This window comes from Lactuca sativa, chromosome 6 (genome assembly GCF_002870075.4).
Source record: "Lactuca sativa cultivar Salinas chromosome 6, Lsat_Salinas_v11, whole genome shotgun sequence".
NCBI classification, from domain to species: Eukaryota; Viridiplantae; Streptophyta; class Magnoliopsida; order Asterales; family Asteraceae; genus Lactuca; species Lactuca sativa.
The window spans coordinates 154,299,865-154,371,953 of record NC_056628.2 but is presented as its reverse complement, the minus strand read 5'-3'; the positions used below and the strand labels follow the sequence as shown (position 1 = coordinate 154,371,953).

Below are 72,089 nucleotides of genomic sequence, written 5' to 3'. Positions count from 1 at the left end.
ATCGTTGAGCGTATATGCTTGAGTCATACAAGAATTTAGTCTGGATTGGCTTAGAATTGGTGGTGCCCGCCTCATCTCCTGTTCCTCGTTGGGTTGTGGACCTAGGGCAGACCCACTACATTCGACGTTTTATCTAACTTAAATCTTCTATAACTTATATACGCTGGACAATTATAGGGGAAATCTACGGGTCAATCTAGGATACATTAACACATCATATAGGTTATATTCACCATCACTTTTGATAAGCTATCATATGCATAGTTCAGGTTCACTAATCTCTATTACACCCCGGTGAACTATGGTATGTATAGGTTATATTCACATTAAAGGTTAGCATTGTTAGACTTCAACTATAATCATTGAGCGTATATGCTTGAGTCATACAAGAATTTAGTCTGGATTGGCTTAGAATTGGTGGTGCCCGCCTCATCTCCTGTTCCTCGTTGGGTTGTGGACCTAGGGCAGACCCACTACATTCGACGTTTTATCTGACTTAAATCTTCTATAACTTATATACGCTGGATGATTATAGAGGAAATCTACGGGTCAATCTAGGGTTCATCAACACATCATATAGGAATATTTTGTTTACACCTGACTAAGAAAATATTGGATTTTCTGGATTCATATCCTATCGCTTTTAAAAAGGAAAACGGTTTCTACTCCAAACAAAACTCTTATGAACTCACCAACTTAATTGTTGACACTTTTCAAAACTACTTGTATTCTCAGGAAATCAGTGAAACAGGAAAACTTCAGCGCTTTGAGGATGGGACGTTAAACCGTCAACAATTTATTTTTGTCATCATATTGTAATTGATTTTGAAACATGTAAACATATACTTTGATGTAACTTTTTCAATTATATTTATGATGGTTGTATTTACTTTGAGCACTATTATACACGTTGCTGTGATACTGTACATGAAGTCCTCCACCCCTGGACGTTTCCGCCATCCTTGGTTTGGGGGTGTGACAAAGGGAGAGTTACCGATACAAAGTAATGCCAAGTTGAGTAAGACTCAAAGTCCGAGTACCGAAGCTGAGATAGCAGAAATGAGCCAAGTACCATACGCTTCCGCAGTTGGCTCAATCATGTACGCTATGAATTGTACTCGCCCTGATGTAGCCTTTGATTTGAGCATGGTTAGTAGATATCAAGGGAACCCTGGCAGAGCCCATTGGATTGCGGTTATGAATATCCTTAAGTACCTTCGGAGGACGAAGGAATGGTTCTTAGTCCTCGGAGGGAGTGATGACTTGAAGGTGCGAGGGTATAGTGACGCCAGCTTTCAGACCGACAGGGACAACTACCGTTCGCAGTCGGGCTGGGTCTTTACCCTGAATGGAGGAGCAGTGACTTGGAAAAGTTCCAAGCAGGAAACCATAGCTGATTCAACGTGCGAATCAGAGTACATTGCAGCGAGCGAAGCGTCGAAGGAGGCAGTATGGTTGAAGAACTTCATCGGTGATCTTGGAGTTGTACCCGCCATAAAGGAGCCCATAGATATTTTCTGTGATAATGAAGGAGCGGTTGCCTTGACCAAGGAACCGAGAGATCATGGTAGATCATGACACATCGACAAAAAATACCACTTTATTAGACATCGTGTAGAAGAAGGACAACTCGTAGTGAAGAGGATATCATCAGAAGATAACCCAGCAGATCCGCTTACGAAGGGACTGAGTAGGGTTAAGCACTTGCAGCATGCTAGGAGTATTGGGCTGAAGGATGATATTAGCATAGATTAGATAGTAGTAGAAACGTGTAATAGATAAATATAATTAACATTTGATGATTAAATAAAGGAGTTTTATTTATAAGTAATGTTACTGTCTTATGTTAATTGTTTAACTATTGTTTCATTTTGCATGTTTTGACATCCAGAATAATTAAATTTATTAAGAATAATCGAATTATTCAAATTTTCCACAATCGTTCATATGTTGGAAGTAGATATGAATGAAGATTGTCCTGAATTGGTGCGTAGATTGTCTAAATGGTATTAGACATGACAAAAGATTGCTGCGACGTTCATGAGTGCTTATGAACTGGTTTTGAGCATTGGAACAAACCTGCGCTTGCTGGAATCACCTTATGGAATATGATATATAAAAGGATGATCGTAAGACGATAATATCATATAGTCTTAAAGCCTAGATATATGGTTTGTTATTTGTTAATTGGTTGTACATTGATAATGTGGAAACGCATCAGTAACTCGATGTTATAAAACACATTGTTGTGTATAGTTGATTAATGAATAAGTAAATGCATATAAGTCGAAGTTTATCTGTAACTTTTATCCTAAGAAGGTAAAAGCGATATCTCGGCCGCTCGATGATTTGATTTGACTTATGTGCCGGGCCCGGTCAGAACTAAATTGATGTGTTCGATTAAGTTCTATGTCGAATAAATCAGAGATAGAGAAACCTAAATGCTTGACTAATCATTCCATAGAATTGTCAGCATGATATCTAACAGAGGAATGTACGATCCCTTATCTAAAGGACAAGATTGATTAGATCAGAGTTTGACTTAAACTCCTTGAACTTTTCAATTGATTAGATCAGAGTTTGACTTAAACGCCTCTATCGGATCTAAGTATCTTTATCTTCCTGCCCAATTGATTCTCGACTTAAACTCCTTGAACTTTTCAAAGGTTTCTGACTTATGCTTGGTTAAGTAGATATACCCATATCTGCTATAATCATCAGTGAAAGTCACATACAATCGATTAGCATCCCTTATGGTTGATCTGAAGGGTCCACACACGTCAATATGTATGAGGTCCAACAAACCTTCACCTCTTAAACACGATCCTGTGAAAGGTGATTTTGTCATCTTTCCCAAAAGACAAGATTCACACATATCATCTGATTTTAGGTTTAATGATTCCAACATTCCATCCTTTTGGAGTTGGGCTATGCGTTTCTTGTTAATGTGTCCAAGACGACAATGCCACAAGCATGCCTTGCCTACAATATTAGACAAGTCAATATTAAACACACTATTACCTAAGCTATCAACACAAGTCACTGTTTCATTCACACCGTCACAAGGTAAAGCTTCAAACACAAATTTGCCAGTCTTATAAACATAAATGGAACCATTTATATCATTAAAAGAATACTTAAAACCTTGTTTGAACAATGCATGAAATGAAATAATGTTTCGTATCATTTCTAACGAATAGCAACAATTCAACAAATCTAATCTGACATCATTACTAAGAAAAAGTTGATAAACTTGTTGGAATAGTGTCTAAGGCTACAACTATATTAGGCAAGTATTTGACCCGATTGTGCATGGTCCTTTTGGGTTGCCTTCACCATAGCAACTTGATAGGATGATTTCTTATGAGAGAATAAATATTATTAATATATTATGAGAGTAATATAAGGAATAATAATATTGTTATTTAATTAATATAAGTCATAGATTAATTAGTATTAATTTGGTGACTTAAAGAGATTAATTAAATAAGAGGGTATAAACTGTCAATTGTTTGATAGTTTTCACTTTGGGCTTTAAATCCTTATTGGATAGAGGATGGACGAATTCTAGGGCTTGGGATAGCCTCAAATTCGTCCAAGGCTTATCTATGGAAAGGATTTGGATTGCTTTAAGGAAAGATTATCCAACTAGGGTTTAAGGGTGAAACCCTAGGAGCCTACAAGTATATATAGACCCTTAGGGCATGTGAAATTGGCATCTCTTCTAAAGAAAGAAAACCCTGGCCAAATTTCTCCCCTCTCCTCTCTCTCAAATCACCCTCCTTGCTAGTTGGTGTTTGTAAGCCATTAGAGGAGTGACAATTGTGACTCTAGAGCTCCAAGACAACAAGATCAAAATAAGAGATTCAAAGGTAAACTTCTAGATCTGATTTTGTATTGTTCTTATACCTAATTAGTCATTAGAAGTCTTGGATTCAAAGCATGTTTAATTAGAGAAACCTAGATCCAAGCATTAGGGTTTGCATGTGCATATAGGAATGTTCATATGGCCAAAACCCATCAAAACTCCTATATTGGTTAGTAGTGAAGACTTTCTGTTTCCCATGATCAAGTTTATCCTCCCTTGCTCCACCTCCTCACTTTCTTTTAGCCCCTGCATATCAGAACAAATGTGAAAACCACATCATGTATCAAGGACCCAAGAACGAGAAGATAATGAGTTATTAGAAAAAATAGTGTAAATACCTACTGAAGATGGCTTCACTTTGCCATCCTTGATGTCCTACAGATACTTTGGGCAACTTCGTTTCCATTTCCCCTTGTCATTGCAATAAAAGCAATCAACATCTTTTGGGTCAGAAATATGGGGAATGGCAGCATTGGGCTTGGCCTTTGGGCCACTACCAGACGACCCAACTTGGGCCTTGCCCTTCCAATTTTGCTTAGGAGGACCTTTCCTCTTCTTCCCATTTCCTTGTCCTATAGCCAAGATGGGGGCACTAACAGGAGTGGAGGCTACAATTTTACCCTTCATTTCTGCCTCAACTGTCTGCAACAAGTTGTACAATTGGGCTAATGTATGCTCGGTGTTGTTCAAATGGTAAGTTAGGATGATCTGACCATAAAAACCGGGCAATGAGTTCAATACCATGTCAATGGCCAATTCCTCATCAAAATGCATGCTGAACTTGACTAAACGCTCTATGTAGTGTTGCATTCTTTGCACATGACTAACAATCGAGTCCCCATCCTTCATCTTGCAATCCATGAGTGACTTAACTACCTCAAACTTTTCTTGACGAGCTCGCTTATGGTACTTTTCCATAAGGTCTTTGTTCATCTCAAAAAGCTTAGTATTCCTCATAGTACCTCTACAGTTATGGATTCATGGTTGCGATCATGATGCAAGGCACTTTGGTTGCATCGTCATAGTGCTTCTTGTAGGCAACATATTCTTCAGGACTGGCTTTGGTTTCATCAATCTCTTTGAGCTCCTTCTCAAGGACATACTATTTGTCCTCAAAACGAAGCGCCATTTTAATGTTATGCATCCATTCTTCATAGTTCATACCATTAATAACAACTTCGGAGCCAATAGAGAGAATAGAGAAATCTTGGTTGGAGGATGATGAAGCAGAAGTGTTTCTAGGAGAAGACATCTGCAAAAGAAGATAGTTTTGGTTAGATTTTAGGATACCTCAATATAATAACCCAAAGATATAATATTAAAGTTAGGATCCAACTATGAGGGTTTACAACTTAGAAATGGGTCGAGATCCAAGTGTAAATTTTATAAAGGTAAGTGAATGACGATTCACAACGTTGAAATGGGATGGTTAACCACACACGCTCCACTAACGACTTATAAAGTGTAATGTGCAATTTCATGGGTTAGCATACTATTCACATTTTTCCTAAAGTAACTAGAGTCGGGATTTTGTAAAAATAATGTTCTAGTACTTTATTAATAGCATTATACTTTTAATGAGATTAACTTGTCCTATCAAATCCGTTCTACTAATGACCCTCTACTAATCAAGGAAGCGGTGGGTGAGAGTGGACACCCATTCAACCGCCATTTTATGGGCAGTTTTCTTATACCCCCTTATAGACTAGCTTCATGAATGAGGCATACTAGGGATTCGACTGACCAATTCTTATACATATATAATATTTAACTTTTAATTATAATATATACGAGGTGTATTTTAAACCTATTAAAAACTTTAGGTTTATATAAATTTTCGAAAATTAAACTATTAATTTCAAATTTAAAATAAACCAAAAACTAGATTTAATAATTATCTATTAATTAATTTATTAAATCTTGTGAGGATTATCTAATTAAATTAAATAATTAATTTAATCCTAATCCTTAACCCTCTAGATTTCGTAAATTTAGGGTATAGAATAATTTCCTTATTTACAATTATCCAGTTAATCTAATTAAGTAACAATTATCCAAACAAGGAACCCTAAAACCCTAAGGAAATTATCAAGGGATGGTGGCTAGGGTTTTTCAAAACCCTAACCCTAATTTCGATTAGGGTTTATGGAGGCTAGGGTTTTTTGAAAACCCCTCAAACCAAAACCCTAAAAACGAAAACATGTCCTTTTAGGGTTTAATAGCTATAAACCCTAATTTGCAATACAACTATTATAGAAATTCAATTTAAAACAAAACCAGATACCACTGATAGATTTTATGTAAAACAAATAAACCAGAAAAACAATTCCCAAGTTCATATGCAACCTACTTTGGATCTATGTTTTAACTATTGAACATATAACTTTGAATTGCAAAACAAGAACCCTAAGAGAAGAGGCTATTTTCAAAAATAACTAATTAGGATTTAGAATCACATACATTTCAATTGTTAAAGTAAACAGCTGATAATCCTTTTAATCTTGATATTCTTGGAAGCCTAGCACCACAATTGTAATGCCTCTAATGGAATCACACCCAAGAGCTAGCAAGAAGGAAACTATAGAGAGAGGAGGAGGAGTATGCAATTTTGGCCTAGGGATTCTTCATCAGTAGTAGTGGCCGAAATTTGGAGCTTAGAGGCTCCTTAAATAGTTAAGGTAGTTAGGGTTTAAGGGATAACCCTAATGTTCCTTTGCTTAAGGCCCAAGCTAATCTAGAAGCCTTATTCAATTTCCTTGGATGAAATCATTAGGGTTTCCCCTAAGAATTTCGTCCACCTCCTCCAAGAATGTTTTGTAATGTTCCTTCCAACTTTTTAATAATTGGAAACTATTCCCTATACTTTATAATTAATACAATTAACCCCAAAATTAATTCCACTTAATTTATGGTTAACTATTAATCAAATATTATGATTTCTAATTAATTTATTATTTTCATAACACATTAATAAATCATTTATATTAATTTATTAATCTTATAATAAATTAATTTCTCTCCTTTCATGATTTCCATGTCGAGTTGCTAGGTTTAAGGACAACACAAAAGGATTGTGCTACTATCAATTCAAGTACACACCAATTATAGTTATGGGTTTAGACACATAATCCAATAGGATCATCTTGGATTTACAATGTGTGTATGTAAAGATTGAAGATCAAGATCAAGTACTTATCCTCTTATGTTCACTGCCAAATTTCTGTGAAAATTTTGTTGATACCATGTTGTAAGGTTGGATAACGATCACTATGAATGATGTGAAGAATTTTTTGATGTCCAAAGAACTGAAAAAAAAAAAGTTTCAGTTGGTGAAGAAGTTTTCTATTCTGGTTTGTTTGTAGGCAGAGAAAGATTATCAGATAGAGGTGAAGGTAACAAAGGGAAGTCAATTTTTGAATCTAAGGCCAACATTAGATGTTATAATAGCAAGGAAAACGGACACTTCAGAAGAGATTTTCCATTGTTGAAGGAAATGAATAATGAGGTTGAATCAAGAAACAAAAACAATGTTGTTGTGGTTCAATAGAATTCTAATGAAAGGGATGATGGTGAAGTTTTAACTGTATGTACAACTAGTTTCATGGATGCTTGGATCTTAAACACTGGAGCATCTTATCATATGACGTACACCCTTTAAAGAGTCGAATGGCACGGTCAAGATGGGTGATGATTGGATGAGCAGGGTAAAGGGAAGTGACACAGTGCAGATCTAGATGCACGATGGTATGATCAAGAAACTGAATTGTTGGTTTGTCTCTGATCTTCGAAAGAACCTGATCTCTCTTGCCACTTTGGCGAAGGATGGACTGAAGTATTCTAGAAAAGGTGACTGGGTAAGAGTCTCCAATGGTTCTTTTGTGGTTATGAAGGGGAAGATGAATCATGGGATTTATTTCCTAGAAGGATGTACGATTAGAGGAACAGTGATTGTATCCCAATCCTTGGATCAATGAGATGATAAAAGAAAGTTATGGCATCATAAATTAGGATATATGGGAGAGAAGGGGTTTTTTCGATGGAGATGTAACTAGAAATGCTAAACATAGTGAAACTTGTTTTCAAGAGATACAATGCAGGGTGAAGTTCAGTTCGGTTCAACACTCAAGAAAGGAGATCCTCGAGTGTGTTTCCTCGGACCTATAGGGTCCCTCTCCAGTCAAGTCTCAAGGTGGATGTCAATACTTTATTTCTTTTATCGATGATTACTCAAGGAAGGCATGTGGTGTACTTTCCGAAGACAAAAGACAAAGATGAAATTTTTGGGTGGTTCAAGGAATGGAATACCATGGTTGAAAAACATATCGGGAACCTAGTTAGGTCATTTAGAACTGAAAATGGGTTGGATTTCTGCAAGGCTTTGTTTGAAAACTTATGCAAAACAGAAGGTATAGTGAGGCATCACACTTTATGACAATCACTACGAAAAAACGGAGTGGCAGAACAGATGAACCAAACATTATTAGAGCGTGCTTAGCACATGCGATTATCTGTTGGTTTATTAGAGTAATTATGGGCAAAAACAATCAACATTGCTTGCTATCTGGTTAATAAATAACCATCAAATGGAATTGATTGTAAGACTCCTTAAGAGGTGCAGTCTGGAAACCCTCTGATTATTCTGGTTTACGAATGTTTGGATGCCCTGCTTATGTTCGTGTGAATGATGGTAAAATAGAGTCGATGGCAACAAAGTGCATATTTCTAGGATATGCATCTAGAGGAAAAAGGTCATCGTTTGTGGTGTATAGAAGAAGTAAATACTTCAACATCCATTATTAGCCGATATGTGACCTTTGAATCTAGTATGTGTAACCAGAGAGGAGGTGCTATAAGTGTTGCAGGAAACGATCAAGGTGCTAGCCAGAAGGTGAAGTTTGCAACACAAAACACCACACAGATTTGTGATAAATAAGGAACAGCAGGGTAACATGGAACAATATAGACGTGAGGAATCCCTTGAACAACCCAAGGAAGAAGTGTATGGTGATGTTGATGTCAGGAAAGACAACTTGAAGAAGCTTATGGAGAATAAGTTTATGATGAACGATTTAGGCGCTGAAAAGAAGATAGCAAGGATGGAGATTCGGAGGGATAGAAGATCGGGATGATTATACATTCCTCACTAATTCGGGGGAAAGCTCATTAGGAAGTGGTCAAGTAGATCTTGCGACACTTGAAGAGAACACGTAATGTTTATCTAGTGTATGGCACTAATGCACAACATACGAACTTGGTTGGATCGATAGACTTAGACCATGAAGGTGATCTGGTGATAAGAAGCTCATTGGTGGTTGGTCTCATTCAAAGTCTTATTTTAAAGGTGGAGAAACCTATCTTGTTCTATGACAGGTTTCATATTCCAAAGTATGCTACCAAGGAGAATCTGGAATACATGATGATAAGATCGTTTCCAAAGATAAGTTCAAGCTTTGCTTGGACTTAGTTGATATACGTAGGAGTTAGGTCCTTTTGGGGATGGATGGGAAGAAAGAGAGAAAGTTCTTGGTTTAAGGTGGAGTTCAGAGGATACTCAAGTCAATGTGGAGATTGTCAAATGTGACTTGAGCATTTGGAGCATTCTTATGGAACACTTGGAACTTAATGAAGCATATGACAAAGGAACGGGTCATGTAACAATGGAACATATCATATTACAGGGGATAAGGAGCACCTGGTAAAGGAATGGATCATCTTGGAGCATGGATACGCCATCCTTGATGAAGATGTGCCACTTTAGGTGCGGATGTGCCACTTAGAATGTTGGATGTGCCATTTGAGAAGAGCGCGTGCCACCTATTATCAAGGTGTATCTATTTGGATTCAAGATATGTACTCTAGAAGGAGGATGTACCTTCGTGATGGAGGATGTGCCATCTTGAAGGAGGGTGTGCCATATTGAAGGTAGATGTGCCATCTTGGGAACAAGGTATGCCACTCTAGTGTGTGATGGTGTACTCCATAGTATTGATGTTTTGTTGATGTGTTGCTGAAGCATGGATGTATCACTAATGACCTAGATGTACCACTAGGGCATCATGATATTCAATTAGGTGGCTTGATGTGTTAAACATGTTCCTGGTGCGCTCTGATATTTCCATATTTATACATATTTTTAGGCAATATTGAAGTACATTTTTATATATTTTTTGATCATTTGCATAGGATAATGATACTTATAAGGTTAAAATATATTTTGCAGCCATAAAGAAGACATTTTGAAGAAAGGGACTATAAGCGTTAAGGGATGGAAATTTGGAGGTTGAAGGCTTGAAAGATAAGAAAAACACCCAAAAAAGACGTACTCACGACGTAAACAGTTGATGGTTCACGACGTGAGTGGAAAGAATTAGAAGATAAGCATTCGGGTGAAGGAATCCTTAACGATAACGATTACGCGAGTTAACAACTTGAGTTTTAAATGCTCACGACGTGAATGGTGATTTTACAGAAAATATATATATATATATATATCCTTCTCCATTACGATAGGGGTGAACTTTGGCTGGCTTAGGAGGATTCCTAGAGACGAAATTCAGAGGAAAAGAAGCTCTGGAAGTTGGTTTTAATACCAAGGAAGGAAGAGTTCATAATTTGTCATTATAGATTGGTACATTTAAACATGTTTTTGATTATAGTATTTTTTTGTTTAGCTGTTAATATGTCCAGCTAAATCTAGCTGCTTCTGTTAGCTAGATGAAGCTGGAACTCATGGTTTTAATGCATTAGACTTAACTTTACTTGTTGGTGATGTGCTTGTGTTGATTGGTTTTACCTAGCATTCTTGAATTAGTTATTTGATTGCTTTGAATCCTTGTTCTGTGTAGTTAGTGAACACAAATCTGCATGAACTTGAATACCTAACAATATAGTGAACACTAGTTTATTGGAGCTAAGATCAAACCAATCTTAGATTAGTAATTGAATCATTAAATCAAGTTGTGTTAGAGAACTCATATTACGACTGTAATTGTGTTTTGATTAATCAATCTTTCATGGCTCCAATCTTATTAAATAACTGATTCCGTGTTAACTATTGTAGGACCATAAATAGATTTACATGAATTGATTAATAATTAGTAGATTTAGAACTAAACTGCTAATACTTGCTTAATTGGTCACCAACAGTAATAGTCATAGCTAATGTATAACCATTGAGTGAAAGCGGATTCGAACTAACATAAGTGCTTTGTTTATTGATTGAGTTTCTGTTAAAGGATTAAGTTCATCTAAACTTGGAAAATTAGATAAAACCCCTTCTTAGTTTATTAATAGTTAGATTAATTTAGTAGTAAATAGATTAATTAATAACACTGTTCCCTGTGATCGACACCCAACTTACCAAACTATTCTATAATTCGACTAGGTACACTGCCTAGGTGCATTTTAGTTAGTTAGTTAGTTAGGTTATAAATTATAAAATTAGTGGGTACTATCATGCACATCAAGTTTTTGACATCGTTTCCGGGGAATGGCTTAGTTTATTATTTGTTTATTTGCTTTAGGTTAATCGATCCTTTTTTGTGGGATAAAACCTGCAAAAAGTTAATTTTCCAGCAAAGTTTTTATTAGCATAAGTTTTTATTATTCTGTTTGTCCAGTTTTGACGACGTGAGGGCACTTCTCACGACGTGAATATAGTAGTTATCTGTTTATTCATTTAGTAGATATTTTCATTAAATTTGTTTCTAGGAAGGTTTGATTTTTTTTCTGATTACAGAACTCACGACGTGAGTTTATAGACTCGCGATGTGAGAACTGTGATTTTTAGCTTTATTTAGTTTTTAGTTTATTTTTCTATTTTAGTTCGTTTTTATGTTATCTTTATAGATTGTCTGCAGGAGTTCATGACCAGAGGCTCAAACACACCTTTGGTGCCACCACTTGAAGATCCGGAGTCAGCCCTTCACAAAAACAAGAATAAGAACGCAAAGGAAGATCACACGCCAAAAAAGATGCCATTGCAAGAACTTAAATCAGCCTTTTCAAGGAAGTCGGGGAAGAAGACAGGAGAGTCAAGTTCAACCCCAAAGGAGAAAAGCAAGGTTGAAGAACTTGGTCCAGTTTCTAATCCACACGAATTTGAATACGAGTCAGACCCAGAATTTGAAATATTCACGAGTGAGCCCAAAGACGAGCAAGAGGACGAAATGGCAGACATTGAGGAGATGTCCATGGGAGCTTACAAGAAGCGGATCCGAGAGGATGTGGTCCCGGTTTAGTCCAACCCGCAATACCTGCCACTGCCACATTCGAGCTGAAGGGACACATCTTGACTACACTGAAGGATATCCCATTTTATGGGAAGGATCATGAGGATGCTTTTAAGCATCTTGATGAAGTCAATGACATTGCAGATTACTTCAATGTCCCAAATGTCAATAGAAACACCGTCTTGCTTAGGATGCTTCCCATTACTTTTAAGGGAGCTGCTAAATTGTTGTTAAAATCACTTCCACCGGGTACGATCACCACTTGGGCTCAAATGCGTGAGCAGTTTCTTGACCAATTTTGCCCACCATCCAAGATAGCTAAACTCAAGAAGGCAATAGCCAACTTTGAACAACAGTCGGGGGAGTCATTATACGAAGCATGGGAGCGTTATAAAGGCTTGCTCAAAAATTGCCCTCAACATGATCTTAATGTCCAACAAGAGATGTCAATCTTCTATGATGGGTTCAACGTTATGACGAGACAACTCCTTGATTCTCAAGGACCTTTGACAAAGAAAAATCCAAGGGAGGTCAAGGAGCTGATTGAAGAATTCGCGAAGCACTCTTGTGAGTACCACAACCCTAGGCAAGATGGAATCAAAGGCAGTGGAGGGGCCCAAACTTAAGAAATAGCAGCTATGATGGCTATGCTGAATAATATGGACCGGAGGTTGACACAAATGGACCAATAAATTCATGCTATAAGAGTTGGTTGCGAGAGGTGTAATGGTCCACACTTGACCAACGACTGCAATTTGGATGAGTATGGGAATAAAAAGGCTAAAGTATGCTACTCGAGTGGGGACAAGTACGATGAAGACTGGAGGAAACCGAAGAAAGAGTGGCTGCCATATGAAGAATATAAGAAGCAAAAGGAAGAGAAGTATAGGCAAACAAGCTGAGGCTTCTACCAAAAGGAGCAGCCTCCAGTTGAGAAAAAAACCCGATCTAGATACCATGTTAGTTAAGTTTATGGAGGCTTTAGAAAGGAGACACGAGGCTACTGATTCTGCTATTGATGAACAAAGAACTTTGATAAAGAATCATCACGCAATGATGGTAGAATAACACGCTCTAATAAAAAAATCAACAAGCCTCCATCAATAATCTTGAAGTGCAACTTGGTCAACTAACCACTTTGGTTCATGAGAAGCTTTCCCCGAAAAATCCTGAAAAGAAGACTCAATCTCACGTAATGGCCATAGATACTGAAGAAGAAGTCATCTATGAGTTCCTAGAAGCATTAGAAGTGGAGCCACCACAGCCTAATCAAAAGCCAAAGAAGCCAAAACTCGAAAAATGAAGAAGCTGCTGGAACACCCTGTTCACGACGTGAGCCCGTTATGCTCATGTCGTGGGCTCTTTCTGAATAGAAAAATTCCGTCCTTGTTTCAGATTATCAACCACCTTTGTCGTTTCCTTCCCGAGCTGCCCTTAGTCCACTAGAAAGAGAGCATATAGAGTTTATTAAGCACGTGAAGGGTATCCCGATTAATACTACCTTTGTCGAGTCGTTATAAAAAATTCCCGAATATGAATTTTTTTTACAAGACTTGATAGACACTCGTCAGCAACTAAAGAAGAATTCCAAAGTTATTCTAAGTGAGTCAAGTTCAAGGGCTGTATTGGGAGATATACCTAAGAAGATGGGGGATCCTGGATGCCTCACTCTTCCATGTGAGTTTGGGAACAACATGAAGGTTTATGCTTTAGCCGATTCTGGGGCTAGCATAAATTTGATGCCTTATTCATTTTATCAGAAGTTGTATATTTAGAAGTTGAAGGCTACAAGAATGACTATTCACATGGCGAACCGTTCAGTGACACAACCTCGGGGTATTGTGGAAGATATTTTAGTAAAAAACGGGAAATTCATTTTTCCAATAGACTTTGTAGTATTAGACATGAAAGAAGATCCCAATGTACCAATTATTCTTGGTCGGCCACTGCTAAACACTGCTGGAACTCTTGTTGACATTCGGGAGTCTAAGCTCACCTTGAGGGTTGGTAATGAAAAGGAAATTTTTGGGATAGAAGATGGCTTTCAAGGGAATCATGCTCACGAAGAAGTGTTCAACATGGATGAAGACAATGAACTTGTAGAATTAGAGAAGCTCATGGAAGAAGAGATCAAGACAATTCATCAAGTCAAAAGAACAAATCCAAGAGCATCTGTTCCATATTTAGTTGAAGTCATTGCCTACACGAGTCCAATTTATTGGGTGAGCAAGGAAGATGATGAGACAACGAGTGGTGAAGAGGAGGTTACTTCAAAAGTAACAACTCCAGTGGTGAAAGAAGAGAAGAATTCTATGGAGTGCAAGGAAGAAACTAAAGGGACTAAACTCAAGCTTGATGAAGATGAGGTCAAAGATAAAAAGGAGAATTCGAAAAAGGCGTACAAAAGACGAGTTCAAGCTTACAAGAGGCGCTTCAAGGAACAAAAGATCCAAGTGGTGGATTCTTCAGAGGACTCAACGTAGGAGGCACGGAGTCCAGCTCATGACTCCAAGAAAAGGAAGCGCTTCTTGGGAGGCAACCCGAGTTTGGTTTGCAATTTTTCTTTTCTTTTTAGTTTTTGCATTTTAGTATTAGAAACATAAATCATATCATCTAACTCGCTTTATTCATAATAAAACACTGAGTATGGGGTCCCTATAAATGAAGTGGTGATAATTAAGAATTTAGTTCATAGACAAATTTGACTTAATAAAAAAAATTTCGTGCAGGATTCACAACGTGAACTGTTAAGAATTCACGACGTGAACTGTTAAGAATTCACGACGTGAATTCTGAATAAACCAGATAATATAAAAATGATGTATATCAGCCCATTTTCTATTAAACTAATTGGCCCAAGATTAATCCATTATTGATAAAGAATGCATGGCCCAACATTCAGCCTAGACAGGACTCACGACGTGAATCCTTAAGGATTCACGACATGAATTTTGAAAAACACGGGACCACAGATTAAGGGGATAAGAATGACTTTGGCCATCTTTTCTTTATTCCCCATGAAGTGAAACACAAGATCTGGTCCCCCTTGCTCCAATTTTGGCCGACAATCACACAATTTTCATTTTTGCTTACCTCATACCACAATCTAATGTAATGATTCTTAATTCTTAAGTTTAATTTTTCTTTAATAGTTGAACTTAGGGTTAGGGTTTGCTACTTAGATGAAATGTCGAATTTTGGAATGTTTATGCATTGTGCTTAAAAGTGGTATAGGAGTAAACCCCATTAGTATTGTGACTGAATTTGCCCCTGATTTTTTCGATTCTGCTTGCTGAAGTTGCGAACTCACAACGTGAATCCTAAAGGATTCACGACGTGAATACTGGGACTGGACATTTTCAGTTCTGTTAATTTCTAATTTGTTGGATTGTTTCTTTTGGATATGTTTGTTGCTGTTTTTGTAGAAATGGCTCCCATAAGAGAGATTCTAGCTGGAGTAGCAAGTTTACATCCATTTTACAACTTCCCAACAACTACACCCCAGGATATATATACGCGATGGAATAATCGGTTGGGATGGCTTTACAACCGGGAGTTTGCTATTGCCCCCACTATTCAGTGGGCACGGTTGAGGGAGGTTGGGTTGGTGGATCGGATGTCCCAATATCTTACTAAGATATTTTTGGGCGATGGATTTTCCTTCACGTGCAAGGGGTGGTATAATTTGTTTGCCATCCAAGAGCGGGTCTATAAAGAGTTATGCGTGGAGTTCTTTTCGACAGTGACATTCCATGAGAATGTCCAGGATCCTACTTTTCCCCAAGCTTTGGTTTTCCGTCTAGGAGGGGAATATCAGGAGTGTAGTCTGGTGGAGTTTTCTCTCAGAATGAGGTTGTACGAGGCTCATGAGACCATAACTCATGAGTTTGTTTTATTTTTGAGGGACGCAACACGAGGTTATGCGAATGGTGTTTCAGGACCAGAGTTTTGGAGCAATATCGCAGCCGGTGTGTTCAATTCCGGTGTATCCCCCGAAAGTAGCATCAGATCATCGATACATCGCCTTATCCATCGCCTTATTACCTTTTCTATTCACCACAAACTCCATGGTGATAAGGTTACTAAGGTTAACCTGTTCTTTTTGTGGTGCATTTTATAGCCCGGCGTGTGCTGTAATATTCCATATTTCTTGGCCCGATACTTGGCGGAGTATGCTACGAGTGCTCATCCCAGGAGCCCCATTTGTGGAGGGCACTTTGTTACGCGCTTGGCCCGATCTTATGGCCTCATTGTTTCCGGCATCACTCGTTCTTTGACATGCTTGGAGGGGAATGAGTTTAGTATGGGGTATTTAGAAACAATGAAGGTAGTCAAGAATTATGGGACACATTGGGGAATTCTTGAGGATAATGATGATGGTGATGACCAGCCGGCCGACCAACCTGAACCACAACCGAGGCCGAGGCGTAGGAACATAAGAGGAAGGGGAGAACGAGGGCAACCAATGCATCCACCCGCATCCATGATGGGAGCACCTTTTGGGGGAGATATGGCTGGTTATTTTGACCAGTTATCTTTGAGTGTAAATTGGATTGGTGGCACCATGGAGAACGTTGTTTGATACCTTAGTGTGTAGCAGCCGCCTCATTTGGGGTATCATTACCCGATTTGCCCGAGGTGGATGGAGTATAGAGGACATGGAGCCGACGGAGTGAGCACTAACGGGGTGAACGAGGATGACGAGGATGATTGATCATTTCTTTTATTTTAGTTTTATTTGGTTTAGTTTTATGTTCTTTTTGTTTGTTTGGGATTGTAAAACTATTTAGATATTATGTTACTTTTTCTCTTCTTGGTTGTTATTTTTCAGCATTACTAGGAGCGCGTATAAATGATGACGAGATACGAGTCCATATGTGTTTAGCCGGGAGTGTTTAAAGTCGAGAGTCGAGACCCATGATTTAAATTAAGTGTGGGGTGAGTCAAGTGAGAAGAAAGTTGGGGAGAAGAGTTGAAATTAATAGGGTTAGAAGAGTCTTAATCCATTAAGACATGAGGTAAATATAAGAAGTGAGAAGAAAGGTTGAAGAAAATACATTTATGAGAATCTAGTTTTCACGTCGTGACCCTTTTGTTGTTCACATCATAAGTCAGTATCTGATGACTTTCACAACCCGCTTCCAATCGAATTCGCGTCGTGACCGTTTACACATTCACGTCGTGACTTTGTACTTTTCACAAAAATAATCATATTTTTGCATATTCCTTATGTGGTTCACCACCATTATTTTTGGGAATATTATGAAGATAATAATGGCCCATTTTATCTACCATACAATGTGGCGTTTGCTTTCCCACATTGTTCTTTCCATTGAGTACATTTTTCTGCACCACATTTGTTGAAGATTGAAGACTCGATTCCATATTTTGCCGGTACATTACTTATTCAAGATCCAAGTTTCTATTTCTCAAAGTCCGTATTCAAGATGCATATTCCATCCGCACTTTTGGAGATGATCACACCACTATCCTAGGGGAGTCTGTTCCTTTTTCTCCCTTCTCTTAATTTTTATATTAATTTAGGCATACAATGAGGACATTGTATGAAATAAGTGTGGGGTAGGGGGTAGAAAAAGTAAATTGCTAGATAATGGTAAATTTTGAAAATTTTAATAATTAAATCTAGTAATAATAATTTGAACAACTGTAGTTGTTAGTGTTATATGAGATGATCCGATAAGAGCTCAAATGTTTAGTTAAGCCAATACACGTTATTGTGCATTTGTGGGCTCCCTTATTTTAGTGAAATCATGGAACAAAAACATGACCCTGCTTAGTTTGAGAGATGCAAAATGTTTAGCAGCCTGAACCTGAAATGTATCCAAGAAAGATATGTCTTAACCAATAAAGGTTGAAGTTAAGCGCCCCTACTTAAGCATGTAGGTTTTTGAGTGAAAAATAAAAAAAGTGAATTATACATGTAAAAAAGAGAGAGAGAAATTACTAAAAAATAATTGAAGAATTTTGGAGCTATCAAGTTTGAACATCAAAGATCAAAATTCCAAAGAATCAAAAGTTGAAGATACCAAAAGTTATATATATGGTGAATTCAAGCAATCAAAGATTAAATATCAAAGAAGTGAAGAATTCCAAGAGCTCTAATGTGCTATCTAAAGTTGTAATTTCTAGATTATGTATGCTTGGGAAGCTTAACCAAAAATATCTTGAGGTTAAAAAGCTTTCTGAGGATGGATTCGGAGGGTTGCATAAAATGAGCATTGTTCGAAAGAAGTGGGTAATTGTTTATGAAGATTATGAATATTTAAAGTATGGGGGTACTTTAGGAAATAATTAGACACAAATGCATGCGTTGAGGTCTTGGCATAATGGCTGAGCTGGAATTGGATTGTTCTATGAAATGCTAGTGATGAAGGTTTGAGTTTAAATAAGTAGATTTGCTTGAGGGCAAACAAAGCCTAAGTGTGGGGCATTTTGATATTGCCATATTTATACATATTTTTAGGCAATATTGAAGTACATTTTTATATATATTTTGGTCATTTGCATAGAATAACGATACTTATAAGGTTAAATTATATTTTGCAGCCAAAAAGAAGACATTTTGAAGAAAGGGTATAAAAGCGTTAAAGGATGGAACTTTGGAGGTTGAAGGCTTGAAAGACAATAAAAACACCCAAAAAAGACATACTCACGACGTGAACAGTTGATGGTTCACGACGTGAGTGGAAAGAATTAAAAGATAAGCATCCGGGTGAAGGAATCCTTAATGATCACGATTACTCCGAGTTCACGACGTGAGTTTTAAATGCTCACGACATGAACGGTGATTTTCCAGAAAATATATATATATATATATATATATATATATATATATCCTTCTTCATTACGATTAGGGAGAACTTTGGCTGGCTTAGGAGGATTCCTAGAGATGAAATTCAGAGGAAAAGAAGCTCTGGGAGTTGGTTTTAATACCAAGGAAGGAAGAGTTCATAATTTGTCTATATAGATTGGTACATTTAAACGTGTTTTTGATTATAGTATTTGTTTGTTTAGTTGTTAATATGTCCAGCTAAATCTAGCTGCTTCTGTTAGCTAGATGAAGCTGGAACTCATGGTTTTAATGCATTAGACTTAACTTTACTTGTTGGTGATATGCTTGTGTTGATTGATTTTACCTAGCATGCTTGAATTAGTTATTTGATTGCTTCGAATTCTTGTTATGTGTAGTTAGTGAACACAAATCTGCATGAACTTGAATACCTAATAATATAGTAAACACTAGTTTATTGGAGCTAAGATCAGACCAATCTTAGATTAGTAATTGAATCATTAAATCAAGCTGTGTTAGAGAACTCATATTATGACTGTAATTGTGTTTTGATTAATCAATCTTTCATGGCTCCAATCTTATTAAATAATTGATTTTGTGTTAACTATTGTATGACCATAAATAGATTTCCATGAATTGATTAATAATTAGTAGATTTAGAACTGAACTGCTAATACTTCCTTAATTGGTCACCAACAGTAATAGTCATAGTTAATGTATAACCATTGAGTGAAAGCGGATTTGAACTAACAGAAGTGCTTTGTTTATTGATTGAGTTTCTGTTAAAGGATTAAGTTCATCTAAACTTGGAAAATTAGATAAAAACCCCTTCTTAGTTTATTAATAGTTAGATTAATTTAGTAGTAAATAGATTAATTAATAACACCGTTCCCTATGATCGACACCCAACTTACCAAACTATTCTATAATTCGACTAGGTACACTGCCTAGGTGTATTTTAGTTAGTTAGTTAGTTAGGTTATAAAATATAAATTAGTAGGTACTATCGTGCACATCACGCTCCATGGGTTTATGATGTGCCATGACATCCCTTGATGTGCTACTTATGCTATGATGTATACTATGATGCTCAAGATCGTTCAAGGATGATCCAAAGTTGAAGATGATCAAGGACATGCATAGGAGGTGCCACCAAATGACAAGGTGTCACTCCATGGCACATGTTGTGCTATCATGACACCTCAACGAAGTGCCATGCTCTGGAGGTGTCACTCAAGGGCACACTGATGCACCGTCATGGTACCTCGATGATGTGTCATGCACTAGAATGCCACATAGTGATAGGATGTGCTACTAAGGGACAAGGTGTGTCATGCAATGGCACCTGATGTGTCAGTGGTGCATTGTTGGTGTAAATACAATGTCTATCAAGGATGAGGGTTCCAAAAGTTGTTGCATTGCGGATTGTGATTAGTTGACACCTTTCACGGGCCTATGGATTAATGGGCTTGACCTATTATGATTTAAGGTCTGATCCCTAGTCTATAAATAAGGATGTCTGGTAGTCATTTGTTGGATTCTTTTATATCCTTAGTAAGTAGGTTGAATCTTTGTTGGTTGTACTTGTAATCTCTTTGTGAGAACTTTGTAAATAAGAATACGCATCTCCTGCCCGTGGACGTAGCTCACCTTGAGCGAACCACATAAATATTGTGTCTTTGTGTGCTTTTGGTTTCGTGTGTTATCCGCATTACTTCCTAACAATGGACATCAGAGTTTTGCAAGTGGGGTCAGATTTGTTCTAATTTTGACAAGTATCGTCTGATTTCCTATATATATATATATATATATATATATATATATATATATATATATATATATACAGGTAAATGTTCAAATGAGAGCCATTAAAATTTAAGAACCGTAAAACCCTCATTTTATAACCAGATCTACACACACTACATACATTCTTACATGGTTATTTTCTTTCTCATCTCAGACTTAAAGAACAGATAAACATTACCATCAGTTAGCCATCAGCCACCATCCTTGAGTGCCACCGTCAGCGAACCGCTGCCGCCTCCTATCGCCGACGAACCACCGCCATCAGATCCACAAGTTCCGGTTGGCTCCAGATCTACAATTTCAGCTTTAGATCTACGATTTTCCTCTTCAGATCTACAATTTCAGCATCAGATCTATAATTTCTCTCTTCAGATCTACAATTTTCGTCTTCAAGTCTACTATTTTTGACTTCAGATCTTCAATTTTCTCCTCCGGATTATGAGTTCCGACGAGCGGTGATAACCACCACCTTCCTCAATCACTGTTGATCGCCATTTGGTTTCAGATATGAAGTCAAGAAGTTGTTTCAGCTTCACTTTCTCTCTCTAAAACACAAAACATATAAGATCTGGTGCAATTTGGTTAGATCTGATAATCGACCTTATCACCACCGACCACCACCTAACATAAGCTATTGTGCTTCGTTGGAAAACCAAAAAACATCACACTCTGCTATGAAGTCCAGATCTAGTTCGTCTCCAGATCTTCAACATCGAAATCTGATGGAATACAAGAAAACTTCTCCGATTTGCTTCACCAGAACAATAGATCTGATGAAAATCATCGCCAACAGATTTGACATCCAGATTTGATGTTACCACTGTTGATGTGTCTCCACCTCTACAACAACCGACGTTGCACCACCATTATTTCTGCCTACCATCAGTGCTTATGGATATGAAGTAAGGGAACAGTCTCAGACCTGGATATAAGATGCATTGAAGGTGTTTGATGAAATGCTTCACCAAAAACAATGTATGTTTTTAAACATTGAATAATATGAATAAGCTTATAAACTAGTTTCTTAAGCTGTGAATAAACTTTTTTTTTATAATTATTAAGTTGTTAATGCATGGATTTTATACATATCTGATTGTTTCAATTAGAAAAAAAATTAAGGTATGAATGCATGGTTTTTTATAAGTATTAAGTTGTGAATACATGATTTTTTAAGTATTAATTTGTGAATGTATGATTTTTTTTCATAAGTTTTAGTTGTGATTAAAGGAATTTTTTTATAAGTTTCAACCAGTATATGTATAAATTTTTATAAGTTTTAATGTGAATTTAAACGTGATTTTATTTTATTAATGTTTTCTATAATAGTATGAATTTAAGTTTTTTAAGTTGTGAATTGTGATGAGTGTGTGAACTATAATATAATATAATCTCCAAGCTCCAAACATCATTAGATGTAATTTTTAACCTATAAACATATTTTATTAAACTGTGAATTTGTGTATTAAATTGTAAATTAAATGTATTAAGTTGTGAAAGTATATTAAACTACTAATTTTTTTACGAATTTTATTTTTGCTTCTAAAATATAAGATGAAAGAAGCATTATATATAGATTTTATTTTCTCTAATTTTGAATAACATGTAAAATTTAAATTGTGAATATTATATAAATTAAAATTTGAAAGAAAAACTAGCTCACATATATGAAGGTATAAATATAACTACTAAGTACAAAATATGAATGTGAATATATAGTTTTTGTGTATTAAACTGTGAATTTAATATATTAAGCTGTTAATTTTGTGTATTGATTGTATTAAGCTGTGAATTGATTTTATTAAATTGTGATTTATTTTATGAATTTTATGTTAAAATATAAATATTTGTATTAATTTTCTTGTGAATATTTTTTTTGTGAAGTAAATATGTAAGAATGTATTAGTTTTTATAATTGTTGCATTAAACTATAAATTAATGAATTAATATATTTATTAAACTGTGAATATAGTATTAAGCTAACAATGTATGATTTTATATATAGATTTGGTTTGAAAGGAATTTACGACGTTGACATAATGGATGGTGCTGATATGTGATAGTTAGTGGTGGTGATAGAGCTTGGGTTTTGTATACTAAACTATGCATGGATTGTATTAAATTTTGTATTTTGTATAATTTTTGTGTTAAAATATGAATCAATGTATGAATTAAAATATTAGACCGTAAAAATTACAATTTTTCCCTTTTCGTGCTAAAAATACAAAAAAATCCAAATTTTAACATGTTTAATAAGTATTGTCTACATATTAATTTTAAAATGAGGTTCTTACGGTTATTAATCTTTTGTGGTTCTCATTTGAACCACTCCCTATATATATATATATATATATATATATATATATATATATATATATATATATATATAAGAGTTAGGTTCAAATGTTTTTAGCAAGTATTGTGTGCCTAAGTGCACCAATGAGAATTCAAGAAATAATAAATCATTAAAGGGTATTTTGGACATTTTGTACTTTTAATTAAGGAAATCATTTAATTTAAATCTTGCAATTAAGGAAATAAAGTAATATATTTGACCTAGTCATTTGTGTTCTTGTTTATAGGCGTGCATATTGTTCCGTTCCAACCCTAGCACATCTATTTCTTTTTTGCGGCCTTCTTTAGCAACCAGCGAGAAGAGAGGGCAAGATCGGGAAACTCGCAGGAGCTACCTGTCGGAGTTGTAGAAGACAACCGGAGAGAAGAAAGTCTGGAAGGTCTAAGGCAGATTACTCGTTTGGTAAGTCTAGTATGTCCTTGTTTCTTATTCTGTCTTCTACCTGTCGGAGTTCTAGAAGACAACCAGCGAGAAGAGAGGTCCACTCCTTTTTTGTAACAACTCTTCTGCTTCATTTCCCCTCCACGAATCGTAAATGGCATCTCAGGTATCATGTTATCTTCTTTATTCAGGTATCATGTTTATTGTGGGTATTTGGAAGAAAGTAGAGTGACAAGGATAGCCCCATAAATTGTCAATTCTCGATTCCAATCAGCTGAGATTTTTATATGGTTCGATTTTTCTCTAAATTCCCAGTTCTTGATTTTAGGTTCGAAGATATAGAAGAATATCATAAACAATGGCATCTCTGTTGGTGGAATTGAAAATATTCCGATTTGCACACCAACTGTTTGTTAATATGTCTCAGTGAATTTCAGTTACTTATTCCAAAATTGGTTCTTTCTTGCTTAATGAGTCACTTTCAGTTAGAAGGAAGCATAGAAAAAGATGTAAGTTCGTATATGGTTCCAGCTCTTGTATCAGAGCCTTATAATGTAAGTAACATTCTTTATTCATGTGTTCAAGTTGATGAGTTTCAATTTCTCTTATATGGATGCTCTTCTTTCTTACAGAATAATGTTTTCAAATCTTATATGAAAACCACGTTTCTATGCTTTATTGGGTCTGACATATATTTTTTTTTCTTTTGGTTATGGAATACAATTCTATGTTGTTTGTGCCTTTTCATTTTTCATCAACACAAATTAATTTACTCTTTAAACTTTGTGGTATGCATTCTAAATCAAATATGTTGCTGGAAATTATGTATTCTACCAGAATAAAATCGATGTATTCTGCCAGAATGTATTATATGTATTCTGTCATATTCTATTTATTCTACCAGAATATATTAAGTGATAGTTAATTGCAAGTAACATGTTTTTAACAATTATTAGTTTTTGTTGTATTTGTGATAGGAATGGCTTGAAGAAGGGGTTGAAGACCTTGATATTCTTTTAGAATATCTATAATTATATTAAAATGTATATGTAACATCCCAAAAATATGAGCCAAAAATTTCATTTTTAAAACATACACTTTGCAAAACATTAGAAATAAAACATTCACGAATCATATCATTTCATAATAGATCTTGCGTGTCTGGAAACCATTTTATAAAACATAATACTGTCAGAGTACAAATCCCCAGGAAGATCTCATAGTGCAGAATACAAAGCGTGTGTGTGATGTGCCGCTACCGTGCCGGCTCCTTCCCCTTTGAAGAAGAGGTACCTGAAACCAAAACTGAAAACTGTAAACACGAAGCTTAGTGAGTTCCCCCATCTTACCACATACCATACAATCACATATCATACATACTGCCCGGCAATTCTGGGGTGCCCGACCTACCCGGTACGACCATTCTGGGGTGCCGACCTACCCGTGTCAAGCCGTTCTGGGGTGCTGACTACCCATGTCAGGCCATTCTAGGGTGCTGACTACCCATCGGTCATAACAACCGATCCTCGAGGACTATTTCACCCCCTACTGCTACTATCACATATATCATAACATAACATATTACCAGTCATATCTGGGGTGTCCGGTCTACGCTTCGGTCCTAACGACCGAACTTGGGGACTATTCCCCTCTTACTACCACTATCACATATAACATACCAAGCCAGCATATAAACATATCATCACATACTGTCAGCATATCTGGGGTGTCTGACCTACCCTTCGGTCCTAACAACCGAACTCTACTACTATTACATATACATATCATGCCAGCATATAACACATCAGGTAGTAGCAAACCTAGATGATATCACAAAGACAATCATCTAACATACAACTCCTACTGATGGGCCGACATTGTGGCCGTAGACCCACTGCTACTGGAAGGTAACTCACCTCAAAGTAGCCGTTGATCTGCGTGGGAACTGACCGCCTTCTGTTGCTGCTGCCCCGGAAGTCCTCCGGCTATAATCCCCACAAAACACTCAGTCAAATACTCTAATCGACCTCAGGGTAAAATGACCATTTACCCCTAACCAAGCCAAGAGTCAAAGTCAAAGTCAAAGTCAACTTCCAGTTGACCCGACTCGCCGAGTTGGCCTGCCAACTCGCCGAGTCCCTATCCCTTTGTCTGACCATAGCCCTGTCTCTACTCGTCGAGTTTGGCATCGACTTGACGAGTTTTCCTTCTAAACTGATGTCCAAACGTCCTTCATCCTACTCGCCGAGTTGTATGAACAACTTGTCGAGTTCGTCTTCATCCGAAGAACACTCTATGCTGAGACTCGTCGAGTTGTATGAACAACTCGCCGAGTCTGTTCTTGAGGAAAGAAGATTGCCTTGGACTCGCTGAGTCAGGGCATTGACTCGCCGAGTTTCTTCATGGGTGAGTCTGGCTTCCAACTCACCGAGTCACATCCCATGACTCACTACTCCACTCCGCAAACACAAAAAGGGGGAGAACTCGGGGACTCGCGACTCGACTCGCCGAGTCCGATGAACGACACGCCGAGTCTTTCGCATGCAAACACTATATACTCGATTTTGCTCGAATCCATCTCATGCCATACATAGATCTGGGTTTCTAGGGTCTGCTTAACACGTAAAGTTTCCAACTTTCTGTGTAAATAAACACCAATGAAGGTTTTAGGGCTCAGATTGCACTAAAAGAGTAGATCTAGGGTTTTCATGCAATATGGCTCCATAAAGCCAGTAGATCTGAGCTCCTGGAGCTCAATCATGCCTAGATCTAAGGGTTAATCAACTTATTACAAACCCTAATTCGTGATCAAGCTTGGAAATGGCTCAAGGAGGACTTTAATGGAGCTATAAGGGACTATAAGCATGAAAACAGGGGGAAACTGAGTTATACCTCAAGGAAATCATTGAGATAACACAAGGATGTCTGGCCCCCTTCTTCTCTTCTTGATCTACTCTTCTTTCTTCTCAAAATCTTCAAGAAATACACCAAAGCACATCAATCTCACAAGGAATAAGGGTTTGAATGATGTTGGGAGCTCTGAGGGTGAAGGGGGCGAGGTTGTGTAACAGCCTGGATTCCCAGGTATTATTCATTTATTTATTTTGTTAATTTGTGGGGAGACTCGGCGAGTTGGAGCCTAGACTCACCGAGTATGATCGCGGATTTGGACGCGGGTTCGCGCCTGGACTCGGCGAGTCCAAGGAATGGACTCGACGAGTCCGTGCTGTTTAATGAAACCCTAATTTCCCGGCCTTGAGCCCTATTTAAAGGACCTTAAACCCCTCCATTGCGGCTACCTTCGACCTTGAGAACACCAGAGCAGCTGAGAGTTCTTGTGAGTGAGATAAGAGGCCATTATTCACCATTTTTGTGTGTAATTGTAACAAAGGAAGAGGAAGGCCAAACTAGAAGAGTTGGGGAGCTTGGATCTACTCCCATTTCGGCAGAAGAAGCTATTTGAGGTAACGTTCAGAGCTTATTCTCGTGTTTTTCTTGATATGGTCAAATTTAGGGTTTCTTCATGCCTTGTTTGCCTTGTATTTGGAGTGTGAGAGGTCCCATGGGGATATGGTACCTAGATCTGGACCTTAGTAGGTCCAGAGAGTCCCAAATGCCATGCTTTATGCCTTTCCTTTTGAGTTGGAGACTTAGGTTGCCATTTTAGAGGTCATTTCTTCAAAAGAAGCCTTGTAGGTGTTGCATGGTAGCCAAGACTGTGACTTTACGTGATGAATGTGCTTGGGAGGGCCAAATCTATGAGTTGTTGGAGCGGATCTGACCTCAGAAGCGAGATTGAGTTGATGCATGACATGGACTCGCCGAGTCCGAAGAACAGACTCGGCGAGTAGCATGAAGATTGTCCTTAACCACTCAGCGAGTGGTCTTGCCGAGTTAAGGGTTGACTCAGTGAGTCAGGGAGAGTTAGAGAGGGCTGACAGGTGGACTGAGTCGAGCTGGAACTCGCCGAGTTGTTCTTGAGACTCGGCAAGTTGATTCGTGGTGGCCCCGCGATTCATGCCAGGTGGAACTTGTCGAGTCAGTGGAGTACTCGACGTGTCAAAAGAGGATCCTAGGGAGTCAGTGAACACGTATAGACTCGCCGAGTCGCTCTAGTGCACTCGCCGAGTCTGGTCAAAGTTGACCGTTGACCAGAGTTGACTAGTGATGACTTGATGGGGGTAGTCAACCTTAGTTGAGAAAATGTTAATTAGAGGTATATTGTGTTATAGGAGGATTATAGCTCGGAGGATCGAGCGCGAGTGATTTTTGGGATTTGCGAGTTATCGAGATACGCGAGGTGAGTCTTCTCACTATACTTTACCTTGAGTAGGTAATCAGAGTTATGTGATAGAGTATTTGTATGCTATATGTATGTTATGTGTTGTACTCCATTATTTCTATGTGATTTATGTTGTGCATGTTTACAGAGTTGGAACCGGAAGGTTCCCAGAGTTAGAACCAGTGGGTTCACAGAGTAGGGTCTACGGACCCACAGAGTTATAGCCTCAAGTGGCTAATATGTGTTATGTGTGGTATTTTGGGGAACTCACTAAGCTTTGTGCTTACAGTGTTAGTGCTGTTTGTTTCAGGTACTAGTGATGGCCGTGGGAAGTCGCCGACTTGATCTGTACACACACATGGGATTTTTATGATATGTGATCTTGGGATTTTGTATGATATGGATTGGAGTTTTAAACTTGATGTTTTATGAAAATTAAATGAAAATGTTTTTATATTATGCGAAAAATTATTTTGAAATTTTCGGTGTTATAGGTTGGGGTGCATAAGGTTGGTTTAAATAGGGTGCAAACCCTTGAAATTTAGGGTTTCATCAGACAGCGAGGACTCGCCGAGTCGCCAACTTAAACGTGCTCCCAAACCCATCTCCACTCGGCGAGTCGGGCCTACAACTCACCGAGTCCAAGGCTATAAATGTAAAATACTTAGATAAATTTTTACGTACCAAGAACCAGATGCTACAGTATAAGGATTTTAGTCTGTAGGAATATGTATGAATTTGTATTTAAGTTCAGATGTATAAGAATATTTTAGAATGTTTGTTATGTTTCAACATCAAGAATTTTGTTTTTCTTCAATGATATTCTATTAGAATAAAATTCTGAAAGAGCATCATTCTAACAAAAAATATTCTGACAGAATATAATCGGTAAAAATTGAAATTGAATTAATTAAAAAATTCATATTTTTTTAAATTAGGAGAATTAATCATCCCTAAAAATCCGAAAATTTCCTTTTATAAATATAGTTAATTGTCCAAAATATCCTTTTGCTAAAAATTGTGTGATTAAATGGTACATGTTACCCCATTGTAATATCATACACTCTCAAATCATGTTCATTGATTTATTTCATCCGTTGGTTCAAATTTGTGCATTCTGGCACACAATACTTAGTAAAAACAAAATCACCTAAGTCTATATATATATATATATATATATATATATATATATATATATATATATATATATATATATATATATATATATATATACTAGTTTATAACCCGTGAGAACTACGAGTTATAAAATTAATCAAACTTTCATAATAAAAATTTATAATTATTAATCAATTATTTTAATTAAATCATTTTAAATAAATTATTAATTAAGAGAAATATCAAATTTTTAAAGTTATTATAACTTCAAATTTAACATATAATTAGAAAACATAAATTTGAATTTTAAAATGAATTGTCTAATATATCTACACATGACATATGACATAATATTAATAATGAGTGTTATTAGAATGACACTTGACAAAAGGAGATTAAAACTATTTATTTATTAGAATAGGGATTATACATTTATACTTTAATTTATAGTATAGGTTATACGCATATTATATGTTCTTGACTAAAATTGGCTTTAAATATCTTGTTTTAAGACGTTGGCTTTAAATATATTTATATATCTTATCGACATGCAAGATAAGTTAAAGAACTTTATCTACTTAATTAATTGACTTCATTGAATGCTTTAAATTTTAAATTTAAAGTAAATTATGTGAATGGTCCCTGTGGTTTCGGATAATCTGCGTGTTTTGTCTTTTATTTTTTTTTTATAATTTGGATTGTCCTTAAAATGTAATTTTGTTACGTGTTTTGTCTATATCATACCTAAAATGACTATTTTGCTTTTTTTATTTTCTTATTAATTTGTTAATTATTTATTTCTTATTTATTTATTAAAAAAACTAGTTATAACTAGTGGGAACCATAATTATAAAATTAATTAAACTTTTATAATAACAATTCATAATTATTAATCAGTTATTTTAAATAAATTATTAATTAAGAGATATATTAAAATTTTAAAGTTATTATAACTTCAAATTTAACATATAATTAAAAAATGTAAATTTGAATTTTGAAATGAATTGTCTAATATATCTACATGACACGTGACATAATATTAATAATGAGTTGTATTAAAGTGACACTTAGCAAAAGGAGATTAAAACTATTCATTTATTAGAATATGGATATTATTAAAAACAATTGCATCCCACCTCTTACCTTCACCCTTCCCATCATCATTATTGACAAATTTCTTCCAAAAACAATTGGCTACAACCACTACATATTCCTTTTTCCCTCCTCCCATCCCTTGCCTTCGCCAGAAAGCTCCCCCTCCTTTACAATTGTCGGAAAGCTCCCAGCCACCTCCTTACCATTTCATGTCGTACGAGAATAAGTGATATCGAACGCTGATCGAGAAGAAGTGATATCGAACGTTGTAGATCTCCATCGTCGAAGAACATTGCTTATGGCTCCACATCGCTGCTCAACCCCTACATCAGAGGTCGTTTTAGCAACCCACCTTTGTTGCTTGGATCGTCGACCTTTAGACTAGTGTTGGTGGTGTTAGGGTTCCACCACTGCTTCAAATGTCGTCCCACGAACCGATCTATTTGTTTCCCTTCCATTTCTTTCCTTAACCTCCCGTTCTCCCATCTCTAATCACAACAACCCCACCATTTAACCTTCGTCCTTCTCAGTCTTCTACAACTCTGTCATCCTTCATTTCCGGCAACATAACTCCTCCTTTATCGCTAGCATTATTCACCCCTATACCCACCAGTTAATATCGTGCCAAGGACAAACATTCACCTGAGTAGACATTGGGTTTGAATTAGTTGGCATTGAATCGAACCATGGGTAGACTTGAAGATTTGAGTTTAGTATGCGTCTTTTATCAACAGAAGCACATTTTCTATAGAGGTGGATATTTGATCAACGGTGGCAAATTTTCTACAAAGGCGGGTCATCTCTGGTTCTTCCGCTTCTTAGTTCTCTAATCTTTATGGTGGATTTGTCCACCGATTTGAAAAAAATGAAACCACATATCTAAATTAAATTTAGGGACTCAAAGGTGTTTCTCGTCTAGATTTAATTGGTTTAAAGGTTTTTAGGTCTAGGATTTTATGGGTTTAAAGGTTTCATCGGAACTATGATTGAAGTTTTTTGTATGATATTGCATTTGGGTTATTTCTTGTGGCAACAATTGTATACGGTTTTTACTGATTTTTGGATCCTTGTTCATGATTTGTTGGTAAAATGAAAATTGATGGATTTTACCAAGAGAAAAGAAATGGGTGATGAAAGAGATGGTCCGATGGTGGTGGATAACCTATTTTAGTAACTTCTAAGTACGGTGGGTGGGACCCAATTGTTTTTAATAATATTTTTTAGTAAATAAATAAGTAATAAATAATAAAAAAAAATTAAAAAGAAAATAAAATGGCAAAATAGTTTTTTTTAAGTCAGGCAGAGACCAAATGCATAACAAAATTACATTTTAAGAACCGTCTGAGTTAAAAAAAAAAAAAAAAAAAAAAACAAACCCAAACCACAAAGATCATTTCCATAATTTACTCTTAAATTTATGTACACAGAGCTCCTATTTGGGTGAATCTTTTAACATAATTATTAACTTATTATCATTGAAAAGTTAAAAAAAAATGTGTAACTCATTGTGTTAATTCATCAATATACAAACAATTCATTTAATTAGTTTTCTACTTATTTAAAACATAATAATACAAATTTAGATCGTTTTTTGTTTGTTGAATAATAATCATGCATGTAAGATGAATGCATTGAAAAACAACTCTATAATTGGCGATCGAGAAATTAAATTAAAAAATAACATTGTCATGTATATAATTAATATAACAATCATATATATTTATTTGTACGTAATTTACGTATAGATGATATATCATACAACAACTTGTGGTGGCATTTAATGTACTTGCTTTTAAAGCCCATCTGTTTGTTCACCATATGAGCTCGATCACAGCTCTCTCAATATATATAACTTATAACTTAAATACCTCGAACAATATTTGACCAGTAACTTACAGCTTAAATGACTTAATTCCATTATTTAATTATTTTATATATATATATATATATATATATATATATATATATATATATATATATATATATATATATATATATATATATATATATATATTGTTTTTCTTATTATACACAGAAAAGAATATACGTGGGTGTCAGTAGTGTGTGTAAGAAGATCTTGCATCTTCTCTCATTAATAGCCTCCTCTCTCGTTGCTTATATTTTCTATAAATTTCACTTATCTCTTAGCTTCTTCATGTCTCTCAATCATATATCACTCATTTAACAGGTAAACATTCATAATTTTCATCATTTTCTTGCATCAATGAGTTGTACATATAGTACAACACTGCATCCAAAAAGTCTAGCATTTTCCGCAAGGAACTTATAATCAATGAATAATCTTATTAGGGTTTTCTGATATATATGAACCTTGTATGGTTTTTCAGGCGTTGGATGGATGTTACGGTGTGATAAGGAGCACTGTAAGTTTTGTATTGCCGCATTTAGGTGAACGGCTGAACGGTTTCAGATGGAGTTGTCAACGGGTTTGCTGATTTTATCATGTATTGTGATATATATGATCTGGTTCAAGACCATCGTACGGCCGTTAAAGGGGCCACGTGTGTGGCCGATATTAGGCAGCCTACCTGGCTTAATCCAGAACGCTAATCGTATGCATGACTGGATCGCCGATAACCTCCGCACATGCGGCGGCACGTACCAGACTTGTATATCTCCGGTTCCCTTTTTAGCCCGGCGACAGGGTCTCGTGACAGTCACGTGCGACCCCAGAAACCTTGAACATGTTCTCAAGGTCAAATTTGACAATTACCCAAAGGGTCCCACCTGGCAGGCTGTCTTCCATGACCTACTTGGTGATGGGATATTCAACTCCGATGGTGACACGTGGCTCTTCCAGAGGAAAACAGCTGCTCTTGAATTCACCACGCGTACGCTCCGGCAAGCCATGGCACGGTGGGTCAGCCGTGCTATTAAGCTCCGGTTTGTCCCGATTTTGGAAACGGCTCAGAAGGAAGGGACGCCGGTCGATTTACAAGACCTTTTGCTCCGGCTAACTTTCGATAATATCTGTGGTTTGGCTTTCGGGAAAGACCCACAGACGTTATCCCCGGGGCTGCCGGAGAACAGTTTTGCGGCGGCGTTTGACCGGGCTACTGAAGCTACTTTACAACGGTTTATCTTGCCGGAGACGATATGGAAGCTGAAGAAATGGGTTGGGTTAGGAATGGAGGTTGACTTAACCCGAAGCATGAAACACGTGGATGAATATATGACAAATGTGATTAACACACGTAAGCTGGAATTGCTGAGTCATACAGAAAGTGGGACGCCACATGATGATTTGTTATCGAGGTTCATGAAGAAGAAAGAGTCCTACACGGATGCGTTCTTACAAGACGTTGCACTGAATTTCATCCTAGCTGGACGTGATACGTCATCAGTTGCGCTGAGCTGGTTTTTTTGGCTTGTGATAAAAAACCCTAGAGTTGAACAAGAGATTTTGAACGAGCTGTGTTCTGTCCTAATGGCGACACGTGGACATGACACGTGTAAATGGGTGGAAGAGCCATTAGTCTTTGAAGAAGTTGACCAATTGACTTATCTCAAAGCAGCGTTATCGGAGACGCTCCGTCTCTACCCGTCGGTTCCGGAAGATTCGAAGCATGTGATCGCCGACGATGTTCTCCCCGACGGCACCGTCGTCCCCGCCGGTTCCTCCATCACTTACTCGATCTACTCAACCGGACGAATGAAATTCATTTGGGGAGAAGATGTTTTGGAATTCAAACCGGAAAGATGGCTATCGAAGGATGGAAAGAAATTCGAGATCAAGGATCAATACCGATTCGTCTCGTTCAATGCAGGTCCACGAATTTGTTTAGGAAAAGATCTGGCTTACCTTCAGATGAAATCGATAGCGGCGGCAGTGTTGCTCCGGCACCAGTTATCCGTCGTCACCGGCCACCGCGTGGAACAGAAAATGTCCTTGACGTTGTTCATGAAATATGGGTTGAAGGTCGATCTCCGCCCTAGGGATTTGACGCCGATTGTGGAACAAATTGCGAAACTTCAGGCACGGGGCTGACACGTGGCATGTGGTTAAACTCAAAGGAGAATAATGCTATATTATTATTGTTATTATTATCCTAATTTGTTTCTTTAAAAAAATTAATAAACACTTGTGAAGAAAACAAAATAAGGGAGCTTGAATTTTTGTGAAATACTATAAAAAGATTCAAAAAAAAGTGTAAAGTATGTCCAGTTACATTGTAAATTAAAGTTTTATGAATGCAGTAGTTACATTTTCGATTTTTTTTGCCTAACTTTTAACTTTTGCATATAAATTTTCGATATTGCATCTTTATTTTAAAATAAAAAATTGACACAGTAGCCTTACGATATTTTGCATATTTTCTTATTGAGTCCCTTAGTATTTTTCGTGATTTATGAAGAAATTAATTGTCTGTCTTTTTAATCCCTTTAACATGAAATAACCAGGGCTATCTACCAAATAATCAATTGAAAATCAAAGGACACTCATTGATCACGGTTGGAAACCGGAATCACGACACGGCCAACGGAACGTAAAGGTATGATCAATCTTGTTCTTCATCTTAATCAATGCATCGAGGAACATAGGACCACACTCCTTAAGGTTGATTTGTAGTTTTGGTGTTTTAGTTTTTTGTTGGTCAATCTCTGAAAAGTCAAAATTGGTGTTCTTGTTATTTTTATCATCGATAATTTTTTTTATCGGCTGTTTCATATATCTTAATGATCGATGTATACTTCTCTTGATCCCTTATTAGTAATCGATTATGATTTGTGAATCGATTTGAACTTGTTAATCTGCAATGTCAAAAATGATGTGATTCACAAAGGTTTTAATCAAAGTATCAAATTGATTAAAATATTGATCACGAATATGATCTGGTTTGATAATTTTTGGTCATCTTTAGGAATTTATGATGAATCGAAGTTTAGAGTTTGAAGAATACATATGAGGAACAAGCGATGAAAAATGAAAGAATTGGCTATAAATTTGGTTGACTTTGATATAAAAATATTTTTTCGAATTGAAAACTTGGTGATTATTGAAAGATTGAAAGTGATTGTTGAAGTCGATAGCCTTAGAGTGAGTTTGGGCTCATGATCATCTTTGGGAATTTATGATGAATCGAAGTTTAGAGTTTGAAGAATACATATGAGGAACAAACGATGAAAATGAAAGAATTTGTTATAAATTTGGTTAACTTTGATATGAAAATATTTTTTGGAATTGAAAACTTGGTGATTATTGAAGGATTGAAAGTGATTGTTGAAGTTGATAGCCTTAGAGTGAGTTTGGACTGATAATTTAATTCAATGATCTATATTTGAAGGAAAAGTCAAAATTGGTGTTCTTGATGCATATGAACCAAAAGTGAGACGAACTTAACCCATTCGCGGTCGGAGACGAATGAACCTTAAACAGAAATTGGTTTTTTGTTAGATAGATTCAGAGCCCGGTATTGGACTGGGTTTATCAAGATCCAACTAAAAGTCATGTGGTTTTCAAGATTCGATTGTATTACCTGATCATCGCTAGAAAACTTCACCACCGATGAGATGAATTATTTGGGATCAAGTAGGTCGATTCGAAACGGTGAAGATTGGAACCAATCGCTCGGTGTCATTTTCGTGGATTCAACGATCTTCAGTTGTGAGAATTTTAAAGTGAGAAAGAATTGAGAGAGAAAAAGTTGGAGGAGGAATTTTTTGACTTTTCAAAGTCAATGTAAGGGAAAATGGGTCAATGTTTATATGAAAAAAGGGTAACCAGTTACCCCTTTATTTTGTCCAAAGTGGCCAGATTGTAACACTAGTTTCAGGGAAATTCTTCCTTGGTGTTTTTGGCATTTAAGATTTTAGAAACGAGGTTTTGGGGGGCCACAACATGGTGGCGAGGGCACCATGACGTGGCCTCACCCGATGTGAATCACACCATCTTTTGGCCGTCACGACATGGCAAGGAATTGGTCTACGACGTGGCAGTCATCTATTGTGTAAAACCCTAATTTTCAAGGTTTATGCCTTTATTTAAGGGATGTGATGGCTAGGGTTTACTCACCCTTAGTCTCCATCACATCCTCTCGACCTAAAGCAACCATAGCCTCCATTGTAGACATTTTGAGATATTTTGGTGTTTTTGTAGTGCTCTGAAGAAAAAGAAGGTGTTCTTGGTGCATAGATCCAACAAGATAATCTCTCCATCATCTCATTTCACACATTCTAGACGATTGTAATGTTGGATTAAGGTGTCTAAACCCATAACTAAATTGGTATAAACTTGCAAATAGAAGCAAAGTCCTCTTTGTGTTGCCCTCATAACCAAAAATAACTAGAACAAAAGATATTATGAGAGAGAGAGAGAGAGAAATGATTTGTTAATATCTTATGTGATTAATATATTAATTGAGAATAAATAATTGATATGTTAATTCTTTATGTGATTAATAAATTAACATGAGATCAATAGTTAAATAATTAATTTGTTAATTTATATGGTTAATAAATTAATAAGAAATCAATTAGAATTAATTAATTATTAATCTGAAATTAATTCCGGATTAATTGGAATTAGTTAAAGGTGCAAGTTATGAATTGTAATTGTTCAATATTTGAACAAAAGAAGCAATTCTAGAACCTTCCATGGCATGGACAGTTTTGGAGGGGTTCTTAGGGTTTTTTGGAAGCCTCTTGGTTCCCGATAAAGAAAGGATTTGAAATGAGATTAATTCTATTATTTAATCGATTCAAATCTTGCTTGTTCTGCAAGTTACCTAAACTATAAATAGGACCCATAAGCTCATTATTTTCATTCATTCCTTTACCTACAAGCTTAGGAAAAAAATTTCTATCCCTCTCCTATTTCTTCTCTTCATTCTAGGGTTTCTAGGGTTTTGGGTACAAACCATTAGAGGCACTAAACTTTTGGTGCTTGCTTTCTAAGGTTTTCAAGAAGGATATTGGTGTGATTATTTATAATCAAGAGGTATGTAACTCTAATCCTATGTATATGTTAATTATAATAGGTTACCATTAGGGTTCTTGATGTTCAAAGTTTATTGTTATCAATAGAGAAAGCGTAGATCTAAATAGGTTGCATGTGAACTTATGATTAAGTAATTTTCCGCCTCATGCATAGACTTATAACCTATAAAACCCATCATGTAAGTCCAATCATTCAAATATTTATGTGTTATTCTTCTAGATCTAGGTTTCTACGCACTTTTCTCCATGTTTGGAATAGTTTGAGTGGATTGGTTCCCTAAAGTTGGCAACTTTATGGATCCTTGAGGCCCCTTTGAGGTTTATTGATCCAAATCCGAGGTTTGGTTAGGTTTTGGCTTCATGCATGAGAATTTTTGACCTCATTTCCACCATTTTTGTGACCTAGATTGGGAAAGACATGCATTGGACATGCATGTCTATAAAACAACAATTTTTATTATTCATTGGGTGTAAGAAAGCTTACTGGAATGTATAAATGAGTAACTTTAAGAATTAAGAGCTTAATGCATTAAGTTGGCCAGAACAGGTTACACGACATGGTGGTTTGGCCACCACGACGTGGCGATAGACATTCTTGTGACTATTTTGTCATGAGGCTATCACGATGTGGAAGATGCTTGGCCATGATGTGGTGGCCAACTAAGTTGACTTTTGACTATGGACATTGACCGTTGGCTTTTTTACCAGGTTGACTATGGGTTTTTAGAATGTAGATTGAGGATGTACCTCTAACTATTGTATAGGTGTGTCACACCCCCAAACCAGAATGGCGGAAACATTCGGGGGTGGGTGATTGCACGTAGTATCATAACAGTTGAATATTGTAAAGAAAGTAAACACAACCATCATATATATAACAAAAACTTACATTGTTGCGTGTAATACATGTTTCAAAAGAATATTACAAATATGATGATTTAAAATGTTTTGATAATAGACGCCTTAGCGTTCCTTCTCCAAAAGCTGATGGTTACCTGTATTACTGATTCCCTGAGAAATACAAGTAGTTTTGAAAAAGTGTCAACAATTAAGTTGGTGAGTTCATAAGCGTTTTTGTACTGAAATTTGTATGTCTTTTAGTAAAAGTAGTTGAACGTATTTTCCAGAAAATCCAATATTTTCTACCTATAGTTTGAAAAAGTTCCAAAGGCTGGAGTGCAATAGTATCTTTCGTGCTCAAATGGTGAAAGTGTATATATACTCAAATAATGTATTTATTGAATGCATTCAAGAGTCTCATAAATCAAACTTATTTTAATACTTCCGTGTGAGTTTTATAACCATGTTGTTGACCCAGACTGCCTGTAACAATGTTCTTCAGGCGTTGTAGTGTTATGACGTTTGTCACCCCAGACCTGCCGGTCTAACTGTAGCTAGCAGTTTAGGTGCGGGATTGTCAATCCCGTATAGATCTATACACAAGTATCACACTCTCCCTCCAAGAGATTATGGTTTATAATACATGGCTTGAAATGCGTACTTGAGAGTACGTTGAAGCTGAATGTCTCACAACACTTAGTATTAATAGATTTATGAAAAGAAAAGTCTATATTTCATGTAGATGAAAGTATTTCATTTTCACAATGTTTACGTAAAGATGTAATGAATCACTTGTAAACTATACCCATTATAGTTTTTGCGAAAGTGTGTTCCATTTGGTGATAAAAACTCGATGTAATTCTAACTTTGTATGTAAATTATAACGTTGATATCAAAGTTATTTAACATTTATAAAAATGTAGGTGGTGTATTTGGATCTGATAAAACGATAAGTTTTTCTTGTATTGCACTTGTATTCCCCCCCCCCCCCTTAAAACATGAAAAGACGTGAAAAGAAAGTAGGGGTATGAACTCACCTGGAAGGTGTGATGATTCGAAGAAAACGAGATTTTTCTCGGGCAGCACTTCGACCAGAAAGTGGTGAGATTCTCTGGAATCTCGGGGCTTTGGACCTTCGTCGGGGTTGAGGTATGAAACCGGGGTGTCAGGGTCGTCTCGGGATGCTAAATGGGAATTAAAAGTGAGAGAGAAGAGAGAATTGGGCAAGGAAATTCGGAGGTCTCGCATGGTATTTATAGGTGAGGAAAACTGCTCTCGTACGCTGGGCGTACACCGAAGTACGCGGGGCGTACCTTGTACATTGGGCGTACCCTCATACGCGGGGCGTACGTCAGCGATGACATCACGGTCTCCGGTCTTAGGATGGGATGGCAGTAGAGCGGTAGAGGGCGACGTGGCTGATCCGAGTCCATGCATCTCGTACGCTGGGCATACTCCGAAGTACGCTGGCCGTACTCCTTCGGATAAGCTTCGTAATGCGTGCCAAAAACATCAAAAATGCGTAATTTTCGCATACGAGCTCCGTTTTTGACGTTCTTTATATCCACGTGTAGGTGAGAATATAATCTACAACTTTCATTTAGACTTCGTCGGCTAATTTTGAATTTAATTTTTAATATTTTATTTTAAATAGGCCGGGACAGAATAATTCCGTTAAAAATCCATAACTTCTTTATCCGATGTCCATTTTCGTATGTCTTTTTACCATTGTACTACTATTGTAGAGACCTTCAACTCTCGTTTAGGTTGCATCGGCTAAAAATCACTCGATCTTTATTCCGAGTTTTTAGCTGTCTACCGCTGTTCCGAAACATAGAAAAATTGTAACTTCCTCATACGAAGTCAGATTTGGGCGTTCTTTTTATGCATGCTCACGATTTAACGTAATCTACGACTTTCGTTTAGGTGCCTAAGGCTAAAAAGTATTTTATTGAAGTTTCACTTTTTACGTTTATCAGTGTTTTACTGGGTGTGTCGTGGATTTTCGATTGGTCATAACTTCTTTATTATAACTTGGATTTGAGTGTTCTTTATATTTTTGGAAACCTTGGCACGATATCTAACACTTTATGCATCCCAATTTAGATTTTAGAACACTTCATTTTTGACGTTGATTTCATTGATTCTAAATAGTTCATTATATTTGACTTTTTGAATGTTACATTGGTTTGAAAAATATCGGGTTGTCATATCATCCCCCTGTTAGAGGGAATTTCGTCCCGAAATTTAATCTAAGATAGAGTTCTAGGAAAAAGATGCGGGTATTTTTGTTTCATCTGATCCTCGCGTTCCCAGGTGTATTCAGGTCCTCGCTTAGCGTTCCAACGAACCTTGACAATGGGTATGCGGCTTTGTTTAGTTCTTTTAATTTACCGATCCATGATCTCTACTGGCTCTTCTACGAATTGGAGATTCTCGTTGATTTCAATTTCGTCCAGAGGGATAACGAGGGTTTCATCGGACAAGCACTTCTTTAGGTTCGATACATGAAAGGTAGGGTGTACGTTGTTGAGTTCTTGCGGTAATCGAAGTTTGTAAGCCACCGGGCCGATCCTGGAAAGGATCTCGAATGGTTCGATATACCCGGGGTTTAGTTTCCCAGGCTTTTCGAAACGTATTAATCCCTTCCAGGGCGAGACTTTTAGTAGTACCCGGTCTCCAACCTGGAATTCCAAGGGTTTCCGTATTTTATCCGCTTAACTCTTTTGTTTGTCTCTTGAAGCCTTTAGTCGCTCCTGGATTTGAACAATCTTCTCCATAGTTTCCCTTATGATTTCTGGTCCAGTGAGAGTGCTGTCAGTTGTTTGTCCTCTTGCTAGTTTTGTGTCACCCACTTCAGCCCAGCACAGAGGTGATCTGCACTTTCGACCATAGAGGGCTTCGAATGGGGCAACCTTGATGCTAGTGTGATAGCTATTGTTGTACGAAAACTCGACCAATGGTAAATGGGTGTCCCACGCCTTACTAAAATCGATCACACAAGCTCTCAACATATCTTCTAAGGTTTGTACGGTTCTCTCACTCTGGCCGTTGGTCTGTGGGTGATAAGCGTTACTCATGTCTAACCTCGTTTCTAGAGATCTTTGTAGCGACTGCCAGAACCTCGAGGTGAATCTACTATCTCGGTCCGAGATAATGGATATTGGCACACCATGCAGTCGTACAATCTCCTTGATGTATGTTCTTGTTAGCTTCTCCAGTTTATCCGTTTCTTTGATTGGTAGGAAGTGCGTGGATTTGGTTAACCTGTTGACGATTACCCAGATGGTGTCAAATCCGCTTGCCGTCTTGGGTAACTTGGTTATGAAGTCCATGGTTATCCGCTCCCACTTCCACTCGGGTATTTACGGTTGTTGCAACAATCCCGAGGGCTTTTGGTATTCCACCTTGACTTTGGCGCAATTCATACATTTGCCTACATAGGTAGCAATTTCGGATTTCATGTTCGGCCACCAATACAGTTTCTTGAGGTCCAAATACATCTTATCTGAACCGGGATGTATGGAGTATCGTGTCTTATAGGCTTCGTCCATGACAACTTCTCTAAATCCGCCAAACTTCGGCGTCCAGATCCGATTCTTGAAGTAACGAAATCCGTCATCCTTGACTTCAAGATTCTTATCCATTCCTCTTAGGGCTTCCCCTACCACATTTTCGGATTTCAAGGCTTCTATTTGAGCTTCCTTGATTTGTGTGGACAGGTGTGAATGGATCGTCATAGTTAAAGATTTCAATCGGCGGTCCGAGTATTCCTTCCGGCTGAGTGCATCAACTACCACATTAGATTTTCCAGGATGATAACGAATTTCGCATTCGTAATCGTTTAGTAGTTCTACCCACCGTCTTTGTCTCATGTTGAGTTCTTTCTGGTTGAGGATATGCTGGAGGCTTTTATGATCGGTGAAGATTGCACATTTCGTGCCGTAGAGATAGTGCCTCCAGAACTTTAGAGCGAAAACGACTGCTCCTAGCTCGAGATCGTGTGCCTTGAGTTGTCTCAAGGCGTATGCGATGACCTTCCCTCGTTACATCAGGACACATCCAAGTCCCTGGTTTGACGCATCACAGTAGACCACAAAGTCTTATGTTCCTTCTGGTAAGGTTAAAATAGGTGCACTGCATAAGGCTTGCTTTAGTGTTTGGAATGCAATGTCTTGTTTTTCTCCCCAGCTGAAGGTTACACTCTTCCGAGTCAAGGTGGTAAGTGGTTTAGCAATCTTCGAAAAGTTTTGTATGAACCTCCGGTAGTACCCAGCAAGGCCCAAGAATTGTTGGATTTCCGTTGGAGTCCTTGGAGTTGTCCATTTCTCGATTGCCTTGATTTTGGAAGGGTCCACGTGTATCCCCTCCTTGGTGACCACGTGACCTAGGAAATCTACTTCCCAAATCCAAAATTCGCACTTTGAGAATTTTGCATATAGTTTCTCTGTCCTTAATGTTTCCAAAACTTGTCGGAGGTGTTGGCTATGTTCCTCCTTGCTCCTAGAATAGATGAGTATATCATCTATGAACACGATCACAAATTTATCCAGGAAGGGACGACATACTCGGTTCATAAAGTCCATGAACACATTCGGTGCATTTATCAATCCAAAGGGTATCAATACGAACTCGTAGTGACCATAGCGAGTTCGGAATGCCGTTTTGGGAATGTCTCCTTCCAGGACTCGCAGCTGGTGATACCCAGATCTTAAATCGATCTTTGAGAAGTAGTTTGCTCCTTGTAGTTGGTCGAACATATCTTCTTTGCGCGGTAAGGGATATCGGTTCTTGATCATGAGTTTGTTCAATTCCCGGTAATCGATGCACATACGAAAAGATCCGTCCTTCTTCTTTACGAACAGGACCGGTGCTCCCCATGGTGAGAAGCTCGGTCTAATTAATCCTTTGCTTAGAAGTTCGTTCAGTTGGCTAGATAATTCCTGCATTTCTGCCGGTGCTAAACGGTATGGCGATTTTGCTACTGGGGTAGCTCCGGGAATCAAGTCGATCCTGAACTCGACTTGACGTTCCGGTGGGACTCCTGGAAGATCTTCTGGGAAAATATCGGGGAAATTGCAGACTTCCGGAATGTCTTTAATGTCTTTCACTTCTCGTTTCTTGTCTACCACGTTGGCTAGAAAGGCATTATAATACTTGCGAAGGTATTTTTGGGCTTTGACGCAAGAGATTATTTGTAAATTTGTATTGGGATTGTCACCATAAATGACACGAGTTTTGCCGCTTGGCAGATTGAGGCGAACAGCCCTTTTGTGACAAAGTATATCGGCATGGTGAAGGCTTAACCAGTCCATACCGATGATGACATCAAAACTTCTTATAGTAATCGACATAAGATCGATTTGGAACGAGTGTTCATTTAAATTTAACGTACAGTATATGTACATATCGTTTGCGCTTTCCGTTTTACCGTTTGCCATTTCTACTGTGAATATTTTATTGAGTGCTTGGGTTTTTGATTAAGTAAGTGTTTGAATTTATGACTCACGAAACTTCTCTCCGCACCACAGTCAAAGAGTATGCATGCATAAATGTTGTCGAGGAGAAACGTACCCGTAACCACTGTGGGATCGACTATTGCCTCGTTTTGACCTATTTCCAGTACTCTTCCTACACCGCCAGCATCTTTGCTTTAGGGCAGTCCCTCTTGTAGTGCCCAGTTTCACCACACCCATAACATGTCTGGCTCACTCCAACACCAGGAACTTGGGTGATTGGTCGCGCCGGTGCCTTACAGAAACGGGCAGTGTGCCCTTTCCTGTCGTAGTTTTTACAGTGCATCTCCCGACCATTACCGTGGTGATGGTAATTGCATTTGTTGCACTTTGGCAGGTTCCCAACATATTGTTTTGTCGACGCGGGGGTAGCGGGAACAGCAGTGGGGGCAATATCGGCATGGACCGCCACTATTTGTTTCTTTGAAGGTTCTTCCGAAGTTTGACCTTTCCTCTTGTTCTAAATCTTCTTCTTGTTGTTGTTGTTAGCATTGTTGTCATTGTTTTTGCTTCCTTTAGTTAGTTACGGGACGACGGTTGTGACACTTTGGCAAACCCCATGATCAACGAGAGATTGTTTCAGTTCCTTGGCGCTGTCGAACGTTGTGGGTTTGGTAGCTAGCACACTTCCTCGAAGTTGGGGCGACAGCCCCCAGATATACCTTTCCACCTTCTAGCTTTCCAGAACCATCATTCTTGGGCAAAGTATTGTCAAGTCACTGAATCTATTTGTATAGCTTGTGATGTCCGAGCCTACCATCGTAAGGCCCCAAAGCTCCTGCTCAAGCTTCTAGATCTCGCCCCTTGGGCAGTATTCTCGTAGTAGCATCCGTTTCAGGTTCTCCCAACCCATGGAGTTTGCCACCACCAGGGTTAGTGACTTGACGTGGCTATTCCACCACGTTAAGGCTCGCTCGGAGATAGTACAGGCGGCAAATTTCACTTTGCTTTCTTCGGGGCATAAGCATATCTCGAACACAGCTTCCGTTTTCTCTATCCATTGGGATACAGCCATCACTCTCCCAGTTCCATTAAAGGAGATGGGTTTGCTGTTAGAGAATTCCTTATAGGTAGATTCCCCGAAACGACCTTGGTTTTGGCCATTTGTAGAGCTGTTTCTCCCTCCTCCTGATCCGTTGTTACTCATTTGTGCCATTGTTGTGGTTATGGTGGCTGTTACAACAGCCTGAAATGTAGCAACATCCATTGATGGAAGGGGTGGTGGAGGTGGTGCTGGTGCTTCGCTTGTATTGAAACGTCGGGGATTTCTTCTTGGTGGCATGATTCAGCCACAGGTTAAGAGACAAATACTTTATAAGTCATTTGAAATGATTATGGAAGGTTTATAAATTTTAGTTCTGAACATTTTTGGTTTTTTCATGTTAACGAAAACTTTCAAAAGAAAACAAGTGTATGATTCTTTTAAGAATTAAATGGGATACTCAAGGAAATAATAAATGCATGTCAATTTCATTGATATTAGTATATGATACAACGATCAGGAAAATTTGACCTTTTATAGGTCTAGGGTACATCAATGAAAATGGGAAAATTTGACAGCATTCCGGCCTCCGAATTGTGTACTCACAATCCCTCGTGTTTACATTTATACAAGAAAGGTAACACCAACACTTAGCCGATAGGTATAAATATAGCGTCAGTAGTACGCGTTCTACTCCGAGCAGGTAGCACGCAGCGGACCATGGTAGGTGGTTGGGGAAGCCTTAACTCGGGCTACCTGACGTTCAGCCTCGATGATACGCCTCTCCATTGTGGCTTGTTTCTCATGGAACTCCCTTACTTCGGCTCTAGCAACAATAATGTCTTTCTGAAGGGAAAAGGTGTGCTCTATTTTCCGATCGTGTTCTTCGTCCAGACGACGAAGACGTACTGCAGTGACAGCAACGGTGGCCCCAATGTCCAAGAGTTGGTTGGCATTTTCTCTTGCTTGCTCACCTTGGTTGGCAATGCGAAGAACCATGACAGGGAGTGCCCTGTCAGCCGAACCCCCGTTGCTGAGGTTATAAAAGCCTCGTGCCATGCCGTAGGGTGGGCGTTGCCCTTGTTCCCTACTCCATTGCTTCAAATCCACAGCCCAGTGCGGCGCCGGGCCCTGAAAGTTTTGTCGGGGAATTGCTGCTTCTTGGGGAGCATTGTAGGCCGCAGTGTAACATCCCCCTCTGGCACGTATCACAATATTGTCCGATTTGGGTCACTCGGCACGAGGACTTCCCAGGGGGTCACCCATCCTGGTACTACTCCCGCCCAAGCACGCTTAACTGCAGAGTTCTTATGGGATCTGCTGCCCTCACGGCTTTAAAACGCGTTGTGACAAGGAAGGTATCCACACCCCTTTATAAGGAAATGTTTCTTCTCCTTCCAAGCCGATGTGGGATCAGATCTAACCCACTTTCACCCCCCCCCCCCCCCATTATAGGGTTCGACGTCCCCGTCGAACACATCGACCCGTGCCCTGGCTCTGATACCATTTGTAACATCCCCCTCTGGCACGTATCACAATATTGTCCGCTTTGGGCCACTCGACACGAGGACTTCTCAGGGGGTCACCCATCCTGGTACTACTCCCGCCCGAGCACGCTTAACTACAGAGTTCTTATGGGATCTGCTGCCCTCACGGCTTTAAAATGTGTTGTGACAAGGAAGGTATCCACACCCCTTTATAAGGAAATGTTTCGTTCTCCTTCCAAGCCGATGTGGGATCAGATCTAACCCACTTTCAGAAAGTGGGTTAGATATGATCCCACATCGGCTGGGAAGGAGCACTAAGCATTCCTTATAAGGGGTGTGGATATCTTCCCTATCACAACGCGTTTTAAAGCCGTGAGGGCAGCAGATCCCATAAGAACTCTGCAGTTAAGCGTGATCGGGCGGGAGTAGTACCAGGATGGGTGACCCCCTGGGAAGTCCTCGTGCCGAGTGGCCCAAAGCGGACAATATTGTGATACGTGCCAGAGGGGGATGTTACAAATGGTATCAGAGCCAAGGCACGGGTCGATGTGTTCGACGGGGACGTCGAACCCTATAATGGGGGGTGAAAGTGGGTTAGATCTGATCCCACATTTGCTGGGAAGGAGAACTAAGCATTCCTTATAAGGGGTGTGGATACCTTCCCTATCACAATGCGTTTTAAAGCCGTGAGGGCAGCAGATCCCATAAGAACTCTGCAGTTAAGCGTGCTCGGGCGGGAGTAGTACCAGGATGGGTGACCCCCTGGGAAGTCCTCGTGTCGAGTGGCCCAAAGCGGACAATATTGTGATACGTGCTAGAGAGGGATGTTACACTCAGGCTCCGAGTCTGTGCTCCTACCATCTCCTTCCTCTTCTGATCATTCGTATGGGTCTTCCTTAGGATCCTCTTCGGATTCCTCTTCTGGTTCTTCCTCGAGAATTTCCTCTTCGGAATCCTCTTCGTGGTCGTCCTCAATCCAACCTCCATTTCCTTGGTTGGGATAGTAGGGGTCCCCGGGAATGTGAAATCCTACCATTTTGTCTAGTCGAGAAGTAGAGGTAAGAGAATTTTATAAAACTTGGGAGTAAAAAGGTATTTTTTGATAAGGATATATATATATATATATATATATATATATATATATATATATATATATATATATTGACAAATATTTATTTGATGATTTCCTAATTTTAACTAAATACTGAGGTTTGCACGATTACTATTGCATTTATAGTTTGTATATCTTATGTGGTTTGCTATACTTAGTTCACTATAAACAATGCTCTGATACCAATCTGTCACACCCCAAACCAGAATGGCGGAAACATTCGGGGGTGGGTGACTGCATGTAGTATCATAACAGTTGAATATTGTAAAGAAAGTAAACACAACCATCATATATATAACAAAAATTTACATTGTTGCATGTAATACATGTTTCAAAAGAATATTACAAATATGATGATTTAAAATGTTTTGATAATAGACTCCTTAGCATTCCTTCTCCAAAAGCTGATGGTTACCTGTATTACTGATTCCCTGAGAAATACAAGTAGTTTTGAAAAAGTGTCAACAATTAAGTTGGTGAGTTCATAAGCGTTTTTATACTGAAATTTGTATGTCTTTTAGTAAAAATAAATGAACGTGTTTTCCAGAAAATCCAATATTTTCTACCTATAGTTTGAAAAAGTTCCAAAGACTGGAGTGCAATACTATCTTTCGTGCTCAAATGGTCAAAGTGTATTTATACTCAAATAATGTATTTACTGAATGCATTCAAGAGTCTCATAAATCAAAGTTATTTTAATACTTCCGTGTGAGTTTTATAACCATGCTATTGACCCAGACTGCCTGTAACAACGTTCTTCAGGCGTTGTAGTGTTATGACGTTTGTCACCCCAGACCTGCCGGTCTAACTGTAGCTAGCAGTTTAGATGCGGGATTGTCAATCCCGTATAGATATATACATAAGTATCACTCTCCCTCCATGAGATTATGGTTTATGATACATGGCTTGAAATGCTTACTTGAGAGTACGTTGAAGCTAAATGTCTCACAACACTTAGTATTAATAGATTTATGAAAAGAAAAGTCTATATTTCATGTAGATGAAAGTATTTCATTTTCACAATGTTTACGTAAAGATGTAATGAATCACTTGTAAACTATACCCATTATAGTTTTTCGGAAAGTGTGTTCCATTTGGTGATAAAAACTCGATGTAATTCTAACTTTATATGTAAATTATAACGTTGATATCGAAGTTATTTAACATTTATAAAAATGTAGGTGGTGTATTTGGATCTGATAAAACGATAAGTTTTTCTTGTATTGCACTTGTATTCCCCCCCCCCCTAAAACATGAAAAGACGTGAAAAGAAAGTAGGGGTATGAACTCACCTGGAAGGTGTGATGATTCGAAGAAAATGAGATTTTTCTCGGGCGGCACTTCGACCGGAAAGTGGCGAGATTCTTGGGAATCTCGGGGCTTCGGACCTTCGTCGGGGCTGAGGTATGAAACCGGGGTGTCGGGGTCGTCTCGGGATGCTAAATAGGAAGTAAAAGTGAGAGAGAAGAGAGAACTGGGAAAGGAAAGTCGGAGGTCTCGCATGGTATTTATAGGTGAGGAAAACTGCCCTCGTACGCTGGGCGTACACCGAAGTACGCTGGGCGTACCCCCGTACACGGGGCGTATGTCAGCGATGGCGTCACGGTATCCGGTCTTTTTACCATTGTACTACTATTGTAGAGACCTTCAACTCTCGTTTAGGTTGCGTCGGCTAAAAATCGCTCAATCTTTATTCCGAGTTTTTAGCTGTCTACCAATGTTCCGAAACTTAAGAAAAATCGTAACTTCCTCATACGAAGTCAGATTTGGGCGTTCTTTTTATGCATGCTCACGGTTTAACGTAATCTATGACTTTCGTTTAGGTGCCTAAGGCTAAAAAGTATTTTATTGAAGTTTCACTTTTTACGCTTATCAATGTTTTACTGGGTGTGTCGTGGATTTTCGATTGGTCATAACATCTTTTTTATAATTCGGATTTGAGTGTTCTTTATATTTTGGAAACCTTGGCACGAGATCTAACACTTTATGCATCCCAATTTAGATTTTAGAACACTTCATTACGCTGATTTCATTGATTCTAAATAGTTTATTATATTTGACTTTTTGAATGTTACATTGGTTTGAAAAATATCGGGTTGTCACAAGGTGGCTCGTAGCACCAATCTTTGTTCCGAGAGAGCTGTGTTGTTTGTCTGCTAGCCAGCGAGGCGAGTTTTCTTAGTATACTTTATGCTACAGTATATGTCCTTTTATGTTAGGATGTTGATATGTTGTGGTGATATGTTAGACTTGTAGATATGTTATGATTACCTGTATTTTCCTGTTGTTGTTTATTTGCATATGTCGACATATTGTGGTTGGTTGGGTTGAGACGGTCTTGCTTTTTGTTGTAGGCCAAGATATACGGGCGGTCCAGTTGACACTCTAGACCCAAGGAGAACGGTCACGCCTCGTGCTGTAGGCTCAAGAGAGAGGTCTAGTTATATGTTGTAGGCTGAAGAGATCGGTCTAGACATCCTTGTGAGGCAGTCCAGTCAGATTGTAGGCTTGTGTATGCATGCATTGTATGTGTATTGGTTTGTGGGTATTTTAGGGAGCTCACTAAGTTTTGGCTTACAATTGTGGATTTAAATGTTTTGGGTACTTTAGAGGACCAGGGAAAGCGAAGATGTGACAATACACATCATCTTGTTGATTTATGTTTGAGAGATGTTATTGATATTCTGAATTTTATGATTATGTTTTTGAAATAATGAATTAGATAACTTGTGGTTTTATGAAGATGTCTCTTGAAAATGAAAAATTTTACTATATTTGTTGGGACATTACACAAATTGACTCGAAAAAAAAACAACTTTAATGATCTAGAAAGCACGACAAAACCTTAATGGACTGAATGAGAAGATATGCAAAACATTGTAGGACTAATATGCCATTTTTCCTTGGAGTATAAAGAAGATCGTAGTCAAATAGGGACTTGAAAATCAATAAAGGTTAGACAGAATTATCAAGGAGATGTATATATTTTTTTATTCAAGAAATGATTATATATATATATATATATATATATATATATATATATATATATATATATATATATATATATATATATATATATATATATATATATCATAAAAGTTCTTTACTTAAAACAATTGTAGTTTTTCCAAAGTAAAACAATTGTAGTTTTTCCAAATAAATTAATTTTATAAGGTTGTAAACATATTAGTAATAAATAATTATAGATAAATGAACTTTCACAGTATAATATTATTTTGTGTAAAATGATGACAATATATAGAAAGTGAATCATGATAGGATACATTAATTATGTTTAAAAAACAAAATTTAGAATATAGTTATGTTTAAGAATGATTTTTTGAAAATTTTAAAAGTTTTTAGCATTTTTTTAAAAGAAACTTGCATTAAAGAAAAATTTTCATTTCGTAGTTGTGAGTTTTTACTTTTATTTTAAACAATTTATAAAAGTTACTTTAAATAGGTCAAAATTGTAAAAATAGTTCATGTGATATGTAGAAAATTGCTAATTTGGTCTAAAATATTTTAGACTATGACCCTTGTTTCTAAACTTTCATTTTGTTGCGGTTTTTGTTGATTTTTTTGAAAAAATTCTTAAATTGACGATTATGCCTTTGCTTTTATTTTTTAAGTTTTTCTCTTTTATTTTTTCTATATTTATATGAAAATTAAAAATAAAAACAGCACCCACCCTTACTATCCTACCACACCCACACATTTCATCTTTCTATATCCTCCCAACCCCACCAGAATAGTCAGTCGTAAAAATCAAAACGTCGCCGCCTCCATTACCGGGAACCGCTATTATTCGTAGGAAACCACTACCATCGCTTGAAATCACTACCATTTAGAAACAGAGCTTACAATTTCCAAATCTATTTGTGGTCGTTGTTTCTTAGTGTTTCTTGATATGAACTCTGATGAACAAACATCCTAGATCTGAACTCATGTGAAACCTTGATGAAGACAAAGATGATGATGTCGTGATCCTTCACAATGGTAAGGGAATTACGAAACGTCAGGGAAGGATAAAAATGATGGCGGCAACGAGTTAAGGTTTGTTGAAGAAGATGGTGTTAGATCTCCCTTTCACAGATCGACGACATCAAAACTCCCAAGGGTATTCAACTCCACTTGCGGAGATTTGATAGGGTAGCGACTCCGATGAATGAAGAGGAAAATATGAAGGGTGGGGTATTTTGACATTGCCATATTTACACTTATTTTTAGGCAGTATTTAAGTACATTTTTATTAATAAATTGATAATATGTTTAGAATAATGATACTTATGAGTTTAAATTGTTATTTTCAGTTAATACAAAGGATTTTCGAAGAAAGGGACCAAAGGTGGCAAAATGGGGAACATGGGAGGCTTGGAAGACAAGAAAATAATAAATTCACGATAAGAACTAAATTCACGACGTGGCGATGAAGCCCACGACGTGGCATGGGTGTTCCAGAAGATAAGCATCGCGACGCGGAGGATTTCCTTGAAGGATACGGATTGCTTGAAGCCCACGACGTGGCGCAACCTGGCCACGACGTGGCGCGAGTTTTTAAGGATTATATAAGTTCTCCTGATTATTACGAAAAGGGAGACTTTTGGCAGAAGAAAAAGAGTTCCAGGAGACGAATAAGAACGAAAGAAAGGTTCTGGAAGAGGGTTTTCAACACCAAAAGAAGTAAAGGTTTATTTTTAGAACATGTCTTTCATTAGTTTTAGCTGTGTTAGTTTAATTACTATGATGAGCAGCTGAATCTAGCTACTCTTGTTTAGCTAGATAAAGCTTTGAACTTATGAATAGTTATATGATTATGGATTAAGCTTAGTTGGTGAAAATTTTCTTGTGTTTGATTTGTATGACCTAGCATGTTAATATTTGTTTATATAATTGCTTAATTACATGTTCTGTGTAGCTTAGTGACCATTGAACTGCATGAACCTGTGTACCTAATAATTTAGTGAATATTGAATTGTTAGAGCTAGGATTGACCAATCTTAGTTAGTAATTAGAATAAATAAAAGTTTAGCTGTGCTAGAGAACGAGAATTGTGATCATAATTGCGTTTACACAACAAATCTTATATAGCATATTTACAACTATAATTAGTTCTGTGTTTAATTATGTGTGAACATACATGGTTTGACATGAATTAGTTAATTATTGGTAAGATAGAACTAAATTACTAATATAATTAAAAACTAACTTAGTAATCCGTAATTGTTAGCTAGCCATAAGGGAAAAGTGGATTCAATCTAAACAAGAGTATGTGTTTTTACTTATTGAATTGGATTTAAGTTCATCTGATCTTGTAAAATCAGATAAAACCCTTTATTAAATTTGTTAATAAATTAGGTTAATTTAATAGTAAGTAAATTAATTAGAACACCGTTCCCTGTGATCGACACCCGACTTACCCAAGCTATACTGTAATCTGACTAGGTACACTGCCTATAAGTGCATAGATAGTTAAGTTTGTTAGGTTATAAATATTAAAATTAGTGAGTACTTTTGTGCACATCAAGTTTTTGGCGCCGTTGCCGGGGAACGGCTTAGTTTTTAGTTTATTTATTTGCATTAAATTAATAGATCCTTCTTGTGGAGTCACAGCCACAAAAAGTTAATTTTTCAGCAAAATAAATTTTTTTTTACAGAGTCCACGACGTGGCCACATACTTGCCACGACGTGGACAGGCAAAAAAAATTTAAAATTTTTTTTTAGTTGGTAGTTAGTTTTTCTTATTTTAGTTCAGTTTTACGTTTTAGTTTAGCAAGTTGCAGGAGTTCATGACCAGAAGCTCAAACACACACTTGGTGCCACCACTGGAAGACCCCGAATCTGCACTTCACAAGAAAAAGACGCCCTTGCAAGAATTAAAGTCAGCCTTTTCTAGGAAGTCGGGAAAGAAGACAGGAGAGTCCAGTTCATCAGCGAAGCACAAGAGCAATCTTGAACATTTGGATCACACACCCGTGCAAACCGAGTCCGAAAGCGATACCGAGCCAGAATTTGAAGAACACACAAGTGAACCCGAAAACGAGCCAAGGAACAAGATGGCAGCGATTGAAGAAATGTCCATGGGAGCATACAAAAAGTGGATCCGAGATGATATGGGTCCTGGGTTAGTCCAACCCGCAATTCCTGCCACTGCCACATTCGAGCTGAAGGGACACATATTGACAGCACTGAAGGACATTCCATTTTTCGGAAAGGAGCATGAGGATGCTTTTAAGCATCTAGACGAAGTCAACGACATTGCGGATTACTTCAATGTCCCAAATGTCACCAGAAATACAGTCTTGCTTAGGATGCTTCCCATCACTTTCAAAAGAGCTGCTAAGGAGTGGTTAAAAGCACTCCCACCAGGTACAATCACCACTTGGGCTCAAATGCGTGAGCAATTCCTGGACCAGTTCTGCCCGCCATCCAAGATAGCCAAACTCAAGAAGGCGATAGCCAACTTTGAGCAACAACCGGGGGAGTCACTATACGAAGCATGGGAGCGGTACAAGGGCTTACTCAGAAATTGCCCTCAACATGACCTAAATGTGCAGCAAGAGATGTCAATCTTTTATGATGGGGTCAATGTAATGACAAGACAACTCCTTGATTCTCAAGGACCGTTGACAAAGAAAAATCCAAGGGAAGTCAAGGAGCTCATCGAAGAATTCGCGAAACACTCCTGCGAATACCATAACCCGAGGCAAGACGGAAGTAAAGGCGGTGGAGGGGCCCAAACTGAAGACATTGCAGCTGTCATGGCCATGCTAAATAACATGGATCGCCGGATAACACAAATGGACCAGTCGATACATGCCATAAGAGTGGGGTGCGAGCGATGCAGTGGTCCACACTTGACCAAGGACTGCAATATGGATGAGTTTGGGAACAGAAAAGCTCAAGTGTGCTACTCTAGTGGGGATAAGTTTGATGACGACTGGAGGAAACCAAAGAGGGAGTGGCTGCCATATGAAGAGTATAAAAAGCAAAAAGAAGAGAAGTATAGGCAGACAGGTCGAGGCTTTTACCAAAAGGAGCAGCCACCAATCGAGAAGAAACCCGACCTAGAGACCATTTTGATGAAGTTTATGGAGACTTCGGAAAAGAGACATGATGCCACGGATTCCGCTATCATGGAACAACAAACATTGATAAAAAAACCAGCAAGCCTCCATCCATAACCTTGAAGTACAATTTGGTCAACTAGCCACTTTAGTCCATGAAAAATTGTCCCCGAAGAATCCCGAAGTAAAAGCCCAATCTCACGTAATGGCCATCGATACTGAAGAAGATACAATATCCGAGTTCCTGGAGGCGTTGGAAGAACAACCGCAGCATCCCAAGAAATCAAGAATCGAAAATGGAGAGAATGCTAAACCAGGATCGCCACGACGTGGCACACCTCTGACCACGACGTGGCGCAAGTCTAAGCAAAAATCTTTTGAGCCTATTCCAGATTATCATCCACCTATGCCATTTCCCACCCGTACAGCACTTAGTCAACTGGAGAAGGAACATTTAGAGTTTGTGAAGCATGTGAAAAGGATTCCAATTAATACTCCCTTTGTTGAGTCCTTATCCAAAGCGTCCGAGAACCAGAAATTACTACAAGACTTGATAGATACGCGAAGGCAATTAAAGAAGCAGTCTACAGTAATTCTAAGTGAGCAAATTTCAAAAGTTGTGTTGGGAGAAACACCAGAAAAGATGGGGGATCCTGGACGCCTCACTCTTCCATGCGAGTTTGGGAATAAAATGAAGGTTAATGCTTTAGCCGATTCCGGGGCTAGCATTAATCTAATGCCTTTTTCATTTTATCAAAAATTGGAGATTCAGAAGATGAAGGCTACAAAAATGAAGATCCACATGGCAAACCGTTCGGTGACACAACCCCGAGGCATAGTGGAGGATATTTTGGTGAAAATTGGAAAATTTGTTTTTCCAATAGATTTTGTAATCTTGGACATGAAAGAAGACACGGATGTTCCGATAATCCTTGGTCGGCCATTGCTTAACACTGCTGGTGCCCTGGTTGATATCCGCGAGTCAAAGCTCACTTTGAGGGTTGGGGATGAACAAGAAGTCTTCGGGATAAGAAATAACTTTCAAGAAGATAAAGAAGAGGTGTTCACGATTAATGAGGAGAATGAACTAGAAGAGTTGGAAAAGCTTATGGAAGAAGAGATAAAGGTAGTTCATCAAGACAAGAGGACAAAACCAAGGGCATCTGTTCCGTATTTGATTGAAGTCATAGCTTACAAGAACCCACCTTCTTGGGTGAGCAAAGAGGACGAGGAAATGACAAGTGATGAAGAGGAAGTCACTTCAAAAGTAACAAGGCCGGTGGTGAAAGAAGAGGGGAACGCTATAGAGAGCAAGGAACACACAAAGGACACAAAACGAAAGCATGAAGAAGATGGAAAAGCAAAAAAAGAAAATTCAAAGAAGGCGTATAAAAGGAGAGTTCAAGCCTATAAACGGCGGTTCAAGGAACAAAAGATCCTGGTGGTAGACTCTTCCGAAGAGTCAACGTAGAAGGCACGGAGTCCAGCTCAAGACTCCAAGAAAAAGAAGCGCTTCTCGGGAGGCAACCCGAGTTTGGTTTGCAATTTTTTTTTCTTTTTTATTTTCTTTTTAATTAGGAAAGACATCAATTCATCATCTAAAAACCGGTAATAAGCAGAGAAATAGCTGTAGGGGACTTTAAATAATGAATGATTTGCAAAGAAATTAGTTAATAAGATGAATATTATTAAAATTTGGCATATGACAACTCCCACGACGTGGGCATAGCCAGCCACGTCGTGGGTTAAACTATAATTCGCGATCTTAGGAAATTTAAGGCCCACAACGTGGGTAGAGCCCGCCACGTCGTGACCTTTAAAAATCAGGGGGGACCAATCGCTTAAAACCCTTTGACCGAGAAACCCCTTATCCCCCACTTGGAAGACTGCCGCACTCACGGGAACATCACGACCCTACTGCCAATTTCTTATTATTCTTCCAAATTCATTGCAAGATCTTGCTAATTACTCCATTTGGTATGTGTTTTACTCATTATTTTGCAATTACTTCTTCCAATTTCAAGTTTTCGTGATTAGGGTTTGAATGATTCACGAAATTGGTTGAATCTAGTGTCCGATTTTAGTTTGCATGTTATTTAAAAGTCCATAGGAACAAACCCCAAGAATTATTTTTATGGAAATCGCACGTAAACATGACCGATTCAGAATCTGGGTTCGACGTGACCCACGACGTGGCGCATCCTGGCCACGTCGTGACTTCTGGCAGACCATTTATATATGTTTTAATGTGTTATTTGTTTGCTGCTTTGCTTTGCTTTTGTTTGCAGAATGGGACCACGACGAGCTGTCCAGCAGGAAGAGGAACCGATAGATGTAGCAAGCATACATCCTTTATACCAGTTTCCTCAAAACATTCCCCGACCGTTGCTAACAACCTACGAGAATCGGCTTGGATGGTTATACAATAGGGAGTTTGCAATAGCCCCAATTATTGATTGGGGATGGCTTGGTAGAGTGGGAATGGTAGTGGAGCTGGACCGTTATTGGTCGAAGACTTATGTTGGAGATCAATTTTCGTTCACTTATTACGGCTGGAGGAATTTATTCGCCATTCAAGAACCCGTGTTCCGGGAATTGTCGGTAGAATTTTTCTCTACCGTTTGTTTTGAAGAGCGCACCCTTGATGTCACCTACAATAGGGCACTTGTGTTTCGTCTTGGAGGTGTATATCGTGAGTGTAGTCTTCAGGAGTTTGCTTGGCGTATGGGGCTCTATACGGAAGTGGAGACGCAATCTCCATTTTTTATTCCTTTTTTGCTTGGATGTGTGCGGGATTTTACTCCGGGTACTTTGGATGTGCAGTTTTGGCGGGGCATTTCTAACCATGAGTACAACACTCGTGACTCGAGTGAGTCACAAATACGGAATCCTGTTTTCCGATTTTTGCACCGCCTTATCACGTTTTCCATCAATCACAAGCATCATGGTGATAAGGTCCCCATCCAGAATCTATTTTATTTATGGACACTTATTACCTCGGGGGTTTGTTGTGATTTGCCTTATATGTTGGCAAGGTTTATGGGGAAGAAAGCGGCCAATTCTAGGCCTGGGAGCCCGATTACTGGGGGGCATTTGGTTCTCGCCTGGCTAGGTCATATCAAATTTTGACCCATGACTTTGTGAGGAATCTCACTCGATTCCCGGACACAGACTTGACCATTCAAGTCTTGGGTGTGATGCGCGTGGTGGTGAATATCGGGGGTCGCTTTGTTATACCACCGATCGATGACGAACAGGAGGAAGTGCAGCCGGGACAGCAGCCACCAGCCAGGCCGAGGCATCGGAATGTGCGGGCTAGAGGAGAGGTCGAACGAGAGCATGCTGCTTCGCAGTATGTGCAGGGAGTGCCCACCGACCCTTTTTAGAGTCGGGTGGGAACGTATTTGGATAATCTACGAGGTCATGCTATTTACCATACCCAGCTTACTGAGGGTATCTATACACATTTGGGTGTGACACGACCACCTTCTATGCCACCACAGCATCCCAATTTTCCGACATGGGAGGAGCTATGGCGTCCGCAAGATGATGGAGCAGGGCCGAGTGGAGCACAAGATTAAGATGATGATTGATTTTTTTTGTTCTGTTTTTGAGTAGTTTTTTTTATGTTAACTTAGTGTGTGATGTAAAACTTTATTAAGACTATTATGTTACTTTATTTTTCTTTTGGGTTGATCTAATTTTTCAGATTAGCGTTGGAATTCTAAGGAGCATAGAAGGTTAACTTTCGAGTCGTGTTTGTCTAGTCAAAGAAGCTTAGAGTCGTAAGTCGGAACCACAATTCAAGATAAGTGTGGGGTCTATTAGGAGAGAGGTTATAGTTGGGAAATATATTTGCATAGAAGCATTGGAAACCAGTTAGCCATTGGTCAAAGCTGCTAGAGTAAATAAAGCAAACAAGTCATTTTCTGTTGAGGTTCAGTTTCCACGACGTGGACTCCTTGTGCCACGTCGTGGCGCTCTTGCAATTTATAGTAGTTTAGCTTTTTGGTGTTCGCGGTTTCAACCCATTTCACGACGTGATCCAGTTTATCATTGCCACATTTTTCCTTACAAATACACACTATGACGAATTGACGTTTTGAGTTCGGTTCGTGGTTTATTTACGTATTCAACCAGTTCTACACCAAGTTTCTATTTTTGGAAGTCCAATTGTACATTGTCCACGCTTTTGGAGATGCTCACGCCACTATCCCAGGAGAGTCTGTTCCTTTTTCTCCCTTATCTTTAATTTTGATTTGTTTTTATACATACAATGAGGGCATTGTATGAAATAAGTGTGGGGTAGGGGTAGAAAAAGTAAATTGCTAGAAAATTTTGAAATTACAATTAAAATTAATTGAATCTAGTAATAATAATTTGAGCTATAATTGCTAGTATTATGCGGGATGATCCGATGAAAGTTCAAATGTTTAGTTGAGCCAATACACGTTATAGTGCATTTGTGGCCTCCCTTATTTTAGTGAAATCATGGAACAGAAACATAACCCCGCTTGGTTTGAGGGATGCAATATGTTTAGCAGCCTAAACTTGAAATGTATCCAGGAAAATTATTATCATTAACCAATAAAGGTTGAGGTTGAGCGCCTCTGCTTAAGCATGTAGGTTTTGAGTGAAAAAAAAGGGTACATGTGTAAAAAAAGAGAGAGAGAGAGAGAGAGAGAGAGAGAAAGAATTACGGAAAGAAAAGTGATCAAAAGATCAAAATTCTTAAGAAAATTGAAGATACCAGAAGTCAAATCAACAATGGTGGTGAATTCAAAGAAACTAGAGATCAAATGTCAAAGAATTGAAGAATTCCAAAAAAGAGCTCCATAGTGGTATCGGAAAATTGTAATTCTAGTTTATGTATGCTTAGGTTGCTCAACTAAAAATACCTTGAGGTTAGGAGGTTTTCTGCGGATGGATTCGGAGGGTTGCATAAAATGAGCATTGTTCGGAAAAAGTGGGCGAGTGTTTATGAAGATTGTGAGTATTTAAAGTATGGGGGGGGGGGGGTACTTTAGGAGAATTTTAGACACAAATGCATGCGTTGAGGTTTTGGCATAATGGTTGAACTAGAGTCGGATTGTTCTGTGTAGTTTTAGTAATTAAGAATTAAGTTGAAATTTGCTTGAGGGCAAGCAAAGCCTAAGTGTGGGGTATTTTGATATTGCCATATTTACACTTATTTTTAGGCAGTATTTAAGTACATTTTTATTAATAAATTGATAATATGTTTAGAATAATGATACTTATGAGTTTAAATTGTTATTTTCAGTTAATACAAAGGATTTTCGAAGAAAGGGACCAAAGGTGGCAAAATGGGGAACATGGGAGGCTTGGAAGACAAGAAAATAATAAATTCACGATAAGAACTAAATTCACGACGTGGCGATGAAGCCCACGACGTGGCATGGGTGTTCCAGAAGATAAGCATCGCGACGCGGAGGATTTCCTTGAAGGATACGGATTGCTTGAAGCCCACGACGTGGCGCAACCTGGCCACGACGTGGCGCGAGTTTTTAAGGATTATATAAGTTCTCCTGATTATTACGAAAAGGGAGACTTTTGGCAGAAGAAAAAGAGTTCCAGGAGACGAATAAGAACGAAAGAAAGGTTCTGGAAGAGGGTTTTCAACACCAAAAGAAGTAAAGGTTTATTTTTAGAACATGTCTTTCATTAGTTTTAGCTGTGTTAGTTTAATTACTATGATGAGCAGCTGAATCTAGCTACTCTTGTTTAGCTAGATAAAGCTTTGAACTTATGAATAGTTATATGATTATGGATTAAGCTTAGTTGGTGAAAATTTTCTTGTGTTTGATTTGTATGACCTAGCATGTTAATATTTGTTTATATAATTGCTTAATTACATGTTCTGTGTAGCTTAGTGACCATTGAACTGCATGAACCTGTGTACCTAATAATTTAGTGAATATTGAATTGTTAGAGCTAGGATTGACCAATCTTAGTTAGTAATTAGAATAAATAAAAGTTTAGCTGTGCTAGAGAACGAGAATTGTGATCATAATTGCGTTTACACAACAAATCTTATATAGCATATTTACAACTATAATTAGTTCTGTGTTTAATTATGTGTGAACATACATGGTTTGACATGAATTAGTTAATTATTGGTAAGATAGAACTAAATTACTAATATAATTAAAAACTAACTTAGTAATCCGTAATTGTTAGCTAGCCATAAGGGAAAAGTGGATTCAATCTAAACAAGAGTATGTGTTTTTACTTATTGAATTGGATTTAAGTTCATCTGATCTTGTAAAATCAGATAAAACCCTTTATTAAATTTGTTAATAAATTAGGTTAATTTAATAGTAAGTAAATTAATTAGAACACCGTTCCCTGTGATCGACACCCGACTTACCCAAGCTATACTGTAATCTGACTAGGTACACTGCCTATAAGTGCATAGATAGTTAAGTTTGTTAGGTTATAAATATTAAAATTAGTGAGTACTTTTGTGCACATCAATATGGTTTTTGTCGGTGATTCTCCCTTCTAGATCTTGAAACCAAAAAAAAACCATGATTCATAACCCATATCGACAACGTTAGGGTTACAGATAACCAACAATGACAGTAACTTTTCAGATCGGAGGTGTTCTTTTCCTGAAAACAAGGGTGTTCCGATCGGAATTTTTCCATGAGGTGGTGGTAGCGGTGTTCAGTTGTGGTGGTGGTGGCGATGGAGACAACTGTGGATAACGGTGGTAACTATGGCGATGATGGCGTTTATATCTTCTGAAGATTTGGGTGGTGGTGGTAATTCTTTGTAAAACTGGCAGAAGATGGGTATGGTAGGCTGTTGTAAAATAAGAGAATGAGATTGAGGTGGTGAGGTGATGGGTAGGGTGGGGTGTTTTTAATTACTTTAATATAAAATGGAAAAAGGAAATAATAGAGAGCAAATCTATCATTATAAAAAGTTTCAAAATTCTCTTAAAAAATTGCAACAAAATGAAGGTTTTAGACCAACGGTGCTAGTCCAAAGCTTTTTGGACTAAAATGACAATTTTCGATAAACACATGGACCATTCATGCAATTTTGTCCTTTAAATAGCTTTTGGAAGCTTTTAGTTTATGATTTTAAGTAATATTACATTTTTGTAGAACACTTTTACACAAATAAAATGTAGAGATTCCAGCTTTCTAGTTCCCACTTACCAATGTAACATCCAAATTTTCAAACCAAAATTTTCATTTTTAAATTCATCTGAAAACATTGTTTGTAAAAACAATCTCAAGAAAATCACAATGTCAAATACAAATGATCATCAAAATATCATAGTGTCCCAAAATATCCGGAATCAAAAACTGCAGGTGAATGTGTACAATCAAGCATTCACCTTCATGTGATCCTCAAAAGTACCTGAAACACATTTCATCAACAACTGTAAGCACGAATCTTAGTGATTTCCCTAAAATACAACATACAATAAAATAAAAAATATACACTTATGGTTTATCAATAACTTTGGAGACTACCCAAAGTCTCAGTGGGCAAACATCACGCAATGTGGGTTATTAGCAACCATAGAGACTACCCAAAGTCTCAGTACACACAATAACATATATCACAGTAATAGAACATAGAACCAGCTGGTCAACACATAGATTCTACCACACAGGTAAGAACATTGATGAGGCTCACCTCGCACAGATGATTGATAGAACTTACACTCGAACTGTCGGAACTAGACTCTGCCTAATAATTACACCTGTTAACCCTGATTAATAATTAAGGTAATTTCCATACTCCACGAATCCCAAGCCAAGTCTAATCCATATTTAGGGAAAAATACCATTTTGCGCCTTCCAAGAACAAAAGCCTCACTAGTCACTTAAGACACAATTAGCCCAAAAGTCAAAGAAAGTCAATCCCTGGTCGTATGCGCGGCGTACACAGCTCTACGTTGGGCGTAGAGCACTTAGCTATGAAGGAATGGTCTCGCAACTGGTTAAATTGGGTGTAGCCAGGAGTACACTCGACATACACAGTTGAGACCTAAAACTCTACTTTTAATCTCTTAGTCATTAATACATTTACTCCAACTTCATATTTGACCCTTAAAGGACGTATTAATCCATAAAGTATTTGACTTTAAGCCTTTGCATGGCTACAAAGAGCTAAATCCTAAAACCCTAACATTTTACTTCACTAAAAAAAACTCCATAACTCACGCATAGGAGAAAGGAAAGGACCATGGTAACATTTTTATGACTCTAAACACCTTAAAAATTTTGAAAAGACAGGTCATATGCTTTGTAGTATTATGTACTCACAAAGATCAAATTTTTGGGACAAAATGAACTTAAATCTAAGCCTAAATAAGATCTAGCAAAACAAGCTCCAAGGTATGAACTTTATACCTTCAAAATATGAACAAAGAGATGCAGATTCTGGATCCAAAGGCTTGAATGCACCACCATTTTTGGAATGATCTTCCTTCTCTATCAAGAACACTCAAGGATCACCTTCAAGCTTCAAATCTCACCCACAAAGGCAATGATTTCGATTTTAGGGTTTGGAGGAAATGGAGGCTAGTCATAAAGATGTCCAAGGGGATTAAGATGTTTAAATAGGGGACACAACCCTAAAAATTTAGGGTTTAGAAGTTGCACGAGTACGCCTGACGTACTCATATATACGCCCAACGTACTCTTCCTCCGCCATGGCCCTCATGTTGACTTATGCCCGTTATACAAGGCTGGTATGCCCAACGTAAAGGGCTTAAAAGTAATTTTAAAATGCTAAGGGTTTAAATGGAAATACCTGGAAACGAGTGTTACAATTCTCTCCTACTAGAATCAGACTTCGTTCTCGAAGTCAGCCTCTACGAACAGGTTAGGATAATTCTTTCGCACATTAGTCTCGGGCTCCCAAGTCCACTCAGAGCGTTTCTGGTGTTGCCACTGAACTTTGACCAAGTCCACTACCTCGTTCCTCAAGGTCTTCACATTCCTATCCATAACCGCCAGCGACCTCTCGATGTAATTCAGGCAACTATCGAATTGAGTGTCCTCCAAAGGAACCACAACCTCTCATTGGCTACACACTTCCTCAACTGGGAAACATGGAAGGTGTTGTGAATCAGAATCAACTCCTCAGGCAGCTCTAACCGGTATGCTACATTACCCACTCGGGCTATTACTCTGAAAGGGCCAATAAACATGGGGCCCATCTTGCATGACTTCCTGAATCGGATAACATCTTTCTAAGGTGATACCTTTAGGAGCGCCAAATTTCTGACCCGAAACTCCAACTCAGAGTGTCGTTGATCCATATAACTCTTTTGTCGGCTCTGGGTCGTCGACAATCTCTTTCTGACCTGTTGAATAAGTTATGTTGTCTTGAGCACTAACTCAGTGCTCCCTATGACTCTTTGTCCGACCTCACCCCAACAAATAGGATTCTGACAATTCCTCCCATACAGGAACTCAAAGGGAGGCACGTTAATGCTAGAATGATGGTTGTTGTTGTAAAAAACCTTAGCCAAAGGAAATTAGGAGTCCCAGCTCCCACCAAAATCAATGATGCTGACCCGTAACATATCCTCAAGCATCTGAATAGTCCACTCGTTCTGCCCATCTGACTGCGGATGATAGGCGATACTGAAATGCAATCGAGTGTCCAACTCCTCATGGAACCTCTTCCAAAATTTAGAAGTAAAACGAACATCCTGGTCTGACACAATAGAAGTCGATACCCCATGATGTGCCACTATCTCTCGAACATAGATCTCGGCCAATTTGTCGGAAGAAGAGCTCTCACTTATGGCTAAGAAGTGAGCACTATTCATCAAACGATCAACTATTATACATATAGCATCAAAATCCTTCACAGTCTTTGGCAATCTTGTAAAAAAATCCATCATGATCTACTCACACTTCCACAGTGGGGCCTCCAAGGGTTGCAACCTGCCGTGAGGGCGTTGCTGTTCGGCCTTGACCTTCCGGCAGGTCAAGCACCACTCCACGAACCAGACCACATCTATCTTCGTATACGGCCACCTATAGCTATGTTGCAGGTCAAGATACATATTTCTAGCCCCCAGATGAATGGATAATCTCGACTTGTAGGCTTCATCCATCAACACCCGTCAATCCTTGCCAGCATACGGTACCCAAACCCGTCCATGAGGAGTTAATAACCCCTACTGGCAATATCAAAGGCTGAAATCTGACCCATCACTCGCTCACTCTTCTGATTCTCCTCCTTGATAGCCTCCGACTGCACATCTCTGATCATCTCCAAGACTGGAGTCTTCATAGTCATCCTCAAACACACATCCTGAATCAGGGCACTAACTATCCTTTGGCTCAAGGAGTCACCCACCACATTGGCCTTGCCTAGGTGATACAAAATCTCGCATTCATAGTTTTTTACTACGTCAAGCCATCTCCTCAGCCTCATATATAAATTAGGCTGATCCATAATTTACTGCAGACTCTTATGGTCCGTGCGGATAGTACACCGAACCCTATAAAGATAATGGCGCCAAATCTTGAGGTCGAAAACTACCGCCCCAACTCTAGATCATGGGTGGGATACTTCGCCTCGTGAGGTTTCAGCTTCCTTCAAGCGTACGCAATCACATGCCCTCTCTACATCAACATAACACCCAATCCTGAAATGGATGCATCACAATAGACCACGCAATCCTCAACTCCCTCTGGGAGGGTAGGTACTGACGCCTCGTAAAGTCTCTATCGAAGAGTCTTAAATGATGCCTGCTACTCATGCCCCCTTGTAAACACAACATCCTTCCTTATCAACTTAGTGAGAGGAACAACAATCGTGGAGAAGTATCGAATGAATCTCTGATAATATCCTATCAAACCGAGGAAACTCCGAATCTCAGATGGAGACTTCAGAACCTCCCACCGCATAACCGCCTCTATTTTGGCTGGGTCAACCAAAATATCGTTCTGATTGACAAGGTGTCCTACAAACTGAACACCATGCAACAAGAACTCTCACTTAGAGAGCTTGCGTATTGCTTCTCCTTCCTCAGAACCCCAAGAATCTCGCGTAAATGCTCCTCACATTGCTCTCTAGTCTTCGAATAGACCAATATAATATCGATGAATATGATCGTTGACCGGTCCAACATGGGCCTACACACCCGGTTCATGAGATCCATGAACGCAGTCGGTGCATTGATGAGACCAAAAGGCATCACCATGAACTTGTAATGCCCATAACGAGTTCTAAAGGCTACTCGAACGAAAAAAAATCCTCTCATAACAGATCCCAAAGTTGAGAGGATAACTCTTGCATCTCGGGTGGCGCAAGGTAATACGGTGCCATGGAAATCGACGTTGCAACAGGGATCATGTCGATCTGAAACTCCGCCTACCTCTTAGGAGGTACACCTGGGAACTTCTCCAGAAAAACATTACGGAAATCACGTACAACATGAACATCATATATGGAAATCTACCTCTTCTCATCAATCTGAGTATCCACCGCATATGCCAGATAACCTATGCACCCATACTATAAACATTTCCTTGCCCTGGCGGCAGAACAGAAATCCGATCAATCCATTCCCACGATAACACAAATATCTCCCATCGTAATATGGATAAGGTCTCAAATCATCACCAATTGTCATTCACAGTCAATTAGAGCCACAAACCAGCTCAATCAATCCATTTACACGATAACACATATATCTCCCATCGTAATATGGATAAGGTCTATCGGATACCCAACACCAAAATTCTCTAATACACAACCCCGATAAATTTCCGTAGCGGAGACTACATGCTCGTCAGCTATAGAAATCCTCAATGGTCTACTCAAGGCCTCATGTGCAATGCTAAAATCATGACAAAAAGATGATGACATAAAAGATCGACTCACACTCGAGTCAAACAACACTACAGCAGGTACAAAATTCACAAGGAAAGTACCTAACAAGAGAAATATCATATGAAAACATAAAAAATCAACAGAAATAATAAAGAAACACATACCAACCATGACATTCGGTGCCGATTAGGCCACCTCTATCGTCAGCTGAAATGCTCTCCCTCGATCCCTCGGAGCCTTTACCTTCCCATGTCGGCCATCAATAATACGTAAGGTAGTAGGAACAGGAGCTTGAACTGTCCTTGATGCAAGTTGAGGACACTCGGACCTCAAATGACCTGTCTGGTTGCAATTGAAGCAAACCCGAAATCCCTTGGGGCAATCCTTTGCCATATGCCCTTCTTTGCCATACATGTAGCAAATAGTCCCCGACCGACATGTTCCCTCATGATCCTTGCCGCACTTGCCGCAAGTGCGGCCCTTCTGGCCTCCAACTCTTAAGTTAGTGGGTTTGAACCACTTAGTCTCTGACTGCAACTATACTGGCCTCCTATCTTTCCCTGAGTCTCCCTCACCTCTCTTGCCTAAGTCTCCAGCTCAATCTCCCTCATCCTGGTATTGATCTGTAGCTCAACTAATATCAGATGTGAAGTGTTCGCCACAAACTCACGGATATCACTCCTCAGGATACTCAGATGCTGACTCACATGTGCCTACTTTGAACACACGTGCTCAAGGGAAAATAGGTCCCTTTCATGGAGCATCCTTGTGATTTTAGTCAAAGTCTTTGTCTTCTGCTTGAGATACAGAAACTCCAGGGTTAACCTCTCTCTCTCTCAACCACTGGCACAAACTCATCTCTAAACATCTTGGTGAATTTCCCCCAAGTCACTGCAGAACATTCTGCAATAGAATATTCAGTCGTCACAAACTTCCACCAATCATTCACTCCCAGGAGAAGCATGTTCAGCGTAAAACGAACCCACAAATTTGCCGGACAGGAGAAAGTGTAGAAACAACTCTCAATATCAAAAATCCATCTCATTGCGGAAATTGGGTCCTGGGTCCCGTCAAACTCTGGTGGCTTCGTGTTATTGAACTCCTGGTACCACAATGAATCACCCCTTACGGTCTCGCAGCAACAACAATTGTGGTGGCTATAGCAGCAACAACCTCAGTGATAGAGGCACAGTGTTCGTCAAAAGTTTTGATCAGCATGATCTTAATAGATGTGAACATCTCTGGTATGGCCTCTCTGATCATCATGGCCACCTTAACGGCAATGATCCTATAGATCTCATCATCACTGGCACTCGGCCTCTCGGGATAACTAGAGCCTGAACCTCGGGTAACCACCATACTGAAACACACAAGAAAACTATCATAACACGCTAAAGTGCATGCACAAACTTTTGGGTTTTTATTCAAAAATTTGGTTTCACATCCGATAAAATGACAACGGAAGCTTTAAAATGTTGAATAAAACTAATACTATTTTTCCCACCAAGGATCATTTTTCAAGAGTTAGAAAGATTAAAACAACCATAGAAGGGAAAACATAACAACCTTTGAAGACTTTGATCCTCATGGGAGGTTGGAAGTTGATGAAGTGTGGAATGAAACTCTAAAGCAAGAGTTCTCTACAAGTATCCACCAAGCAAGAGTAGAACCATCAAAACATGCTAGTATTCACTTGTAATTTGTTGTTCAAAATCCTTTGAAATATATACCAAATATATGTTCAAAGGTGAAGCAACAAAGGGACTTTTTCTAGCATCAAAATGCAAGAGAATGGAGAAGAAAAAGAGCCTTCAAATTCCGAAATATGGTAATCCTCTAGATAGTATGGAGCTCCAGGATTTGGTTCTAAGAAGTGGAAGAAGAAGACTTGCAAGAAGTTATAAGAACTACTCCCAAAAGCCTTCCAAACCCTTCCTTATATAATGGCCAAAAAGGTGTAAGGATACCATAAAGTAAAAGGAGGGACAAGAACCCAAAAATAGACAAGAATGTAGGTCTGGGAATAGAAAATCATTACAACAAATCTCCATCCTGAAGTCCTTGGATACATGGGGGAAAGAGGGTGGTATCCCGAAGTTAGTTCAAAATACGTTAGACAAACCCGAGGTTGGAGCTATAAGACAGAGTGGAGGCATCATTCAGAAGGAGTCTACATCAAGTAACACCAACATCAGACAGTGTCTCCGTAAGGTTGCAGATGGTCATTTTATCTCAACGATGAAAAGTGTTATGCTCATCGGGTGTTGCACCATATAATGGTGATACTATTAAAGCTTTAGAGGACAAACACCCTTTCAGACCACTCCCATCCATGTCGAGCCCCATAATTTTTGAACCTCCCCTTGTTGCATACTTCGACTGTGTATTTGGTTGCATCAAATCCTTCCCTAAAGGAACTTCTTGCGGGAGATATGGCTTGAGGGCTCAACACTTACTAGATGCCCTTTGTGGAGAAGGTTTTGCTATTGCCAAAGATCTCATACATGCTATCACTTCAGTGGTTAATTTATGGTTAGCGGAAAGATGTCCAACCATTTTGGCAGAGTTTGTTGCATCCGCTCCTCTCACACCTCTACTTAAACCTGACAACGGGATCTTTCTGATTATAGTAGGCACTATATGGAGACGTCTGGTTTCCAAGGTTGCCATGAAAGGTGTGGGTAAAGAAATGGCCAAGTACCTTAATGATTTTCAGTTTGAGGTTGGCGTATCCGGCGTTGCTGAGGCTGTGTTACACAGTGGCAATAGGGTGTTGAGTGAACACCATGCTGATGGGTCTCATGTAATGTTGATTGTGGATTTCTTGAATGCCTTTAACCTGGTGGATCGATCAGCATTGCTCCATGAGGTTAAGAAGATGTGCCCTTCTATTTCTTTGTAGGTGAATTTCTTGTACGGGCAAGCAACGAGACTTTATATCGGAGACCAACATATATGGTCGGCCACTGGGGTGCCGCAAGGTGACCCCTTGAGCCCTCTTCTTTTTGCTCTCGTTTTGTACCCGCTTGTGCACAAGATTAGAGACAATTGTAAACTCCTTCTCCATGATTGGTATCTAGATGATGGGACTGTCATTGGGGATTCATAGGAGGTGGCTAGAGTGTTGAACATTATTCGATTGCATGGTCTAGGTTTGGGTTTGAGTTGAAAATCAAGAAAACAGAGATTTTTTGGCCCTCTTGTGATGGTAGGAAGCTTCATGTCGATTTATTCCCAAAGGATATAGGGAGACCTTCTTTGGGGGTGAAGCTCCTTGGGGGGGCTGTTAGCAGAGATGCATGGTTTATTAGCGGGCTGGCCATGAAGAGAGCGGTCAATGCTGTTGATTTAATGGGCCTTCTTCCACAACTATGTGACCTGCAGAATGAGCTCCTTTTGCTTCAATCATGTATGGTCATTGCAAAACTTTTCTTTGGTTTAAGGGCATGCCAGCCGGTACACATAGAAGAGGCAACTTTGTTCTTTGACAAAAGATTGTGCAGGTCTATCGAGGATATGGTGGTATGTGGAGGCCCCTTCTTTGGAAACATTCAGTGGTGCCTGGCTTCCTTACCTATTCATTTCGGTGGTTTGGGTTTGTACTCGGCATACGAGGTTTCCACCTACGCATTTGTAGCCTCGAGGGCATAATCTTGGGCATTACAAGACCACATCTTACGTGACAGTGGCGTATCTGGTATGGACTCAGATTACCTATATGCTATGACTCGTCTCTGCGATACGATTCCGGGATTTAACTGTAGCGGTTTCACTAATAAGGAAATGGCCCCCCTAAATCCCCAAAAGCTTTAGTGTGTGCCTATTTTAGCAAAATCGTCAAATATACGGAAGTCCACTTCGACATGACTGTCAGACAATAGCAGTATTTGAGTGTCTGCGGGGACCTCATGCTCAGGATTTTCTGCTAACTATCCCTATTGATGGTCTTGGTCAGCATATGTCTCCTGTGGAGTACCGAACTATCCTTCGTTACCGCCTTTATGATTCTCATATTCCCAATTGACAAGATATGCCCAATTTGCCGCAAGGCATGTTTGGATACCTTTGGGGAACATGCGGTTTATTGTAGAGAGCTCCCTGGTTTCAAGTACAAACATGATGTGGTTCGGGATGTTCTCTTTTGATGCTTGCCGGCGTGCTGGTATTTCTATGAAGAAAGAAGCGCCAGTGAACTTTTTGATGGACCCGCAGGATAGAAGGTCCACACTTAGACCAACTAACATTTTGGTCTTTGGATGTGGGGTCTCCTCTCGTTGGTTTGGGGAGCGGGGGTTTCACAGCTGGGCATGCCGCTTTGAAAGTCGCTGCGTGCAAAGTTGTAAAGCACGAGAATGCATGTATAGAAAATCAACATGCGTTTGTACCTTTTACATTCGATACATTTGGTTTTCTCACACCAGAGGTGGTGGAGCTCCTCAATGGATTCCAACGGGTCAAGCATTCTAATGTCATATCTCCTAGATCCACAAATGTTGTTTTCAAAAGAATTGGTTTTGCCATCCAGAAAGGGCTAGCGATGCAGCTTGTTGCCCGTTTGCCTTCAATCGATATGTATTGATCTTAAAAAACTTGATATATTTTTAAATAAAAAAAACCAACATTGTCCCAAGCATGGTAAAAGAAGACCATGCTTGGTATCCTTACAATTTTCGAAAAATCATGCACAAAAAAAGACAAAATTTGTCTAATGGCTAGTTTATATACACATACATCTTATCTTTATAAAAATTAATAATTTTTATAAAGAATTCCCAACATATATATATATATATATATATATATATATATATATATATATATATATATATATATATATATATATATATATATATATATATATATACCTTTTATATAAGGGTTAATGTCATAAAAACCATCAAGTTTTCAGGGTTTTGTCGGTTTTGCCCAAAGTTGAAATTTATGTTCGTTTTTACCCAAACATTTTCAGAAAAATGTTTGGTTTTACCCTTTTACCGGTGATAAAGGTTTTCTAGGTTACCATTATATTAAATTCGCAAAAAAAACCCTTAAGTTTACTATTTTTTTTACGTTTTTACCCTTAAATTTATAATTTTTTTTTACAGTTTTACCATAAGTATATTTTTTTTTCATAATATACATATTCATATGATTTTTCTGCTTGAATACGTATAATATGAAAAAAAAACATAGGGTAAAAGTGTAAAAAAAATTATAAACTTAAGGGTAAAAACGTAAAAAAAACTGTAAACTTAAGGGTTTTTTGCGAAGCTAATATAATGGTAACCTGTTATCATCGGTAAAAGGGTAAAACCGAACATTTTTTGGAAAATGTTAGGGTAAAAACGGACATAAAATTCAACATTGGGCAAAACCGATAAAACCCTAAAAACTTGAGGGTTTTTATAACATTAGCCCTTTATATAAATTGTAACTAGCTTATTAAGATATAAATATGAATATATAAATATCTTATTTTATATAAAACTGCCTTTTATATAAATTGAACTAGTTTATTAAGATATCAATATAACTTATAAATAATCATACTTTATGATATATTTCATAAGTTGTTATTTCTCCAATAAGTATTATTTCCATAAATAATAAATTCCCAATTAGTAAAATATTATTTCCATGAAATAATAATTTTCCAATTAAATACAAGTGTTGATATATTTATTAATAATCAAATTATACTAATAAATAATCAATTGACGGTAAATTACTATATGGTGTGACCCTATAGGATCATATATTATTAGCAATATCATTCGATAATGACTCTTGGGCATAAAAGATCTTTCAATCTCCCACTTGCACAAGACTTCATGATAGATTGATATAGACAGTGGTGAATGTCTAACAACATTCCGCTACCCTCAATAACATATGACGAAGAATGACATTCATCAACATCCAATTCCCAAAAGCTCTAAGCTCCAATGGATGTATTAAGGTAAGTTTATCAATTATCCCTTTGTTATAGACATCCTGTTCCACATGAGCCTTGGATCACAATCAATCTCATTTGTAATTCAACTTTGGGTAACGCGCGTTAGATGTCTAACTCTCAAAACATAAGAGGAACAAATCCTATCTTGACTACATAAGCCTCTTGCATAGTTCAAACCATACCCGAAAATGACTTTTATAATTCTCCGGTCAAGGAACAACATTTGGTCATATAAAAGCACATTACTCCCTACACTTAAGTCCCACTATGTATCTCAGGTGTTAAGGATACAAAGATAGTACCTTTTAATCCAGTATCACTTATAACTGGTATCTTTGAGATGATCTTGATGCATGTCCGTTCAGTACTAGTTCTCTGATAATTACCT

General features: G+C 38.3%; 1 protein-coding gene and 2 non-coding genes across 3 annotated transcripts; 1 reads left to right on the top strand and 2 right to left on the bottom strand.

Moving 5' to 3' along the window:
• Positions 1-12,419: 12,419 nt before the first annotated feature.
• Positions 12,420-12,526, bottom strand: LOC111901242 (small nucleolar RNA R71). Its single transcript, XR_002853450.1, has one exon. It is a non-coding gene; the product is annotated as a small nucleolar RNA R71 (small nucleolar RNA).
• Positions 12,527-31,973: 19,447 nt separating this feature from the next.
• On the top strand, positions 31,974-34,178 carry LOC111901125 (cytochrome P450 86A22). Its single transcript, XM_023897001.3, has 2 exons — positions 31,974-32,131; positions 32,292-34,178. The coding sequence occupies exon 2, from the start codon at positions 32,375-32,377 to the stop codon at positions 33,950-33,952; it is 1,578 nt and encodes a 525-aa protein (XP_023752769.1). The 5' UTR covers positions 31,974-32,131; positions 32,292-32,374; the 3' UTR covers positions 33,953-34,178.
• A 19,099-nt stretch (positions 34,179-53,277) lies between these two features.
• LOC111901245 (small nucleolar RNA R71) lies at positions 53,278-53,384 on the bottom strand. The gene has a single exon (XR_002853452.2). It is a non-coding gene; the product is annotated as a small nucleolar RNA R71 (small nucleolar RNA).
• Between the last annotated feature and the right edge of the window lie 18,705 nt (positions 53,385-72,089).

What these genes read in the sequence shown, in the direction of transcription:
- LOC111901125 (XM_023897001.3), top strand. Translation starts at nt 32,375, where the DNA reads ATGGAGTTGTCAACGGGTTTGCTGATTTTATCATGTATTGTGATATAT.